Source organism: Lytechinus pictus, chromosome 17, assembly GCF_037042905.1.
Source record: "Lytechinus pictus isolate F3 Inbred chromosome 17, Lp3.0, whole genome shotgun sequence".
In the NCBI taxonomy this organism is placed as follows: Eukaryota; Metazoa; Echinodermata; class Echinoidea; order Temnopleuroida; family Toxopneustidae; genus Lytechinus; species Lytechinus pictus.
The window spans coordinates 4,729,768-4,796,288 of NC_087261.1; the positions used below are offsets into that span (position 1 = coordinate 4,729,768).

The window sequence follows — 66,521 nt, forward strand, 5'->3', positions numbered from 1 at the left end:
CAATCATACCGGTCAGCACGGTACATTGTGTCGATTTTTTCGGACATAAATGCCTAGGTCACCCACGCATAGACGAGTGGGCGCTAGTGTACCTGTGCTTACAGATGGGTTAAACATTGAAATAATTTTTAAGCAACAACAACAAGGCGAAAACACTTGTGGGCTTTGTTAGTTATATGTGCAGAACATATCATATTGTATATATTATATCATACATTATTATGTATATGTGTATATATATTTTTTTTCCTTTTCACATTAGACTTGTACAAACTTATCCTTTCATATTTCTTATAAACATTACAATATAATAATAGTACATCACTCCTTACTAAAACGTTTCGTTCTAGAAACGAAACGTAAAAATGCTTTCTGTATCCCTGTGTCATCTTTTTTTAAATACATGGTTTTTTTTAATGCGATTTTTTTCTAACGGTGTCTTCAATGGGTCAAACACGCTGGGAAAATAAAATGAAATTGAAATTCGAGTTTCGTTTTAAGCCGGCAAGTGCCTTAAATAAAATGTACTGGATTACTGTCTTAACATAACAAACAAGGGAATTTTGACTACTGTTTTAACATAATCACATTCCATTATTTGATCTGATTTCAGTTGAATTTTGTGCATATCCCATCCCATCGTTAGCTCTCCCATTAACTCCAACATGTACTTCTCTCTCCACACACTCGATTTTGATCGTGCGGTATTGAACTGAAGTTATTGGTCACAAACACACGAACTTCTATGGTCTATGGTATCCTTAAAAAGATTCTTGTCCAAGTCGTGTTTACTTTTGGCATCCCCATTAGAGCAAAATGGCATTTTGCTGTATCGGAAACAGCGGAAGCAGTTTTTTGCCTTAATGGGGGCTCCAAAATGGCAGATTTTCCCATAAATAGGCAAAATAGGAATAAGGGTTGAATAAATTTGGCAGGCCCCTGAGGGGATAGGCTTCGATTTCCTAGCAATTCTTTATATGCAACTGATAGAGAAAGATGTACTCCTTTGTTTCCAAGTAGGTTTAAGATGATTTAAGTTTCGTGCTTTACAGTGGAAACATCTTTTTTTGCCTCAATGGGGGATAAAAAATGACAGATTTTCCCATAAATAGCCAAAATACGGAGCAAGGGTGAGTAATTTTGGCAGCCCCCGGAGGGAGTAGATTCCATTTCCCTAGCACTTCTTTATATGTTGCTGATAGAGAAAAGACTACTCTTTTATCTCCAAGTAGTTATACGACGGTTTAAGTGGCTTGCTTTAGAGCGGAAACAGCTTTTTGCCTCAATGGGGACTTCAAAATGACAGATTTTCCCATAAAAAGGCAAAAAACGAAAAACGGGTGGATAACTTCGGCAGGCCCATGAGGGGGTAAGCTTGGGTTTCCTAGCACTTCTTTGTATGCAGCTGAAAGAAAAAAACACTTCTTTGTCTCCAAGTAGTTTTAAGACAATTTAAGTTGCTTGATTTACAGTGGATACAGCTTTTTGCCTCAATGGGGACTTCAAAATGACAGATTTTCCCATAAAAAGGCAAAAAACGAAAAACGGGTGGATAACTTCGGCAGGCCCATGAGGGGGTTAGCTTGGATTTCCTAGCACTTCTTTGTATGCAGCTGAAATAAAAAAATAATTCTTTGTCTCCAAGTAGTTTTAAGACAATTTAAGTTGCTTGATTTACAGTGGATACAGCTTTTTGCCTCAATGGGCGCTCTAAAATGGCAGATTTTTCCCATAAATAGACAAAATCCGGAAAGGGGGTGAATAGTTTCGGCAGCCCTCTGAGGGGATAGGCTCCAAATCCCTAGCACTTCTTTATATGTAGCTGATAGAGAAAAGACTACTCTTTTATCTCCAAGTAGTTATAAGACGATTTAAGTGGCTTGCTTTACAGCGGAAACAGCTTTTTGCCTCAACGGGGACTTCAAAATGACAGATTTTCCCATAAAAATGCAAAATACGAAAAACGGGTGGGTAACTTCGGCAGGCCCCTGAAGGGGTAGGCTTCGATTTCCTAGCACTTCTTTGTATGCAGCTGATATAGAAAAAGGTAATATTTTGTCTCCAAGTAGTTATAAAGACGATAGGTGCTTGCTTCACAGCAGAAACAGCTTTTTGCCTCATTGGTGCCTCAAAATGGCATGATTTTACATTAATAGACAACATACTTAAAGTAGCTGGGTAACTTTGGCAGCCCCTCTGAGCGAGAAGGTTGTCAGCACTTCTTTATTTTTATAAAATAGGTGTATCATTTCGAGCATCGCGATTGGCCAATATGCGTCACATGACATCGAAGTTTTTTTGTGCGTTGCACGGCAGTGCAAAAAGGTGCGCAACGAAAATTGACATTGCACGCTCAAGTCCAACAAAACTACTGTAACTTTTCAAGAATTTGTTTCTGTGTTATTTTATAAAACAAATAATGCACTTACTCTGTCGTGCGTAAAAGTAAATGCAGAGAAAACTCGGTTTCTTCCGATGGTGCACACTGGGTACTCGCCGCCAGCGGCTCGTGCACAGTGCGGCACCTATCTAAAGAAACCTCGCGTGCTCTGCATTTCCATTAACGCACTCAGCTGCATGCATTATTTGTATAATAACAGATTGTCTTAAAGTGGTTTCAAATGAAGAAAAGAGGGTTTACTACAATCATAGTAGAAACGCTATCTGCCTCAATAGGGACTTTAAAAATGGCAAATTTTCCAATAAATAGACACACTTCGGAAAAAGGATGGGGTTACTTTAGCACCCCCCACCCTGGGGGAGGGGGCCTTTTGGCCAATGAACCCAATAACAGAATTTATAATTTAGAGACATTATAAAAAAAATCGAATATGGTTCGGATCAGATTATATCCCCAGTGAACAATAAATACTTATTGATTCATGCAGCGTTGGATCTCAAACTAACCGCATTACAAGATTGTAAAAAATAGCCCATATATGGTAGTTAAAACATATCTGAAATGTTACAAATATTGCTAAAATCTTCATTTTGTTATGAATAATGCATATTTAGTCCCACTGTAGTTACATAGAGCGCCTCATGATTAACAACAGAAAATGACTTTATCGTATCAACTATTTCATATCTACTTGAGATGAAAGTGGATATTGGCCATCAGTGTATTCCTATTTTGAAGGTTTGATAACTAAATTTCACTTTTAAGTGTTACTGGACGGTAGAGCTGTCGCCCAGCAACATTTTGATACATGAATGACGTTTTCATGACATATACAAGCGGAGGTATGAAAACTTACATTTCACCTTACCCTATTGATTATTGATTTTTTTGCTATTTTACATCGCTCTTTAAATTCGTCTGTAGAAAAAAAAAAGCGATACCACAATTTGAGACTACTACCTAATTAGCAGTAATCTAGTGGGTCCATACTATCCCCCTATGGTGTTAAACCTTTTCTGTGGTGTGGGTTGTACGAACTCCTTAAATAGGGCCCCTATGAGATTTACTCCCGGACTACTACTCCAGTACTAGTCTACGCGATATAATCGGCTGATTTTCTGAAATCCGCGCGCTGAGAGAGATCAGCTGTTCAGCTAGTCTAAATCTAGGCAAATTCCATTGCTTTGCACACGTGCTGACACTGAATGGGTGGAGATGAGTGTTTATGTGTGGAGACTGAAAATTAGGGCGGGTATTACTTTTAGCAAAGATGTCAACACAAAGGGTTTTACCGACAAAACAACTGTGGTCGTTATTTATTTGGTTGTGGCGAGTATTCAATGACGCCGATTGCCTAGATCTAGACTAGTTTTCAGTATGATAATTTGCACTATCGTCGCGCGAATATTTACCGTGCGAGCGATTTTTATTTCTCTGGAGAAAGAGTGAGGACGATAATAAGACCTGTATTAAGACTGATTCATATATCATATACGACTTATGATATACTGAAATATTGGTCTGATAATTCTGTCTGATTTGCATTTTTGTCCCGCGCGAATAAATCATACCCGAGCGATTTTTTTTCCTCTGGAAGAAGAAAAATACAACAGAAAAAGTGAAAACAAAATTTTAAAAGGAATACGACTTTTATACTCATAGATAGAATATTGGTCATTCATAACAAAGACAAACAGGGAAAGAAGTAAGCTACGTATATTTCCAACGAAGCGTATAATGTAAATAAGCATGAACAAGAATCTTTTTAAGGATACCGTAGACCATATAAGTTCTCGTGTTTGTGACCAATAACTTCAGTTTAATACCACACGATCAAAATCGATTGTGCGGAGAGAGAAGTAGATGTTGGAGTAAATGGGAGATAACGAGTGGGATGAGATATACACAAAATTCAACATAAATAAGGTCAAATTATTATGTGGAATGTGATAATATTAAAACATTGGTCAAAATTCGCGTGTTTGTTGTAGATCACAAATTAGATTTTGTCTGTACTAGTGAGACATGGCTGATATCAGATGACGATGCAGTCGTGGGTGATCTGTGTCCTGACTCCTACACTTTCAAGCATTGTCCAAGGGTCTCTAGGCGTGTCGGTGGAGTGGCTTTTCTTCACAAGGACAGTCTTCACGTTGCCATAAAGCCACATGAAAAATTTGACAGCTTTGAATGTCTATCCGCAACCATCTCCAACGATGTTAATTGTATGGATATCTCTGTAATCTACAGGCCACCTGGAGGACATAGTTTTCCAGATTCCTACATGAATTCTCTGATTTCCTAGATAGAATAATATATCGAACTCCACCTTTTATCATCACTGGCGACCTGAACATTCACCTAGACAAAAACTCTTCACCTAACACACAAGTTTAATGACCTAATTAGCGGTCACGCCATCTCTCGGCTAGTTGAATCTCCTACACACGACAAAGGTCACATCCTTGATGTTGTCATGGTCAGGGACTCCGATGATTCAAGCTTTCTTATCGAAGCCACGAGTCACACCTGGCATCTCGGACCACTCCGCCATCTTATGGAAGGTCAACTTTCCCAAGCCGAGTCGGTCCCAGTCTACTATAATCTGTCGCAACATCAACAACATCGACATGGTGATTTTTGCGAGGCCCCCCCTCAACGATTCGCGCAATATTTTCGCCGCGCTGCTCGCTGACTTTTTACTTTCATGTCTTGCGCAACTTTTGAGACAAATTTTGCGTCACCCGGGTACGTGGTTCCGAAATTACGCAACATTACGTAAGTGCATGTCAGACAAAAAATTGCTCAAAAACGTGATTTTGTGTACAAAGTCAATGCAAATTGTGTTTTCAACCAAAAATCATAAATATATGATTATTTTTGGTTTTGCTGGCCTAAATGTATTTATTTTATGCTTTTTATGATCTAAGAAAAGTCCCCCACAAATTTCATTGAAAAAACAATGAAAAACAAAAGGTAAAAAACCCCCAAGAAATGCATAAGAAATTGCAAAAAACAATATAATACATGAGAATATGATTTGATATCGCAATTTTGTTCAAATACACTTGCTAAGAATACCACAAAGAGATTCTATACCAAAAATTAGAACATTTAGAGCTTTATTTAGGGAGTTAGAGGAATAAGTATGATTTCGCATACTAATTACGGATATATTAGCATAATTACTTAGTACTAGCGATTCGCATGAAAAAAAAATACTATACAATTGTGTAAATTATGTTCCAGGCAACCCGTGTGCCAATTTTCGGCGCGATCGCGCGGTCGACGGCCGAGATCTCATGGAGGGGGGGGGGTGTGGGAGGCCCCCCCCCCCGGCCATATGAACTCCCGAAATACCCCGGCCTAGATAGGGTTAAGATCCTTACATTTGCTCCCTGTAAACCAACGTATTATGTTCAAGATTTTGTTGTTAATTTTCCACTGTGTCCATGGCTCTTCTCCCCAATACCTCATTTCACTGATCAAAAGTTATACCCCTTCAAGATCCTTACGTTCCTCCTCTTCCAGTTCTCTCGTTACCCCCAAAGTTTTCAAAACCTGTGAAGAAAGATCATTTGTTCACTCATCCTCCAAGTTATGGAATACTCTTCCTGAAAATATTAAACAGTGCATGCTTGACCTCTAAAACTTCAAACAATACCTTAAAAAAATTATTTTCAATTCTTCTTAATTTCCTTTATAACTTCCTAAAAAGCGCCTTGGGCACTCTACAGAGTGGATTTGGCGCGATACAAGTCTTATTATTATTATTATTATGTTAAAACAGTAGTCCAGTACATTTTATTTAAGGCACTTGCGGGCTTTAAACGAAATACGAATTTCAATATCATTTTATTTTCCCAGCGTGTTTGTCCCGGTGAGGACACCGTTAGAATAAAATCGCATCAAATTCCAAAACCCGAGTGATTTTGAACCCGCACGCGACCCGACTGATAAGTATAAGCCATTAAGGAGCATTATACAGTGACTTGACACAACTTTCAAAACTAAACAGTTATTAATCTATGCCCTAGTCTAGATCAAAGTTAAACTATGGTAGTCTAACTTTACAGATCTAGATCTAGACCTACATTTACAAAGGACTATGTACATATATATTTATCGACCAATTCATTTTTTGGTCTAGATACATGTAGGCTTGGTCTAGGCCCGGGTACTCTGCTGTAGAATGCTCTTAAATCTAGACCGAACGTCAGATTCTAGAGTTCATTAGAGTCAAGACTAGTAGCCTAACTATGTAAGATCTTTATCATACAAAGATGTCTATCATTGTCATTAGATCCCAACAGTTGAGATCTGATCAGTAGTCTACAGCAGAGAATCCGGGCCTAGACCAAGCCTACATGTATCTAGACCAACTCAACCTAACCCTAGACCAAAGAAAAGGGAGATCTAAATCTACCAATCTAGATCATCTAGAAGACTGAATTTCTTTACTAGCCTGGCATTGGGCTAGGCCTCCCTCTACAATCATGTAGCCCTGACAAAAGTTAGAATAGCTAGCCATATAATCTAGGAGCATGCCTACATGTAGATGACTGATCTAGAATAAAGTTACTTCTACGGCTACGCCAAAGATTAAGACATTGCTTACTTTTGTTAGGGCCTAGGCTAGACATACAGGCCTAGTTCTAGTTTCAAATATGGAGGGGGTGGCTTGACCAAGATCTCGATCTACATACTGTAGGCCTATAGCGTAGGTCTAGACCTCCTAGAATATAGATCCTATAGGCTCTAAGTCTACTTCCTTGTTTTAGGCCTAACTGTTTAGGCCAAAATTCATCTAAATCTACATTTAGATTGAGACTGGTCTAGATGTCTAGACTGATTTTAGCCAGGCCCAGGGATCTAAGTAACGTTGGAGTCTACGTAAGAGATTCTAGATCAAATGTTAGATAGCACAGACTAGGCCTAGATGATCTAAATTATTACGTAATTACGAAGGCCTAGACTCTAAGGTTAGACACTGAGCTGTTCTAGGTTGGGCCTGTTTTCTAGTCCTGGAAAACAAGTAGGCCATAGATCTAGGTCTAGGGCCTAGACCCCCTAGATTGAAACAGGTCAAAATACGTAATACAACTCCAAAGCAAAGTAACAAATGGATTTCAGCTGTGCAAACCAACTTCCTAGGTCTAGGTTGGCAAGTAATGCATAAACTCTAGATCTAGACCTAGTCCTATTCTAAGGCTAAGTCTTAAATGTTGTTCTAGGCCAAGGCCAACACTTCGCCTTCATTCTCTGTTTCGTCGGTTGTTCCGCTGGACTACGGTAGGTCTTGCTTCCCTTTACTGCCTTCAGAAAAGTAAAAATCAAAACAATTTTTTCCCCTCCAAGTCAAACCAAGAAGATGGATTTAGAGATCTAGATCAATAGAGTCTATGTGGATTTTCTTAGATCTAGATCTAGACCTTGATCTAGTCTAGATCGAATGTTCGACCAAAAACTAATTACCACTAACTTAAAGTTAGAATAAAGACGTCGAATTTTATTTTATTCTGTTAGTTAGATCTATAAACATAAGAATCCTAAACTGGGTTAGATCAGAGGATTACACTTCGTAATTCCGAAGGTTCGTAATTCCGAAACACATAAGTTACCTTTTAGTCCAGGCAAAATAAGGTTTGACCGCAAACAAATTGCAATAGAATTTTTTTCAACGAAATACATTTCCATGAAGTCCCCAAAATAACATACTAAAAGTGCAGAAAATCCATTTAGTGGAAAGATGTCTAATTTGCATAAATCCAAAATGGCGACTACCGTAAGAATTTGTGATGATTATTGATGGTAGGACGAACATTGTTCTGATCATGGCACTTTAAAAAATTATGATAAAAGCTTGAAACTTTCACCAGTGTTATATCTTACCATAGGCTTCATTTTGAAATCAGGATGCAAGTCAAATTTGGCCTCTAGAGGTCAATGACCTCTTAATATCAGAAAATTGATGTTTTGCATCATTAACACATAATAAATATGGTTATAATGAAAACAAAATGATTCAATATTGACTTTCAAGGTATCTTGATATTTTAGAAAGAATTTGGTGGGTTATAAGTCTTGACCTTTGACCCTGGAGAGCTGGAAAAGGTCAATGACCTTAACATTTTATAATATTGACACGTAGCATCTCTGATTTATGAACAGACTTATAGTGTAAAAGTTGCAATACAATTAATTTGAGCACGATGCATTTATTTGAAGTCACCAAAATGACATACTAAACGTCCAGAAAAATCTATGTAGTGGAAAGACGTCTAATTTGGATAAATCCAAAATGGCGACCATCATGAAAACTTTTCATGATTTTTAGTACAAGCACTGGTCTGATCATAGCACTTTTAAAAATTATTATTGAAGCATTGAACTTTCATCAGTGTTATATCTTACCATATGCTTCATTTCAAAATTAGAATGCAAGTCCGATTTGACCTCCACTGATCTCTGGTTACACTTCGTAATTCCGAAGGTTCGTAATTCCGAAGGTTCTTTATTCCGAAGGTTCGTAATTCCGAAACACGCAAATTGCCTATACCTCGATGTTCGTTAATCCGAAAACGTAAAAGGGTTCGTTAATCCGAACATTTGTGGCGTTATTCCGAAGGTTCGTTATTCCGAAGGTTCGATAATCCGAAAACGAAATAAGGTTCGATGTTCCGAAGGTTCGTTAATCCGAAAACGAAATAAGGTTCATTGTTCCGAAGGTTCGTTTATCCGAAAACGAAATAAGGTTCATTGCCCCGAAGGTTCGTTAGTCCGAAAACGAAATAAGGTTAGTCAATCATTTAGTTTTCGGACAAACGAACCTTCGGAATTACGAACCTCATTTCTTTTTCGGATTAACGAACCTTCGGAATTACGAACCTCACTTTGTTTTAAGACTAACGAACCTTCGGAATTACGAACCTCATTTCTTTTTCGGACTAACGAACCTTCGGAATTATGAACCTTCGGAAATACGAACCTTCGGAATAACGAACCTTCGGAATATTCCAACCTTCGGAATAACGAAGCTTCGGAATTACGAATGTATGCGCTGATCTCTAGAGGTCAAATACCTTAAGGTCCATGACCTCAAAATATCAAAAATTTGATGTTTTGCATCATTAGCTCATGATAAAAATAGTAATAATGAAAACAAAATTATTTGATATTGACTTCCGAGGTATCCTGATATTTTAGAAAGAATTTGGTGGGTTATACGCTTTGAACACTGGAGAGCTAGAAAGGGTCAATGACCTTAACGCTAAGCATCACTGTTTTATGATAAACAGGCCTCAAGGTGTAAAAATTGCAATACTATTTCTCTTAACACATTGCATCTCCATGAAGTTTCCAAAATGACATACCAAAAGTCCAGAAAAATCCAAGTGGTAGAAAAACGTCTAATTTCGGAATCCGACTACATCCTGTGTGAGAGATGATCAGATGGCAAGACCTTGGATCTCGCCATTGTTTACATCCTGTGGGAGATATGATCAGTATTAAGATATTGTCATCTTATCCTTTTCCTTAAGAGATGTAGACATGACGAGATCCAAGATCTTGCCATCTGATCATCTCTTCCAGTGGCGTAGACAGGTTCGTACACGTGGGGGGGGGGGGATGACTGGGCTGCCAACGCTAGTGAGGGAGCGAAGCGACCGAGCGGGGGGAGGGTGTGGGAGGGGGGTGTCCCCCCTCCCACGGTAGGGAGCTTTTGCAATTTTGAACTTGAAATCGTGCAATCTGATGCATACTTAATGAGGTAAAATGACACACACAAGCGCGCACGCACACACACACACACACACCCTCACACACACACACACACAGACACACACACACACGGGTGCGCGCACCACACACATACTACGCCTTGAATGGACAGACATACATCGACAAGATCTACACACCGTGGCATACGAATACAGAATGGACTGACACATAGTATTGCATATTGAACCACACTGACTACGTATTTATTTATCTCTGTGAATTTTGCTGTTACACCTCTTCAGAAAAAAAACCAATGTCAACTGTGTACACGCAGGTATAGTCTTTGTTGTCTTGATATGGGTATGTGGTTATGAATGAAAACAGCCTCTGTGGCCATTTGTGAATAGAACACATAAACAACAAACAAATAACAATATGTCTGTTCATTATAAAGCATAATGAATACGTACATACTATGCTTTTTTTTTACCTCAAAGAAACAGGCATAGTATCCATAGATGGATATTGGCTGGCGGCTCATTAACATACAGATACAAAAAACATAAACAGTATCACCATGATCCATGGAGTAACAATACTGCTTTGTAAGTTTGTGAAGAAATCGGAACCATAACGGCATTGCATCGTTTCAAATTAGGGCATTATTTACTTCTATTTGATCTCAGTCTTATAATAGTAATAATAATAATAATAATAATAATAATAATAATAATAATAATAATAATAATAATAATAATAATAGAAGGCTCCTGAATGGAAGAAAAGGCTACAAACTAAGATAGCAGAACTACATAAAGACGTGGCTCAACTCGGAGAAGTAGATAAGGGAAACATCAAATCCAATCGGATGAAGAGCAATGCCAAAAGACTTCAGAAGAAATATCGCATTGACGATAAGACCCGTACTAGGACAACTGTTATAGAAACGCTCAAAATGAAGATAAATGCTCTCAAACACCGTGTTAAGAGATACACAAAGAGTAACAATTTCAAACGGCAGAATAAACTCTTCCATGGAAACAGAAAGAAATTCTTTCGTGAGCTGGATTCAAAGATGACTGAGACGAAAGATGTTCCATCGGCAGATGATATGAAGAACTACTGGAAAAAACTTTGGGATAATGATATCACTCACGAAGAAACTCCCTGGATTCAGTCGGAAGCAGACAAATGGTCCAATGTGCCAGCGCAGCAGCTAGTAGACCTGACCTTACCTGAACTACACAGTATCATAAGGAACACTCATAACTGGAAAAGCCCTGGACCAGATGGTGTACAAAACTTCTGGATAAAGAGGTTTGGTAGCACCCATACTAATCTACTGAAAATCATCAATTACATTATCAGAGGGAACAGGACTATTGAGAAATGGCTGCCAATTGGAAGGACCTATCTACTGTACAAAGGCAAAGACCCAAAACAACCTAAGAACTATCGTCCAATCACTTGCCTTAATACTATGTATAAGCTGCTGACATCAACGCTTGCCATGCACATCGAACGACACATCGATGATCATGACATAATGGAGGTCACTCAGAAAGGTTGTCGGAAAGGAAAGAAGGGTTGTAAAGATCACCTAATGACAAACAAAGCAATAATCGGTAATGCTCGCCAAAGACAGACCAATCTATCCATGGCTTGGATAGACTACAGGAAGGCATTTGACAGCGTACCACATAGTTGGATCATCAAAGTTCTAGAGATGTATCACATCAATCCACAAATAGTCAAGTGCATATCAGCAGGCATGAAACAATGGAGCACTACTCTTTCGCTTACGATAGGCACCCGTTCGATGACAGTGGAGGGGGTCCGAATCAAGAGAGGAATATTTCAAGGAGATTCCTTATCTCCTCTTTTATTCTGCTTAGCTCTAAATCCAATATGCTCTCTCTTACACGCTACGAGTTATGGCTACAGATACAAAGGGCAAGATGTATCTACGACAATAAACCATCTGATATATATGGATGATATCAAACTCTTTGCAAAAAATGACGATGAACTTCACAAGATGATAGCAGTAGTTAAACATTTCAGCGATGACATCAAGATGTCGTTTGGTATAGACAAGTGTGCCGAAGTTACACTTGTACGAGGAAGGAGGGTAAATACAGGCGACATGTTTGTGCAAGATGAGGAAACATCAATCAAGGAACTGACTAATGATTCGACATATAAATATCTAGGCATAGCTGAGAATGATGTCATTAGCCATAACACAATGAAGGAGAAGGCAACATCAGAATACAAAAGAAGACTCAGGCTGATCCTCAAATCCGAACTGAATGCCAAAAATAAGATTGAAGCGATCAACACTCTAGCCATTCCTGTGCTTAGATACAGTTTTGGTATTGTTAACTGGAGACTAGCTGATATATGTGGCCTAGATGTTATGACCAGAAAGCAATTAACGATGCACAGATTACATCACCCAAAGGCCGCAATCGAAAGGTTGTACCTTCCCCGTGATCTTGGAGGAAGAGGTCTACAACAAATTGAGATGGTCTGGAATATGGAAGCAACGAACCTCGCCAACTACCTATCCAATCCACCTGATATGCTGACGAGTATATCCCTCGATTATGATAATTGTCAAGCAATATACTCCATTAACAAGCAAGCATCTATCTTATTGGCACAACATCGACTGACACTACCCTACGGTGAAAAAGAGAAGGCAAGACTTAAATGCTCCTTTCACAAGAAACTTCAAGAGCAACTTAAATCCAAGCGACTTCATGGCCACCATGAAAAACAGACGCATCGGGAGTTCGTAGACCAGAAAGACACCCATCAATGGCTTAAGTCGGCGGGACTAAGAGGTGAAACTGAAGGGTTCGTCTATGCTATTCAGGACCAGGTGGTGAGGACCCGTGCCTACGAAAAATCTATCCTCAGAACAGACACAGACGACACTTGCAGGATGTGTGGAAAAGAGACCGAAACAATCATGCATTTGGTATCAGCATGTTCGACTCTTGCTGGAACTGAGTACATCACAAGACATGACAATATTGCCAAACTTATCCATTGGCAACTACTGAAGGATCGCGGTAAAATGACTTGTGATCACGCTTGGGAACATCAGCCACAAACGATCACCACGATCAATAACAGCACCATATATTGGAACTGTGGCATACTAACGGATAGAACCATCAACTGCAACAAGCCGGACATCATCGTCAGAGACAACAACGTAGTAAATATCATTGAGGTCTCTGTTCCCCACGATATCAACATTGCTGTAAAGGAAAGAGACAAACGGCTCAAGTATCAAGACCTAAGGATTGAGATCGAGAGGATGTGGAACGTGAAAGCAGAGGTCACACCAGTCATCATTGGTCACTCAGGAATGGTGAAGAAGGGAATGGAAGCCTGCATAACCAAGATTTCTCCTCACCTTCGGATGTACGACATTCAGAAGGCAGCTATCTTGGGTACAACCAGATTGATAAGAAAGACTCTCGGACATTAGTAGTGTAAAGTTCCTAGTTGCACTTGAAATTACTTGGTGCTTTTTGTTAGAGCAAAGTTATTCAAGAAAAAAATACGGACTTGATCCTGTTTAGAGGAATAATAATAATAATAATAATAATAATAATAATAATAATACAAATAAAAAATAATACTAATACAAATAATAATGCTAATACTAATAGGTTCCTTTTATCTCGCATTTCAAGACGGGGTAAATTCACACTGCGCTTTACATGAAACAAACTTCTTTAAACATTTCAAACTTATGTCTTCATGCATCAATCAACATACTTTAAATGAATACAAAACAAAGTGCATCTTAAATAAAACAAAAATAAATAAATAGTTAACAATACAGAAAAGATGTAGCTGCTGCAAGCTTAACAACAAACTAATGTATACCAGTCAGTCCTGATATCAGTATTAGTGTAACAATAGTCATATAGTGGGAGCATGAAGTTGAACAATTCATGATTATACATAATTATATATGTTTGTTTGAATAATACTTGTTATAAAGATAGTAGTATGGTACTCTCTGTCACGAATTATTAGGTATACTGTTGTATCACATTCATTTTCTATTCTGTTTTAGATTGCGCTGATGCATTTTGCACACAATGTATAATGCCTATAACACGAGTGGGCCAGACCACACATGTATTTCAATAAAAACCGACTTGAGTAAATAACGTATATAAATATATAAATAAATAAATAAATGCATATAATGTATATATATATGTATAAATATCATATACCTGTAATATAATCTGATATAAACTAATAAATAAATAAATAAATATAATACATATCATATATGAGAAGGTATTGCTAGTACTCGGTTCGTGCCTGAAAAGTAGTCTCGATGAAAATAAAAAAGTTGTTGCTTCATTCCCATACCAAAAACAGCTTGATTAACAGTTATTATTATTAATATTATAATTGTTATCATTATTATTATTACTATTATTATCATCATTATGACTTATTAAGGAACCAAATATTATTCCCCAAAACCTGGGGGGGGGGGATGATTGTACATGCCATCCCCCCCCCCACCTTGTGAGGTGGGGGGGATGCATCCCCCTCATCCCCCCCCCCCCCCGTTGTCTACGCCCCTGATCTCTTCTAAAAGATGTAGACATGACGAGATCACAGATCTTGTCATCTGGTCATCTCTCCTACATGATGTAGACAAGACGAGATCCAAGATCTTGTCATCTGATCATCTCTCCCACAGGATGTAGACATGACGAGATCCGAGATTTCGTCATCTTATCTTATGTAGACATGACGAGATTATTATATGAACATCTTAAGCTTCCATACTTAAGAATGGCTTATCAGCTTGTTTAACAATGTGCTACACAGTCCCATCTCCCAGAAATTTGAGGAAGGTTAAAGTAATTCCTCAAACCTGGGAAAGATCCAAATGTACCTAAAAACTACAGGCCAATCGCCCTATTCTGATATCTCTACAAACAACTTGAGCATTTCATCCTAAACAAAAAGAAGGTCCCATTATAGAACAACATATCATATTCTTAACCAGGCTGGTTTTTAACTTTGGAAATAATATACAGGCTAGGTTCTCAACCAGACTCAGTTCACTGAGGACCTCCGACTTAATACGGTAACTAACTAACTACCTAACTAACTGGTGTAGACAATTTTGTTGAATTAGTTGCTGCATCTGATACTGTGGTCTACTCATACAACTATACAAATCATTGATGACATTCATCTGACCAAACTCATCAAACTTCTACTAGAAAACAGACATCTCTTTATGGAGCTCAACAGGAAGACCAGCAGGTAAAGAATTCAAAAGAATTGACTCTCTCAGGGTAGTGTTCTTGCCCGGTGTTCTTGCTTGAGTCCAGTCTTCAAACCCAAAGACCAAGGTTAGCTTGTTTCATCCCTACAATCCTCATGTTTTGAGGAAACTCAAAACAACCTATGGTTTGAATTCCATTCCAGCACTGCGACCATGCAATATATCTTGGTGTCACCCTTGATTAGTCACATTAGAGTGAAGGGGGAAAGTGAGGATCCATAATAACCTTCTCCGGAACTGACAAACTCCTCCACCAATACTCTGCTACAGAGTATGCATGTGCTGTCTTGGATACGTCTACTATCTAAAGCCAAAAAATGTGAAGAGTCTGTATGTCCTGTCAGGTATTGCCCATCTGATATACGCAGATCAGTAGCTATTCCACAGAGCTCTCAGCGAAGATATAGCGTCCATCATGAGAGTCATGAGGTGCGGACGTGTTTTTTGTTAGCTCTGGCACTGAAGCGAAGCAGCATATAACTCCACATGGGAATACATTGATGCATACATATATTCCACGAACATACTCTGGAATTTGATTTTTATTGCTGAATCAACAAATTAACTACTGAGAGGAGTCTCCTTGAATTTATTTCTAATTACGGGAATATTTGGATGTGTGCCATATCATCATAAACTTTTCTGTCATATTTTGAACCATCAAAGTATGCCTACGAGATCTACGACGAAGGCCGAAGAAATGTCTGTAAATGTTCGAGAAGAAGTCCGCAAGGCACTGGAAGGAAACAACAATTTGCTTGACAATCTGACCGTAAAGGTAAAGCAAATTATTATCGACGAATTAATTGATACTATTACTACAAAGGTTGCCGAAGCACTAAAAGAATCTTATGGATTTGATCTAGAAGAGAAAGAAAAAAAGATCAAAGATCTTGAGAATAAAATTATTGATCTCGAAAATCAACAAGACGATGCTGAACAATATTCGAGGAGAAACTGTTTACTATTTCATGGAATCGAGGAGAAAGAAGGCGAAAATACGGAAGAGGTTTTAAAGAATTTCTGCAAAGACAAGCTTGGACTACACATCAAGGATAGTGATATTGACCGATCACACCGACTAGGAATACAGAAGAATGATAAGAAGCGTGGGATCATCATGAAATTTGCCAACTATACCACTCGTAATGCCGTCTACCAAAACCGAGGTAAGCTACGCAAATTAAGAGCCCCATCGTACTACATACAAGAAAATTTGACAAAATCAAGAGCAGAGTTATTCTGGGTAATCAAGAAAAATTTCAAAGACCATCTAAAAAGTATATGGACACAAGATGGACGAATCAAGGTAATCACAATTGATGATCATCGAATTACGTTGACCAGGATGAGCGACATCGAAAAAGTTAAAGACAAACTATCAACTTCGTAATGACTGAAGGTATGAACCACGAGAACTTTCTTCTATGCTCCCAAACATTGATGATTTTGAACGAACAATTATTTATAATGAGATACTCATTTGCATTAAACTATGATTGTTTGTTAATACATGCAAATAATACTAACGACATTTTCATCATTAAATATTGAAGTCATTGCATGACACAGATGTATTTTTTTGCCGATTTGAATGATTACCCTCAGAATTTCTTACAGGAATCGAACCCTTATTTATTGTAAAAGTCTACAACACAACATATAAATTGTTCATTAACTGTGGAAATTAATATCTCAATATTACATTCAAGTTGGAATTATATATTCATAATGCACTGGCAAAATTGATTTTCTGTGATACCACCCTGTTAATTATTCACTCCATAGGCTAACACGACCCTAAAGTGACAATGTTTATTAAGAATAAGATGGGCAACGACCTTGCCTAATCTTCACGATACAATATCGTTTGATCAATGTTAAAATAAAGTTTATCTATTTGTTGTGTCTAATATACAACACTAGGCGTTATCACCTAAATAATATGCTGTACAATGAACTTACTTGTAGATCTGTTATCAAACAATGACTTCTGTCCAGTGAGAAGAAAGCCTACTCATCTCATTGTATTTTTTCGTATGGAGTTCTGGGTGCTACGACCCCAAAGTGACAATGTCTTTAGAATAAGATGGGCAATGAACTTGCATAATCTCCACGATATAATATCGTTTGTTCAAATACAAAAAGAAGGTAGCTATCTCTTGTGTCTGAAATACAGTACAATTCTGGGCGTTACCACCTAAAGATTATAATGTACAATGAACTTACCTGTAGATCTGTTATCAAACAATAGCTTCTGTCCAATGAGAAGAAAGCCTACTCATCTCATTGTATTTTCTCGTATAGAAGTTTGGGTGCTATGACCCCAAAGTGACAATGTCTTTAGAATAAGATGGGCAATGAACTTGCATAATCTCCACGATATAATATCGTTTGTTCAAATACAAAAAAAAGGTTAATCTATCTCTTGTGTCTGAAATACAGTACAATTCTGGGCGTTACCACCTAAAGATTATAATGTACAATGAACTTACCTGTAGATATGTTATCAAACAATAACTTCTGTCCAATGAGAAGAAAGCCTACTCATCTCATTGTATTTTCTCGTATAGAATTTTGGGTGCTATGACCCCAAAGTGACAATGTCTTTAGAACAAGATGGGCAATGAACTTGCATAATCTCCACGATATAATATCGTTTGTTCAAATCACTGGCGTAAATCCCGGGGGGGGGGGGGGATGGGGGGATATACCCCCCCCCACTTTTCGAGGAGGGGGGGATGGCCTGTACAAACATCCCCCCACTTTTTACGAAAGAAATGAAAAAAAAATCACAAGAGATAATTGTTTTATTGGTGAAAATTCTTCCAAAAATACCGCTTAACAAATAAAATAATATTATTGAATCATAAAATGCAAATAAAGAGCCAGTTCACCATTTCCAAACGAAATACTTATGTCCTTATTATAACATTGAAGAGAACCCCCCGTTTCTTCAAATTCATCAATGTTGGGGTCTTTGGGAAGGGATTAAGATGGAATGACAATTTTTTTAATGTAATCTCTAATAAAACCATTAAACCATCATGGGGTAAAAAAGATAATAATATTGGAGGGGTATTTGCCATATGGACATACAGTGGCGTAACTACGGGGGACATGGGGGGCACATCCCCCCCCCCCCATCGGCTGACCAAAAAAAAACGGGGAAAGGGGGAAAGGAGAAAAGAGGGAGAAAGGAAGAGAAACGTAGTGGGAAAGAAGAAAATATTATTCATTATAATGTTATATTATAATTATGTTAAGTTACATGACATAAGAAACATTTTTATCATAACTTTATGAAACATAATTTGCCCAGGGCCTACGTCTTCATTGTTCCTGGTGCTCGCATTGTCTGTTTAACGAGATATATAATCATGTTGTACTAAACCATCCCGTTTTCAAGTCAATATAAACCAAATATATTTCCTAGCACTTGAGTTATCATTGTTTTATGTAGTGACATGTGCTTCTTTTTCATGACTCAAAAGTGATTGCCCCATGTTAAGATCTTCGTATATATGAAACATTTCCTGTCCGTGATTACGTTCGCATTAGTGGATTGGTGAGATATGTCTGCTCTTCATGAATTCCTAAAATCAGTCCTTAAAATGTCCCTTCTTCTGATCTGATTAACAAAATTTTCAGCTCGCGCTTCGCGCTCGCATCATTTGGTTAATGAAATACGTATGGTCCTAGTTAATTCCTACAAAGAAACCTTAGAATGCCCCACTTCAGGTCTGAATTATCTAAGTTTTCAGCTCGCGCTTCGCGCTCGCATTGTTAAGCGAGACAGGTACCTATCATGATTACACAAATTTGATTATAATGTCCCTTTTTAGGTGTGAATATAAAAAAATTTCAGCTCGCGCTTCGCGCTCGCATTATTTGATCAGTGAGATACATATCCGTTTAATGGCATTGTCCTTAAAATGTCTCTATTAGGTCACTCACTCAGTCATTCAAAAATTTTGCTGGTGCCCCCCCCCCATGCCGTGACCCACGGTACGCCACTGTGGACATATCAATGACAATTCCTTGCATATCTAAAAACATGATTGCAAAAAAATGCCAAAATATTTCAGTCATCCCCCCCACCCATCAACACGGATTTACGCCAGTGAGCCAGAGGGCGTGACTTTGACAGCCCCCTGAAAGGGGTAGGCGTCAATGTTCCAGCCCTTTTTATGTAGCTGATAGAGAAAATCCTAATCTTAACTAAGTGTTTAAAAAGCGTAGATAAATGCATACAATTTTTAACTACTGTACTGTATACACTAGATACGTTATACATATTAGTCTACGAAAATGCATACAAAACGCGACATTTGTGAAATTTGAGTAGTCAACTTTGATACCTTATAAATTTGTTAAAAAGAATGACACCATGTTAGAATTGCATCCACATGATAATAGTATATCAATAAAGTTTTCTGTAACAATTCAAGGTAATTGCTCTATTTTTAGATTTATGTAAAATCATGTATTTCCAAAATTTTTCAATTTTTGGGAAAAAATGACAAAAATGCAGTTTTCTGCTAAAAACTCTCAGCCAAATTATTTATTTATCCCCCATAAATAGTACCAAATTATAGGAAATTTATTTCTTTTTTATATGACACTAATTTTGTTGCAATCAAATGTTCATGTCAAAATCTACTGTATGTACGAAAATTCAAATTTTCTAAAAATTTGGCGACCATTTTGGATTTATGCAAATTACACGTCTTTCCACTACTTGGATTTTTCTGGACTTTTAGTATGTCATTTTGGGGATTTCAGGGAAATGCATTTGTGGTAAAAAAATTATATTGCAATTTGTTTGCGGTTGACCCCTAAAATCAGTTATTTTTCCTGGACTATATACCTCGATGTTCGTTAATCAGAAAACGAAAAAGGGTTTGTTAATCCGAACATTTGTGGCGTTATTCCGACGGTTCGTTATTCCAAAGGTTCGATAATCCGAAAACGAAATAAGGATCGTTGTTCCGAAGGTTCGATAATCCGAAAACGAAATAAGGTTCGTTGTTCCGAAGGTTCGTTAATCCGAAAACGAAATAAGGTTCGTTGTTCAGAAGGTTCGTTAATCCGAAAACGAAAAAAGGTTCGATGTTCCGAAGGTTCGTTAATCCGAAAACGAAATAAGGTTCGTTGTTCCGAAGGTTCGTTAACCCGAAAACGAAATAAGGTTCGTTGTTCCGAAGGTTCGTTAATCCGAAAAATGAAAACCGGAAAAGCAGAGGCAGAGGTAAGGGGAGGGGGGGGGGAACCGTTGCTGTTCAATTGTTATGAGGATGGGAAGGCAAGGGCGGCCGAACGAATTTTCGTTTGGGGGGCAAAGCCAAAAATGAAACTCATACGTCAAAATGGGCACTTTGGTGATATTTTCACCTTGAGATTATCATCTGCGTGAAGTCATTGTGTGTTTTAAAAGCTTTTTGAAGTGACTTCTGATTATGGAAAGATGTATATTTAGGCTTTATTTTTCGCGAGAGAGTATAATGATCGAGCGGCTTGGAAAATTTTTTCAAAGCTGAAGTTGTAAAACTCGCTTTTTGGGGGTCAATTATTCTTAAAATGGCATTATTGCGAGGTATTGCGATCGTGAATCACAAGCTAAAACTTTAGGGTATTTCAATAAGAAATGAAAAAAAAATTCGAGCATGTTTCTGCTGTCATTAAAAAGATGTGCATCTAACTAAAGAAATAACACAAGCGTAAAATGCGAGCTTAAATATACTGACCAGAAAAGGAACCTGTTAAAGAAAGCATTTAGTGACCTCTTTAGGATACATATTTCACCAATCGAATAATTGAGAGTGCGAAGCGCGAGCTAAAAATTTGTAATATTCCAACCTGAAAACCAATCTAAAATGTATACTTTAAAAAGAATATCTTATTTCGAAAAACGGCACATTTTTTTTTTGAAAAAATAGCATTTCCCTGTTTTTTTTCTTTTTGGGGGTACAAGTGCCCCCTGCCCCCTCCCCCGCGGATCCAACTTTCGCCAATAGGGTGGGGGGGGGAGATTTTTTCACCCATATTTTCCCCGATCGGCAACTCAAAGTTGATTTTTGCTTGTTTCTTTGAAAGGATAGTCCTAACAGTCAATAATTAGCTTTATTCTTATAAAATAAAGTAAATATGTAAAAACATCATAAGCCCCTTTTAAATAATGCGAGCGCGAAGCGCGAGCTATCCTTTTTTTAAATATGATCGGCAATATGTTTGTGATATTTAAAACGAGATGCCTATGTAACTAAATAATAACTGCGAGCAAGAAGCGCGAACATAATTTTTGTTTTGTATCTCAAGAAACAAATCAATGCAAGTGTGAAGATCGAATTGATCATTAAGGACTGTTTAACATTATGAAGAGGGCAATTTTTTGTTTCTAAAAATGGAGGCAGGTTGGTGGAGAGTATTTTCGTATTGGGGGGCAAAGTAAAAAGGGCACTTATAATGTCAAAATGGCCATTTTGGTGCAAACGGATATTTTCACCATGAGATTATCATCTGTGTAAAGAGGTTGTGTGTTTTGTAGACTTGTAGTAATTAAGTTGAGCAAAGTTTTTTTAAGTGATCTCTGATTGATAAGATATATATTTAGGTTTTATTTTTGCGAGCGTAGCGAGCGAGCGGTTTGGAAAAAAAAATCAAATCTGAAGTTGTAAAATTCTCCTTTTAGGTCAATTACTTTTAAAAGGGCATCCTTGTTAGATGTTGCGAGCGAATCACATGCTCAAACTTTTGGAAATTTCATGTAGGCCTAAAACATGTTACATGAAATGTCTGATAGTTTGAGCTCGCAATACGCTCTTTCAACATCTCACAAGGATGTCCTTTTAATAGAAATTAGCGCCATAATTGACCAAAAGCGAGATTTACAACTTCAGAATGGCTTTGCTCAACTTAATTACTACAAAACACACAACTACTTCACGCAGATGATAATCTATGGTGAAAATATCCGTTTCCACTCGCTCGAGTCGTTGTTGGGCAACAACCCTTTAACAATATCCCAGGTTTCTTTCATATCACTGGTTCCCTCTATCTTACTACGATAATATGACCTTTTCAGTTTTTTGTTGAGAGTATAAGTTTTGTTTCTGAGTGAAATATATTTCACCTACATACAGTAGCGTACCGTGAACCGGAGGAGACAAAGCATTGGGGGGGGGGCACTGCATTGTCTGTGAACAATGCTGTGCCCCCCAATGCTTTGTCTCCTCCGAGTCACGGTCCGCCACTGCCTACATAGCAGTACTTTCATATTCGTTTTTATTTCTATCATATTTTATCTTATAGAACTGATTTTTACAGTAGTCTCTGTCTCTTGCTAATTGTTTATAAGCCGACGTAATCCAAGGAGATCCTTTGATTTTGTACGTACTGATACATACGGCGCATGTTTGTTTGAAAGTTCAACAAAAGCTTTCTTGAATTTGTTCCACATGACGTCAACATCAGTTTCATTCATAAAATAATCATTCCAATCAATACTTTCAACGTCACTAAGAAATGCATTTTCATTTGAAAAACTTGAAAGATCGGAATCGTGAGATCTGAGGAGGTGATCTCTGTGTTTTCAATTTTGTAACAACATATATTAAGGAATGGTCACTAAACCAAATAGACTGCACACCTGAATATAGCTCACCTAATGAGTTTGAAACATAAATCAGATCTATGAGGCTTTTACTAAAAGGGGTCACACGAGTTGGGTCATTGACGAGTTGTTTTAAACCTAGTAATTGACTAATTTATATTAATTTGTTTGATAATGAGTTAACAGTGAGCATGTTGCAATTAAAGTCGCCTAGTAATCTTATTCTATCTGTGAATGAAAATACTTGTTCAAGATTGTTATCTAATTCATCAAAAAAGGATGTGGCGGAATTTGGTTTTCGATAAATGATGCCCACATACAAACTGGCTTCGTTTTTTGGGCTTTAGTTCAATCCAGATCAATTCTAAATTTTCACTTTCAAGATCGTACCTCCTAATATAAGGTAGACCCTGTTGAATGTGTAAGAAATGAGGTCTTACTTAAAATAAATATATCTGATTGACTCACCAGCACTGGGTTCCTTTATGCAAAGGCGAAGATGTAGAAAATCAAATGACTATAAATTCATCGGGATCCTTTAATGCGATGTCCATGAACAAGATAAATGCGAAATACATATATATACAACAGATGGAGAAGAACGATGTCGCGATGAAGAACGACCGCGCCCGTGAGGCCTCAGCGAAACGCGTCGCGAATAGGGTGACACGAGATGTTCTCCTAGAGATATTGCACGCTCCCACTTGGATAACACAAGCGATGGATATATATTTACATATGTCGAAATCAAAAGGATGAAAATGAAGAACTTGAAATCCTGATGATGTAAAATAAATCCAGAGTATGAGCTATTTGTTGTGTTGCAAAAAAGATGACTAGCAGAAATTGTACATGTCCTTACTCGGTGAAGACTTTCTACTGAGTGTGTTGGAGTGTATAAATTAACCATGAGGTTGCTCTCAGCTTAAATCTGACTGGCTAGTAGTTGCTAAGTGAGAAAAACATCCACTTAGAAATAGACAGGAGCATTCCATGGCTTAGAAAATGAACATGAAAGAATTCCTGGCTGTTGTGTGAACATCTTGAATAAAGGATGACTGGGCCAGTAGGTGCACAAAAGAATCAAGTTGAATAGGCTAACTGAGAAGAGCTCCATCAAAAGAATTAATTAAGTTGTAAATCAGCTGTCTTTGCATGATCAATGTAAACAAAGTAGTGATCAAGCTCTGATCATGTTGAAATCAGTGTTTGATGAAAAGAAAACCACTACAGTACTCCCCTCCTATATCAACGAACAAGAGTTAAGTTGATCGATACAAAGCATTGGTCCCATGATAATGTAAGATGTCCTTTCATCCATTGGAAAACTGGGCAAAACGAGCTGGAAAATGGACGCGGCGACCTGATCTGGTTGTCCGCACCGGTGGAGTAGAGGTAGTAGGAGTAGGTAGCGATGAAAATGATGCATGATGTAGAAATGAATTGTCCATGCTTGTAGTAGATGGCAGATGAGCAACCTTGAGACGATCAACGCTGACGGAATCATTCTTCCCTTTCACATCCAAAATGAAAAACTTTGGCGTCCTACTAACAACTCTGTAAGGTCCATCATATTGCGGTTGAAGTGACGGCCGGACAGCATCACACCTGATAAATACATGCGAGCAATCTTGCAAATCAGGTGGAACATGCGATGTAGTAGTTTGAGAACGTGTTCGTGCAGGGTTGATGTCAATCATATAGTTGCGAAGGCGATGAACATAGTCGCCTGGGTTGGAGAAAGAGTCTGGAGTTGTTGGTGCCACCAGCTGACCTGGAACCTTCAGTGTAGTTCCATACACCAGTTATGATGGTGTACATCCAAGATCCTCTTTTACCGTTGTGCGTAAGCCCAAAAGTGCGATCGGCAAAAACTCTTGCCATTTGCTGTGATCAGATTGCGCTCGAAGTGCTGCTTTGAGCTGACGATGGAATCTTTCCACAATACCATTGGCCGCAGGGTGATACGCAGTGGTGCGTGTACGAGAGCTCCCAAGAAGTGAAGTGAGTGCTTGGAAGAGTTGCGATTCAAACTGCCTACCTCTGTCCGTGGTGATGGTCGAGGGTGCGCCAAATCGGGAAATCCACTCATGCACAAGGGTCTTGGCGACAGTCACTGCCGTAATGTCTGATATTGGGAAAGCATCGGCCCATCTTGTAAACCGATCAATACAGGTTAACATGTAACAATATCCATTTGACGAAGGCAATGGACCGACTAAGTCTACATGAATATGACTGAATCTGGCGTCTGGCGCAGTGTAGGTTCCAAGTGGTGCCTTGATATGTCGGTGGATCTTAGAGCGCTGGCAAGATAGGCATGAACGAGCCCATGTACGTATGTCCTTGTTCATACTTGGCCAAACAAAACGTGAAGTAATCATTGTTTGGGTAGAGCGTACACCAGGATGTGACATATTATGCAACGCTTCAAATACCATGCGGCGGTGTTTCTTCGGGACGTAAGGTCTCTCGTGGTCTGTAGAGACATCGCACCAAATCATTCCGTCGCTTGAAGGCCGTGGTACTTGCTTAAATGTCAGTGAAGTTGATTTCTGTATCTCTTCCCATTCATCATCAATTTGGTCGGCTGCAATCTGATCAAAATCAACAGTAAATGATGTGTGAAGAGCATCCACATGCAGTCGAGACAAGGCATCAGCTACTGTGTTGTCTACACCGTGTACATGCTGAATATCTGATGTAAACTGCGAGATATAGTCCAGCTGGCGGATTTCTCTTGGAGAGTGACGGTCAGGCTTCGATCGCAAAGCGTAGGTCAACGGCTTATGATCCGTGTAGACTGTGAACTCGCGTCCCTCTAAGAAATGGCGAAAATGGCGAATCGTGAGGTAAACAGCTAATAATTCCCTACCAAAAGTGCTGTATCTAGTTTCGGTAGGTTTGAGTCGCTGTGAAAAGAACGCAATTGGCTTCCAAATACCATCAGCGTACTGTTGAAGGACGCCACCGACTGCTACATCTGATGCATCAACCATCAAGTTAGTTTGGAGATCTGTCGAAGGATGTACAAGCAAAGCAGCATTGGCGAGTTCCTCCTTCGCACGCTCGAATGCACTGATGCGCTCTTCCGTCCACTCAACTGCCTTGGTTGATCTCTTCGGCTGACCACGGAGCATGTCGGTAAGTGGTGCGAGGATAGCTGCTGCCTTGGGGATAAATCGTCGATAAAAATTGACAAGTCCTAGAAAACGACGGAGCTGTCGAATAGAAGAAGGACGAGCAAATTCGCGGATCTCCTCTACGCGCTTCTCGAGGGTCGAATGCCATCTGCGCTGATGTGATGTCCCAAGAAGATGAGAGAGCTCACACCAAACACACACTTGGCAGGGTTGATCACAATACCATACTCGTGAAGGCGAGCAAAAAGAAGTCGGATATGTTCTTTATGCTCTTCCTCTGTTGCACTAGCAACTAGCATGTCGTCGATGTACACAAAGACAAAAGGCAAGCCCCTGACCACTTCGTTCATCAAACGCTGGAAGGATTGGGCTGCATTTCGAAGTCCGAAAGGCATTCGCGTAAACTCGAAGAGTCCGAAGGGTGTGGTAATTGCCGTCTTCGGTATATCAGATGGTTCAACGGGTATCTGATGGTATGCCTTGACGAGATCTATCTTCGAAAAGATCTTCTTGCCATTCAATGATGCTGTAAAGTCCTGGATATGTGGGACTGGGTAGCGATCTGGTACAGTTCGAGCGTTAAGAGCACGGTAATCCCCACATGGGCGCCAATCACCTGGTGTAGATTTGGGAACCATGTGGAGCGGGGATGCCCAATTGCTGCTCGACAGTCTAACGATCCCCAGTCCCTGCATATGTTCGAACTCAGAACGTGCTATTGTCAGGCGATCAGCAGCTAAACGACGTGGACGTGCGGAACATGGCTGGCTCTGTCGTTTCCCTGAGCATGGGTGTTGGAAGAAGGCTGTTGAGAATCACTCGAAAACAAAGAAGCGTGATTAAAGTTACATGGCGGTGTACACTTGCGAGCTCCTGCACCATGCTTCCAGTGATACCAACAGAGAGGACTGCTACTCCTGCTACGTTGTCTATTTGGACGATGAGGGCGCCTATTTGGAGATCGACCACGTTCATGTTGAAGTTGCGTAGTCAATGATTGCACTTGAAATGTAAGTCTGTCTACTTGCTGTCTAAGTTGTGACAACTCTGACCTAGAAGTAGAAGACGAGGGCGAACTAACAGCAGAAACAGTACTTGTTGAACCAACACCAATGATTCTATCAGCCAAGTCTGCCAACTGTGTCACCTTCATGTCGTCGCGGCATGACGCTAGAATTGTCTGGACATGATGTGGAAGTCGCTGCAAAAATAATTGTTTGAAGATTGTTTCATCAAGATGATCACTTCCAAGCAGTTGCTCCATTCTATGTAATAACTGGGAGGGTTTTCGATCCCCTAGTTCCTCTTGGGTAAGTAGCTGGTGGAGTCTTTTCTGCTCTGAGACTGATGTCCTGCGAATCAATTCCGCTTTGAGGTGCGAGTACGGTGTGTCCTTAGGAGGGTTCATTAAAATATCCCTGACTTCCTGCGCAATCTCAGGTTGAAGTGCAGACACAATGTACGCAAACTGAGTCTCCTCTGAAGTAATTCCCCTCGTCGTGAACTGAGCTTGTACTTGAGCGAACCATACAGCGGGATCGTTCGGCCAGTATGGGGGAAGCTTTAAAGCGACTGCAGCGACATGCGATACCTCACCAGATGGATTAGCTGATTGTTGATTCATGATGAAAATTGTTGCGACTCGAAAAAAACGGGGTCACCAATTGTAAGAAATGAGGTCTTACTTAAAATAAATATATCTGATTGACTTACCAGCACTGGGTTCCTTTATGCAAAGGCGAAGATGTAGAAAATCAAATGACTATAAATTCATCGGGATCCTTTAATGCGATGTCCATGAACAAGATAAATGCGAAATATATATATATACAACAGATGGAGAAGAACGATGTCGCGATGAAGAACGACCGCGCCCGTGAGGCCTCAGCGAAACGCGTCGCGAATAGGGTGACACGAGATGTTCTCCTAGAGATATTGCACGCTCCCACTTGGATAACACAAGCGATGGATATATATTTACATATGTCGAAATCAAAAGGATGAAAATGAAGAACTTGAAATCCTGATGATGTAAAATAAATCCAGAGTATGAGCTATTTGTTGTGTTGCAAAAAAGATGACTAGCAGAAATTGTACATGTCCTTACTAGGTGAAGACTTTCTACTGAGTGTGTTGGAGTGTACAAATTAACCATGAGGTTGCTCTCAGCTTAAATCTGACTGGCTAGTAGTTGCTAAGTGAGAAAAACATCCACTTAGAAATAGACAGGAGCTTTCCATGGCTTAGAAAATGAACATGAAAGAATTCCTGGCTGTTGTGTGAACATCTTGAATAAAGGATGACTGGGCCAGTAGGTGCACAAAAGAATCAAGTTGAATAGGCTAACTGAGAAGTGATCCATCAAAAGAATTAATTAAGTTGTAAATCAGCTGTCTTTGCATGATCAATGTAAACAAAGTAGTGATCAAGCTCCGATCATGTTGAAATCAGTGTTTGATGAAAAGAAAACCACTACAAATGTAACAGCAAACTCCGCCCCCTAAACAACCTCTGTCTTTTCTCTCCAAATAATAACCTTCAATATAGCATTCATTACTGCCAATAGTCTCATCTAACCAGGTTTCAGATAATGACATTAGATGATATAAACAGCGCTTAAGAAGACATCGTATATCAACCATTTTATTGCGAAGACTTCTAAGTTTAAATGGGCAACTTTAAGTCCCTTTCTATTTTGAAATACATATGGAAAAGTAGTCGCATTTGCTCCCGAGCAGCGACCGAACGCGCGTACGTGTACAGAAGCTATGGCACTCTAGATACGAAATTATGTTGTAATGGGGCCGAAATGTGAATTGACTCAAAAGTAAAATTCCTACGAAGCTCGGTTGAGTGGAAATCTATTTTCTACACCTTTTTTTATGATAATACCAAATTTTAAAGAAATTAGAGATTCAGGCTCCACGGAATTGCTGTTTATAAAACACATGTTTGAGCTTCTCCCACACCAGATTTGCGTATTATTACACGCAAATTTCCCTGTTTGCACACGCTGTGTCGAGGTGGGACGGTCTGTCAAAGACTATATCTCATGAACCAAACATCGTACGAAAGCCAGTTTCCCGCCAATCTGTGCAGAATATATTTCTCTACAATACATGTAAGAATTATGCTGATTGGTTAAAAATTGTCTACGGAAATAAAGAAAAACTAAGACCCCTTCATTTGTTCACCCAATCAGCCGTCAGTGCGATCTCTGCCCTCATTAGCATACCGGGTCATGACGTATCAAGACGTCTGAGTTTCATCATGGTGGATTTTACATGTAGCGCGGCCTGACATTCTCGGAAAATCAGACAACATTTGAGGTTTACTTCGGGTATTTAGCTAAATTGGATTTTGATCTAGTGACATAAGACTGCAAAGAGTCTGAAACTTTCATTTATATGTATTGTTAAGAACAGAACGAGGAGAATTGTGTTTTTTTCTACAATGTCGGCTCAGGATCGCTCATTCTCATAACTGTACAAAGAGAGGTTGGATAGCACCATTTGTGTCTACGGGGGGATTCCAGCTTGACAGGACGTTCACATAACAATATGCAGAAACAACATAAACAACTTTTGTATTTACATGTAGATCTGCCCACTATAAAAAAAAAACGAAAGAAAATGCCATAAACATCAAGCCTACAGTGTTCTGTATGCATGTAGATTTTACGATAATTTACCCATTTTCCATAATGGACGCGTCCGTATCGTAGTTTCGTAAGCTGGCGTGCGCATTGGACCGGAGAGCTCATGAATAATTCATGAAGCGGGCGGCGTACGTCGGTGACCCGCGGAACCCGGTCATTTTGAGCAAATGCGAATTTCCACCCCAAACTTTTCCATATGAAGTGATTTGGGTTTACGACTCAATCTCATTATGGGCTGATATGTTTACTGTATTGTCTGTCAGATTTAAGTCTGTCTGATCTGAATCAGAATTATTTAAGCTCATTAACACAAATTGATTAGAACATTCATGAAGGGGTAGCTCTTTCCACAGACAACAATCGCATTTCCAGTCAGTGTTTGATCTGAAAAATGGTAATGACATGCCAGAGCAATCTAAATGTCCCCAGTTTTTACAGTTAATACAAAGCATAGCATTCTGATTATTTCTAACTGTTTTCTTACAATAAATACATGGATATTTTTTAGGCATAGTGATAGGCAATTACAGTAAAGAAGTAAACAATATATAACAAAAAGTGCTAAAAATATTACTCAAGCGTTAAAAGAAAATTGAGGGTAACACTACAAAAAAGTTTTTCAATCAACAAGGAAACAAGCTTACAGTTTTGAGTCAATGTCAGCTAGACTTGTGATCGAGATCTTCGTTCCGTTAGCATTAACAACCGTGATCCTCCCATCAAGTGTCCAGACTTTCTTGACGTTATATTATTGCATAATATCCTGTTATCTTGTAATGGCAACACCGTTTTTGTTACCAAAATAATAAAGCCGGGTTTAACACAGGATCAGTTAAACCTGGCACAGCATGATCAGAATACGGAAATAATTAAGCTACACTTCTACCAGAGGTGAGGTTTAGAGGAGTTTTAGTTAAACCAGGGTTAACTTTAGATTAGGGTTAAATTAAACCTACCATTAGCATACGGGCCAATGAGTTTATAATGTATGATATGCCGTTAATATAAGATCTTTGGTGTGAAGGGACTGCTGACATGGCTGAAAAGCAAGGCATGTAGATTGCAGTCAACTGTAAATTAGATACAAAAAATAGTATGTTTTTAATATAATGTAAGAGGTGAAAAAGGGGATAACATACAACATGGAATACACGTGTGATGCATGTAAGAAGGGTGACATGTAGGGCTGTTTCCGTTAAGAAAACTCTCTGTCGATATCTTGCTAAAAATATATTACCAATATCGATAACTATCGACAAAAGAACATAATCAATACGCAAAAGTTGTATCTGCCACATCTGTACCAAGATCGCATTAATATCTGCGTTCATCGGATGTAAATGATTACATAACATATTACAACAAACATATTTAGCATATTAATACATCCTCATCTTTAATGTTATTAGTATTATTTTAGGGTTGGGAGAAGTTTCATTGATAATTTTGGGGCTTATCCGCCATTTTGATATCCTGCTGTACATCTTCGAACGTAGAGGGCAGCAACACACGGCCGTGTGCTACCTTCTACGTTAGTTGGTGCTTCGCTAAAATTGAACTTGCGCTTGTGATTTTTTCGATTCGATTGAATGTAGTCACGATGTTTGGATACCGAAGTAGGGGTGAGATCGTGTTTTGTGAATAGTAGTTACTCGTATTTTGTTCAGATTTTGGAGTAATTTATGTTGCTGTTCTGTGCACTAAGGGTAAAAAAGGGGGAAAATACTTTATCCGTTTGAAAAGCCACTTTCAAAAGGCTGTTTCCGTAAATTCCGTGAAATCGCGGAAAATCACTGTTTCCCTACATAATAGCGGATATTATCGACAACGAGAGAAAGTGTATCGATATTGCTAGGTGGCAAAACAAAAACCAAGCAATTACCGAAAAGACTAGCGATAAAGACGTTAGAAGGAAAGAGAAAAAGAGCTTGCCCGGGAGCTTGCCTACCAGCCTACAAAATGCTGGAGCCGCGCGTCCCTATAGACAAGAAGAAAATACATTTTGATTTTCACTTACCTGTCAAAGAGGTTCGCTCAGGCTTCGTAAAAACCAGTTAGAAATTCGGAATAGTTGTAAGTGTTCGTTCAAGTTTCAAGCACCAAACGAAGTAGAAACCATGCCGTGTATTGGTGGTGGAGGTTGGAGGTCAAGCAGGGTCGACGGGTTTCCCAAGCTCTGACCTCTTCCGAGGGCAGCCGTAGATCATCGAAGGTCGACACCCGAACCGCCCCGACGGCCATTCGCTTCTGCAGTGCCCAAGGGCTGACCAGAGACCGTCATTACAAAATCAATACAATAAATAAAAACGCAATCACGTGGACTAAAAAAAGTTTAAACGGTGAAGCTAAATCTACGGGGACAGGATATTGTAAAACCGAAGAAGCGATTAAAAAAATAATAATTTGAATTTAAATAATTTCCCCCCATGCAATAGATATAATGACTGGGCTCCTAATCAACCAAATCGAGGAAGTGGAGGAAGAAATCGAGACTGTGTTTGTATCTGGTCGTTTCTATCATCTACCTCTACACATGGTTTTGGGGATGATTATAATTGTTCAGTTTGGCATCCCTCCATTTGCCAGAGAGGACTTTGTGAGTGGAAATCAATTTATCAATATGCCTTCTTGTATTTTTAGTTCATAATAAACGTTGGGATAATATTACGTCTTGGTACAGACATTTAACGTCAGTTAGGCCACCGTCCTAAAGATCTAATCCCTGGTTCTCTGGATTAACGACGGATATAACAGGCTCAAAAAGTCCCGCTTTAACAAGTTTAGTATTACTCTGCATGGATAGAAGGAGATGTGTGACCTTCCTTCCAAGAATTCTTGTAAATTCATTGATTTTGTTTGAGAGGTATTGAATATAAGGGTCAAGCTATACATATATGATTAAATATATATATATATATTTAGTGTTCCATATTATGTCCCATACAAAAGCAATAGAGTACCGAAGTGATGACGTCACAAAAACCTTTTCTTTTGTATTTCAGCATTTTTGATACCATATTTTGGTAGCGCATGATGAAAAACCCCCACTACCAAATTTGGTGCGAATCGGTCTATGGGGGCCTGAGATTTGACATCATGAAAACAATTAGCCCCATTGAAGTCAATGACTTATATTATTGGCCTGGTTCTTAACTTTTAGAACCAGGCAAATAGAAAATTGACTTCAATCGGGCTAATTATGTATTCATGAGGTCATATATTGGGGTCCCCATGGACCAATTCTAACCATATTTAGTTTGTGGGGATTTTTTCATCATGCTCTACCAAAATATGTCATAAAAAGCGCTGATATGCAAAAAAAGAAAATTGATTGCGTCACACTTCAGTAATAGCTTTGATCCAGCTGAGGCATGGCGACTTGTTACTGTTAAAAACTCACCTACACCCGACAAAGGAAATTTAATTGGTGGTGTTGAAAATCTGTTTATTTGACGGTTAATCGGATCGGGGTCGCCCTAGCCACTAACCTGTCTCTGTGGTCTAGTGGTTAAGGCACCGGCATTTAAAGCTGGAAACCCGGGTTCGATTTCTGGCGGAGACATTTTTTTCGGCATCACCAATGAATATTTTTCCAAAGGGCATATATAACTAAATGTTATTTTGGTCTTTCTGTTCAACAGTCTGTGACCCCCAAGAAAGCCCTTGTCTTAATGGAGGAACATGTATGCCCGAAGATCCTGATTTTTGTTCATGCACTGATGATTTCGAAGGACCCTTATGTGGTTCAGGTAAGAAAGGAGAAACAGATGTTTATTACTACCCTGTCAGACATCTGAGCAAGGAATTTACAAAACCGTATTACCCTAGGTTTCATGAATATCGGGAAGGGACGGTATATTATTTGCAATTTTATCGGCTTCTCTGCGCGTAATGACTTTACAGGCAGAGATATTGCAACTGCCATCTAAATTCAGTTGTTTTTTTTACCAATGTCAAATGTCCAGAATTCATGTTATTTTGATACCCGCTCTAGAAATCAATTGTATATTCCGAAACATCTAACAAATTCCAGCACAATATTCGGTATACTGGTCCCAAAATATGGAATGATCTTCCTGAACGAATTAAAAAAAAAATCTTGTCGACATGTAGTTTTAAATACCAGTTTAAACAAACATATCTACCTGCATACGAATTCAATGTTTTCAATAGTACCTGTAACATAACTGGTTGTATACTACACGCCTGTTGCTGCTTCTTTGTAATTGTATCAAGAATGCCCGTTGTACTATTTAATCATGTATCATGGGAAGTATTTCATGCCCGTTCTTATTTTCTTACTCGTCTCTCTATGCTCTTTTCTTCTCCGTTAGCTTCCTTCCTCTTGTCTTAGGCTTCTATTTTTTAATTGTTGTTTCGTCATATAGTTTTATAGGCGTATCCAGACACAAGTACCTGCTTTCTAAGGTTTTCTACGCCTTCTTCCATGTACATAATTTACATACTGTATTTTACATTCCTGTTATTAATGTTATTATTGATTTGTATATTTTACATGAAAAATGGATGAAATGTCAATCGGAAGAAAATAAATTTGGAATCGAATTAATGCATTTGTATTTTCCCGGTATTTTCACTGGTCTCGCATCCGGGCATCTGAAGACGCGTAGAAAGAAATACGTGTCATATGTACACGTCATGTCAATCAAGATGAGACAACGCTCGATACCAGCCAACGATGTGATGATATCGTTACTTTGATTTTTTTTTTTTTATCATATGTAAATTTTGATTATATTTTTGAAGCTTCAGGGAATTATTTCAACCGTAATTATCAAATTATTTTTATTGCTAAAATTTGTATGTTTTAATTGATTTTTTCTTAAATGTACTCTAAATGATTTGTAAATTAACTTGATGAAATAATATTGATGATTTTGTACATTTGTATGATTGTTTCTCCAATACCTATACTCTTTGGATGACATGGGAATAAATGTCACTGTCACTGTCATTGTCATTGCGACCTCAGACCACGGGCGCGACATTTCAATTACGTCAAGCACAGCCTGCTCAACCTTTAAAAAATAGAATCACATTCCTAAAGGGTAAATCATCTAAATATTTACGACTTTGCTCTTGATGTCTGATTTGGATTATAATGAAATATAGACTGGCTTTTCTTTCGGGGAAATCAAATATATTTGCCTTAAAATAACCACATTGTCGTCTAAAAACTCGGGCAAATTATGATTATATTGCGGGCAATATATTTGATGTTCCCCTCGAGGCCAGTCAATAATAAAATAATATTTACATGTACTTGGTATCAAAAAAATATATATTTTATGATAAAACGTGTCTGACACAATGATAAATGTGAAGGGTTGAGTAAAAATCATATAAAAATAGAATTTTAAAAATGATCTTTCGATACAATAATGCATATTTATGTATTTCGCAGGGGGATCCTTAAATCAACTGCCGTTTTTATAAGGATGTATTTGAAATTTGAAAATATATATATATTTCGACTTTCTCCCTGTCAGGGATGACAGTTAAGGCTTGTAAAGAAATTACAAACTGATACGTGGAAAAATGAAATAAATGAATATATACCCCCATCCCTGCGTCTTGGGCACTCTGCCGAGTGGATTTGGCGCATTGCAGATCATATTATATCATTATTACTATTATTATCAATTTTCATATGTAACTTGAGATGGCTATCCACCATGTCCATGTTAATGTGCGAGAGAGCGAGGTAAGCTAGCAAACTTTCAGAGATGGGAGATTGCTTGGTGTTCCAGCTATTACTTTGTTATTTTGTAAGAAAATAAAAACGGTCTTGAAATAGAATACATATCAAATCTTATATCATTGTAAGCTAGGGTATAGAACGAACTTTTTAAAGTGGCTCCTGAGTATTTCTTAAATACATACAAATCTAATTTAAGAAGAAACTATGGGGTCAATTTTTCAGAAGCGAAATGACACTTCGGAAAAATGCTAACAAATCATCACTGTACTTGTATCATATTGGAACGAGCAAATAACATCCTTCATTTTATTCCAAATAATTGTATAAATATCTTTGTGTTAGTGTTAGGAGAGTATTGAGACATCAATGAATTGCAAACCGATTCGGGTCGGATCAGTTCTTGAAGCCAGCAGCAGCTTAGAACAAAATACAATTTGACTAGTTTTTAATAGGAACTCGTCAGAACGAACATAATTTTTGATTAACTTCAGATGAGATTCGGTTGTCAATGGAGCAGATGTATAAGTTTAAGGGCGTATCATTATGGTAATTTATATCCGTCCGCCATGAACAGAATCGTGGTGGCTACGCAGAATGTGAATCTTAGAATACCTCGTTCCCCCTGTCGTGCGACCCTTTGCGAACACCATGAATGACCTTTCCTAACTGATCGCAATTTGTTTAAACTTTCAAGATTTTTCAAGGATCAATGTTATTGCTACGACTGATCATAATACGATCTGATACGATTACTCAAAGAATAAGACTAGTTTCTTTTTTAATTGTGACGCAAATCGTAGCAGTTGGAACTAAGCCCAAGTTGGAATTAAGCAATCTGTCGCAATCCTATTTTCAAAGAAACTGCAATTGCATTTGATGAAAACACCCTAACCTATAAAATCATATCGACCAAAGCTCGGAATAGAAGCAAGACTACTAAAATCGAAATTGAAAACTCTTTCGATCCTCCCAATAGAAATAAATGCAAACTGAATTCCAAATCGAAATGACGTCATTTGATTTTAGTATTTCTAGCATTGTGCCGAATGTATAATAAAAATATTTTACTAGGAACTTGTAAATTTAATGCAAAGTGCTATTTGTTCAAAGAATCACGTCGTAGTTGATCATATAGTTAATGCTGCGCTTTACAGACATAACACGAACGTCATACACCAACCCCAAGAAATGGTGGCAGAGGTAGTAGACAAAAAGTTCATCTTACCTTAACATGGTATACTTACTTTTGTGACGTAATTAAAAGACGTATATTTTTTGGTTTGTTTTCAGTTAAATGTGATCCCAACCCCTGTGCCAACGGAGGGACCTGTGAGGACGGTGCTTGTTCATGTGAACCTGGGTTTTCAGGAATTCTCTGTCAAGATGAGCGTTGGTATTTTGTTTGTTTGTTTGCTCCTTTATCAATGCATACCCTTTTTCACAAGATAAATTACATTACAATAACATTAAGAATGCAGGAAATCTTTAAGGAAACAATTCTTTTAATTGAAATACATTTTTTAAAGTACATAATAATATCTCATGACTTTCAGACCTAAAAAAAGGCAAAATTTTCCAGCTGTAAATGGGAACATTGTCCAAACTTATTTAAAATAAGAAAGCCCTGAGTTACAATCGGTTGATTATAGGTCATGATAAAAAAAATTAAAAAATCATGATGAAGAACGAGTTGCCTTTTGAATCTAGCTAACATAACTTGTCACTTCGTTCACCGACTAGCATTGATGGTGAAAGGTTTCCCAGTCTTTGAAATTTGAAACGTTCGCCAGCGACCTCTTTCTCCTTTCAGTTGAGTCCAGTTTGCATTTTCATATATCACAAAATATTAAATACAATGTAAATGTCATCAATGAATAATAAATCATTAATGATAAAATAATACAATACATCGCAATAATTCAATACAAATAAGACAATAGTTTATAACAGGGGCCGCGGAACGGTTTTCAAAGTGGGGGGGCTGAGCCAAAAGTGGGGGGGCTGACCATGCTAAAAATCACAATCATATGGTAATTTTTACGTTTTTGTACACGGTTTTGGAAAAAAGTGGGGGGGGGGGGGCTGAAGCCCCCCAGCCCCCCGGTTCCGCGGCCCGTGAGTTATAGTTCCATGTAACATTCGAACGTTCCAGATTAGATATAAGATGAAGACATGAAGGGTTAACTATTAAAAAGCAGAGCTTGTAATTTATAGCTTGTCTTTGATTCTCTTTCCATTACCATAACTCTAAGGGCCATGGCATTTGCAATAAACTTGTAGGATACAATTTATATTGTGTGAAGTATCACTAGATTTTTAAATTTGCGAGATTCAAGTTCAACCTCTAGGGAAAGAACGGCTAGATCTAGACCCTGCAGAGAATTCATTTGTCAATCAGAGCCCCTTAAAAATATAATAGCCCAAATTCACAAAGGTGGTTTTGAAATCCCATGGTTGAATCCATGGTTTTATGCAGATTTCCTGTATAAATTACGCTTATTTTACCGCGTATCGGGCGCGTATATAAAAAATGTCCAATGCTGATGCGCGTTTTTGTCACATTGCGGCAAATTGACGCCTGTTACCTTGGTTAGATACGCTATTTTATTCATGAGTCCACTGTTTTGAAGAGTGGACTCATGAATAAAATAGCGTGGATAACCACGGCAACGGGCGTCAATTTGGCGCACTGTGACAAAAGCGCGCATCAGCATTGGACATTTTTTAATATACGCGGTAAAATAAGCGTATTTTATACAGGAAATCTGCAAAAACCATGGACTCAACCGTGGGTTTTCAAAACCACCTTTGTGAATTCGGGCCATGTGTCTAATCTGGCTTGATCAGCATCTGACAACTACGCAATAATTATCTTGAATATTAATGTGTGTTCCAAGATTCAAAAGTTATAAACTGGATACATAACGACACACTCCAAAATGTAAAAGAGTGTGATATCTATAGTATAGTAATATATGTTTTAAAAATGATAAAGGGGATGACTACTTTTCCTCGGTGGGATGATACTAGACTCACGTGACCCCAAAAGTAATTAGGTTTCGCGGTCTGTGATAAAAGTTTGCCACACCCGAATTGGTCGTATGTGGTAAAAATAGAAAAATCAAGCAGAAAAATAAGAAATAATTTGGTCACTTTGATCTTATGTCATATTGTTGGGGTTGCTTTTCTGCAATAAATTATTTGATCCTAACCATTAGAAGTTCTTTAACAATTTGTTGTAATATGGTATTGACAAAATGGTCACCGAATCTTATCAAAACCCTGTATAAGAAACGTTCATACTATTAAATGACGTGAAAGTAATTTAGACTAGTTTATTGTGTTTGAATGTATTTCTCTCTAATTTCATGATTTAAAGAAGATACAGATTTTGATAATAATTATCTTGAATATTAATGTGTGTTCCAAGATTCAAAAGTTATAAACTGGATACATAACGACACACTCCAAAATGTAAAAGAGCGTGTATTCTAACACTACTTTCTCAGGCTAGAAATGAACAATTCCATAGGAATAAGAATATTTTATGTAGCAAGATCCTTCCTTTAATTTCCAGCAAAGTAAGATATATGGTGAGACTACCACATATCGACCACCTCTTTTGAAACCGACCACCTTGCGCGCGTTAAAATTATTGCGTATTACAAACGATATGCGCGGGAGAGTAGGCGCAGCATCCATAGAAACGGTAAGAATCGATTTTACGAGAAAAAAAAGAAGCAACAAAAAGTAAAAATTTTGTAGAATTAATCAAAATTGTATTGACCAGACCCAAACCCCGCTGAAAAACCAAGAAATCCGATAGGAAACGGCTTTAGAACAAATATCCGTCGTCAATCGTCGAATCATGTGCCGGAGCTCGTAGTGGAAGTAGTGAGACGATAATTTAGCATGTTGACATCATAGAACTGATTTTGAAGAGTAAAAATATTTCGCCACCGCGACAAGAATCGGCCGTAAACTTAGCGTATCGCGGGTGGTCGGTTTCAAAAGACGGGTGCAAATGAGCAAATGTAATATCGTCGTATTCGTTGTTCGTCGATTTATACCCGGATTGAATCGGAGTCGCCGAGCGAAACATGGGAATCTGATCTGCTCAATTTTCTGCACAAATGAGACGAAAACTGGGTAAAATTGATGAATATTTACGTAGATACGATGCTTAAAAGATTAGGTGGTCGATAAGGGGTAGTTCCAACCATAAATAATAACTAAACAAACGGTCAAATGCTAATGTGCAGCTTCCAAAAAAGTCAACGAACAGCGACGACTTCGTATTGTGTTGTGCGTGGTATAATGTCACTGCCAAGCTATGGTGCCTTGCCTAATATATTTCCGCATGTGAATATTCATGACGTCATATTCTAATGCATCAAAATATGATATGCTAGTGAATATAAAGTTAAATCGACATTAATTATATAATATTGACTGGTCTTGAGGGGAACATCAAATATATTGCCAGCAAAAGAATCATATTGGCCCGAGTCTTTAGACGAGGGCAATATGGGTCTTTTAAGGGCAATATATTTGATGTTCCCCGAAAGAAGGGCAGTCAATATTGTTATTATCATCCAAATCAGATATCTAGAGCAAAAATCATGATAACAGTGATATCTTTTAAGAATAGAGTTCTGTTGTGTCATGATAATATCAGTGTCTAGGCTCTGCACTTTACCATTATGACGTACTTGCAAGCGCCCAGATCCAGCGTTGTCTTTATTATGACGTAGATCGTTGGTGAGCGGAACATTATGAAGCGTATCACTTCATTCGCATCCTCAAAGGCCCGGATGTGAGACCAGGGAAAATACAAAGGTATATTTTGTGTCGTCTCTGCATGCAAAGTCAATACGCGAATTGAGACCGAGGAAAATACAAACAATATACCTATCCCTTCCTGATAATAATAAAATACAGGGAAATACGGTTTGTAAATGACCAGCTCAGATGTCTGATACGGGTGATAATATACAGATATTGACTGCCTAGAGGGAAAATATAACATTTGAGATCCTCGAGGGGAGTTATATTTTTGTCGAGGGATATTATATTTTTCCGAAGCGCGTAGCGCTGAGGAAAAATATAGTTCCCAAGACAAAAATATAACTACCCAAGGGAAATTAAATGTTATATTGTTCCCGAAGGATAAAGTCAATATCTGTTATATTACAATGACATGTATAGATGCATATTACAAGATAGGTAGAAAATTGTACTGACTCACCAATATTGTAGTTCCACTGCACTAGATGTTAAGAAATCCGAAAAACATGATAAAATCCAATTGTTAAATATTTCCAAACACCAACAAGTTGAACACGCTAAAAATTCCAACACTTTAAAAGTAAACACGATGCTGAATACGTCTACGGTCTAGTCTCTATCTAGATTCCGTTGTAGTCAAATGTTAGTTGTAAAAATTGACCGTACAATTGTAAAAATTGTACTGCCGCTTCTTGTCCAAGGCTAATTTGTTCGAGACAACATTTATTTGAGGTGAAGACTGAGACTGTGAACTTTGTGACGATGCATCTTCGGTATTTGCTGCTGGCATGAGAGCTGTAGGATTATGTCCTGGTCCTGGACCTGGTCCTGGACTAGTAGGCCTAGTACTACTACTAGGATGAATGCGAGAAGTGGACGGTGCTGTAGGCCTCGTCTGTGTCGATGGACCAGCTGTTCCATCACCCATAGATGACAGGCATCTGCTCATGCATCTTTTTTTAGCTTCATCAACATAAGAGTAGTGTTTGATACTACTTTCCGACTTGTGTCCGGATACGGACATGATGTGTCTCGCTTCAAATCCACTCGCATCCAGGACGTGGATTGACGTTGCGCGTAAGCAGTGGTTTGTGTACACCTTAGATGTGTTGGCTTCAAGTGATATTTTCTTCATTTTTTCACCCAATGTATTCTTGCCTGCGGGAGAATTATAGTACCACACTTGTTGATTTCTTTCCACACCTATCTTCGGACGCTGAAAAAAATCCTCACATGCAGGATTAAGATGAGAAACATACAGTTCAAAAGTTTCAACGGGACAGTCCGGTTTGTGGGTTTGATACATCCTTCCTTGTTGACTGCGTGAGTCGTCCAGTGATTCTCCACGGTGATTTTTAGTTAATTTATCAGTGGCGAGGTATACATATTTCTCATTTGTTGAATCCTTTACAACGACGAAATCTTTCTTAGAAAAATTCCGCAAGTTTTCTCTCCCACGATTGCACAGATGCATCATAATGTCCATGAAAACTTTGTTTTGAAGTCCTCTCGGTGTGTTCACATCAGTTGCTGTCGATGATTTAATTTTCAAAAAATCATCTTTTGTGATCGGTTCCTTGTGATCAACAGATCCCTTTCCTTCCTTCTTCAGCTTTACAAGAACAGCATGAAACATGTCATTTGCTTCTCTGAATTCCGGGTCATTCACGATGTTGAAACCAAATTTGCTGAAATGTCTCTGTAGTCCATATCGTAGCGTTATCATCGAACGTTTACTGTACAGTTCACCGTTTGATCTACGCACCTCCGCATAAAACGATCGAAGAAAATTGCTCAGCTCAGCTGATGTGATTGTTTCTTGGATTGTAAATCCTTTGTGTTCACAGTAAGCTTTGAGAACATTCTCCGCCAAAGTGATAACTCTTTTAGTTGAACGGGCATCTTTTTGATCAATGATTTCCTCCAATTGTTCCTCACCAAGCGATGCGAATCGACTCGCTGAAGCAGCCATTTTGACGAACAAAATTTTGTTTCTTCCAATTTCGCGCTGCGCGAATGATATGCGGCGCAAATATGCTCATGTGACGTCATACCTCGGAATATAACTGCGTTATATTACGAGGTATGACGTAATCACAGCGTTATATCCCGAGGTATGACGTATTTTACGTCATGTTGGGAAAGATACCGATAATCATCCTTGTTACGATGGTCACGTGACGGTATGCTGACCAATCGCGCATAAGTATCTATATAGGTCATGTAATATTGTGTAATATATTATGTGTATATTTATGTTCATGCATGTATTGTATAGTAATATATGTTTTAAAAATGATAAAGGAGAGGACTACTTTTCCTCGGTGGGATGATACTAGACTCACGTGACCCCAAAAGTAATTAGGTTTCGCGGTCTGTGATAAAAGTTTGCCACACCCGAATTGGTCGTATGTGGTAAAAAAAATAGAAAAATCAAGCAGAAAAAATAAGAAATAATTTGGTCACTTTAATCTTATGTCACATTGTTGGGGTTGCTTTTCTACAATAAATTATTTGATCATAACCAAAAGAAGTTATTTTACATTTTGTTTATGGTATTGACAAAATGGTCACCGAATCTTGTCAAAACCCTGTATAAGAAACGTTCATACTATTAAATGACGTGTAAGTAATTTAGACTAATTTCTTGTGTTTGAATAATGTATTTATCTCTCATATCATGATTTAAAGAAGATATGGATTTTAATACATGTCGAAACTTGGATAAAAGAGTTACACAACCCAATCCGTCATTTAGTTATAAACATTTTTTTAATGTATCATTCCCCTCTCCATTTCTCCTTTCATTCTTTAATCGGTGTTAAAGAATCATAGGGACATCACCCTGTCCCCTCCAGCGATATTCCGACTATATACATGATATAACCATTCCAGGGGGGCGTTTCATAAAGCTGTTCGTAAGTTAAGAGCGACTTTAAGAACGACTGGTGAACCCTTACGCGCTAAACCATCGCCTATTCAATATTCCATTTACCACAAGAAAGGATCACCAGTCGTTCTTAAGGTCGCTCTTAACTTACGAACAGCTTTATGAAACACCCACCAGGGGCATTTTGCAAAAGGGATGCAATCAAATGAACCCTGCATATCATTTGCAACTTGATATTTAATCAATCAAAATCGCGAATTCGGGACTTGCGTTACGATTGTTTTTAGCTTGCGTATAAACTCAACCCCTTCTGCAACGGGTCCCATGTATGATTAACCTTGACCATGTTTATCAGACTTAACTCTTGTCTCTTCATATTTTAGTGACATCTGTTGTGTGTGACAGTGGTTCAATGACTGTAACCATTGATAAACGTCTAATCTCTGGTGAAGCTGCTGAAGTTCATTTCATAGACAAATCCTGTTTGGGAGTCGAATCCAGCTCAAATCCTAATGAGATAACTCTGACTACAGACTATAGTACATGTAACACCACCACCGAAGTATGACTCGTAAAGAATTATATAGTACAACAATTTAAAGGGGATAATCTAGGCCGAATATGATACGGTATAAACAGATGAATGATTATTGAAATCGCTGAAAATTTCGTCGAAATCTGATAAGGAATAACAAAGTTATGATATATTAGCTCATGATTTTGTCCATCTCTACTTATTTTATTTTGTTTTATCATTCATTATTATTATTAAAATGTTGTCCTGATTAATACTCTTATCCATTGTGAACATTGACCAGTCGAATATTAGATTTAGATTTAAACCTCGTGGATTTAAATATGAAGCAAATAGATATACATTTCAATGTTTTTTTTTTTTGGTTTAAAGGTTAATCTTTATGATTAATAAATCCAGTCTTTAGTAAGATTAAACTTAACTCCGTAGTTTGGGGATACGTCCCAAAGTATTTTATTCGACCATTTGAACTATGGTGTAGACAGCCAAAATCATATCTCTTGGGCTTATATAAGATGAACAATGTTACTTTGTCAGTAACAGCAGCCTTTTTAGTAGTCGTCTTCAATTTTCGGACATTCTGACCTTTTATCTTGTCGTTATGTATTATTTGACCCTTTTAAACAATGGTCACAAAAATGAGATTTCCTAGGCGTAGAATGTATTAAACGAACTGTCGTTTTTTGGTATAAAAAAGACTCAATTTTTGAGGGCCATGATCTTGATTTTTTTGACATACATGACAAATGGCTGTCCCTGTACCTTTTCCAAATATACTACCAAACCCTTAAAATCATTGAATAGAAACAAAACTAAAGACACTTAGTTTGTGTTTTTAATACTTTTTCAGCCATTTTGGACGCCATATTGGATTGTGGAAAGTGCTCATGGAGGATTTACGAGTACTTTTATTATGTTATTCTAGACATATTCCTGGGCCTATCCTGAAAAAATCAGCTTGTTGCCAGAACTTTCCTTGTTAAAACTTATGCTCCTTGCCTATTTGTTGTGAATTAAGAAGTCTAACAGTTCACTCGCCCGTTCTGCTCCTTCTGCAGAAGACATGCAGTTAGTAAAACTGTTGAACATCTTATTTCCATTACAGGACAGAAACTCTACAGTGGTTTTCTCCAATGAAATCACCTATGAAAAACCTGAAGCTGAAGGAGATACAGAAATCACTCGTGAATATCAAATGCAACTTCATGTGGAATGTTCTTTGGACAAATCAGAAACAGTTGATGGGTCCTTCAAACCACACCTTGGAAAGGTTGCCTTCAGCGACAAGAGCACTGGTAACTTCGATCTAAAAATGAAAAGATTCAAGACAGCGAGTTTTGCGGATGAGGACTACAGCTCCGTCTGGCTGGGTTATAAGCTATTCTTTGGGGTGAATCTTAATTCGGTGCAAAGCGTTGGTATGTTCATTGATGAAGCCTGGGCTACAGCTAACCCCGAAGCGAATAGTGAACCACGACACGATCTGATAATGGACGGGTAAGTGCACTTGATATGGAACCATATGGAAATCGTATACCAAATCACAAAAGAGGAAGATTTTCTGAGTAAAATCTATTGATTCAATCATAGATATATTGAATATTACAGTCATATTTAATTTTCCTTAGTATATTGTTACGATACTGCAACAAGTAACATGAAATGTTTTTTTTATATTTGATTTCCTTTTTTTATTACAGGAAATACATGTAGATTAACCAACAAAATTAAAACAAAATATCTTACATCAATCTCTTGAAGTGTCCGATATACAATCCAGGGTAATATAATCCAAAGTTATAATCTAGAAAAAAATCCAAGTTGGCTGGCGGAAATTCCGTAAATTAAAGTTCACAATGATGGCGATGATGAAACTGATGTTGAAGCACGATGAATAACAAGAGTCACTGTAACGAGTTGAAATATCCGTGAAGACGATGTTGATGATGATTAACAATCAATGTCAGCAATCATGGGTTAAAAAGCGTTCATTAAAACAGGTTGATGATCTCGATGAGAACTGAGAATTCCTCTCTCAAAATAACTTCAAACATTCCACAGAAGAAAAATATTCCAGGTGGAAACAAAGTCTGCTCTGACATAAAGTCTGGCGTGAAACTCTGATCTGATATGATGATGTCCTTGAAGAAACTGCCAGATTATATACAAATTATTCACTATTCTAGAGGCTTCTAGTATTCACTATAAAAAGAACATTCTCCTTCTTTCTGGAGCAATCAAATTCTAAAACTTTCTTGAATGACCTTAGTGAAATTAACACGTCAACAACATAGTTAATCCTATTGTTTATGTCCACTACCACTGTAATCCTATTGTTATTTTCCACTGCCTGAGGAATCTATATTGTCTGCCTTAAATAACAAAATTCCTCAGCCTATTGTGTAGCCTTCTCTATCATGTATCTTTGCAAATTGCAGAAATAACCGAAATTACTTTATCTCTTATAGTGCATAATAAAGCTTTACGGCCAGGACATTCTTGAATATTCTTTATCATTCTATGCTATAAATATCTTTAAAGAGGAAATAACTAAATAAAGGAATGTAAATGCTTTTACAATTCTTATATATAACAATATCATAAATAATTAAATGTCAATTATTAATACTGTATGAAAAGGAATTCCCGGCAAAATTTTGCCGTAATTGCTATTTGCATTATTACACTATATTACGCCTCATGAAAAGTGTATCAGCGATGAGAGACCGGTTTAGTGTCAGCAATAATCGTTTAAGCTTCCGGTTTTCGTATTTGATTCATGATTTTGGTTTCATGAACAGCTTAATTAGCCTTCAATCTAGTATTCACTTGTCAATGCGGCATCATGTGCAATATTCAAATTAATACCCTGTCATCGTAATTCGGAATATGCTTTAGTTATTAGTTTATTCATTAAGAAAAATTATACACAAGTCATGGAGAACCCAATTGCTCAAATGTATATATGAGTTTACATTATTTATGGTTTCCTTAACTAAAAAAAATGAAATAATAAATTAATAAAAATTGAATAATGTAAGTACATATTCCCAAAAGGTACAGGTATAAAGCATTGCAACATGATGTTCAGGGACTTGTCAGAAGATGAACCACAAATTTAGTCGTCAACAATGCAGGGCCCTGAGAACGATTTTTGTCTCGCCTGCATAGATTGAAGAGCGAGACTAAAGACGCCGCTTTTCCGACGGCGGTGGCGTTGTCAACATTGAAATCTTAACCAATGTTATTTTTTTTATGTCATCATAACTTAAAAAGGACATGGACCTAATTCATGAAACTTAAACATAGGGGTAATCAAGTATTATTGAACATCCTGCCTGAGTTTCGGGTCATGTGACTATGGTCAAAGGGCATTTAGGGTCAACGAACTTTGACCGGTGCCAGGTAAAAATGGCACAGGTAAAAATGGCAGAAGTAAAAATGGCAGAGGTAAAAATGGCAGAGGTAATAATGGGAGAGGTAAAAATGGCAGAGGTAAAAATGGCGAAGGTAAAATGGCAGAGGTAAAAATGGCAGAGGTAAAAATGGCGAAGGTAAAATGGCAGAGGTAAAAATGGCAGAGGACAATATAGCAGAGGTAAAAATGGCAGAAGTAAAAATGGCAGAGGTAAAAATGGCAGAGGTAATAATGGCAGAGGTAAAAATGGCGAAGGTAAAATGGCAGAGGTAAAATGGCAGAGGTAATAATGGCAGAGGTAAAATGGCAGAGGTAAAAGTGGCAGAGGTAAAAATAGCAGAGGTAATAATAGCAGAGGTAAAAATGGCAGAGGTAAAACCTGCAGAGGTAAAAATGGCAGAGGTAAAAATGGCAGAGGTAATAATAGCAGAGGTAAAAATGGCTGAGGTAAGAACGGCTGAGGTAAAAATGGCAAAGGTAAAAATGGCGAAGGTAAAATGGCAGAGGTAAAAATGGCAGAGGTAATAATAGCAGAGGTAATAATAGCAGAGGTAAAAATGGCTAAAAATAGCAAAGGTAAAAATGGCAGAAGTAAAAATGGCAGAGGTAAAAATGGCAGAGGTAATAATGGCAGAGGTAAAAGTGGCAGAGGTAAAAATAGCAGAGGTAATAATAGCAGAGGTAAAAATGGCAGAGGTAAAACCTGCAGAGGTAAAAATGGCAGAGGTAAAAATGGCAGAGGTAATAATAGCAGAGGTAAAAATGGCTGAGGTAAAAATGGCAAAGGTAAAAATGGCAGAAGTAAAAATGGCAGAGGTAAAAATGGCAGGGGTAATAATGTCAGAGGTAAAAATGGCAGAGGTAAAAGTGGCAGAGGTAAAAATAGCAAAGATAAAAATGGCAGAAGTAAAAATGGCAGAGGTAAAAATGGCAGAGGTAATGATGGCAGAGGTAAAATGGCAGAGGTAAAAGTGGCAGAGGTAAAAATAGCAGAGGTAATAATAGCAGAGGTAAAAATGGCAGAGGTAAAACCTGCAGAGGTAAAAATGGCAGAGGTAAAAATGACAGAGGTAATAATGGCAGAGGTAAAAATGGCTGAGGTAAAAATGGCAGAGGTAAAAATGGCAGAGGTAAAAATAGCAGAGGTAATAATAGCAGAGGTAAAAATGGCAGAGGTAAAACCTGCAGAGGTAAAAATGACCGAGGTAAGAATGGCAGAGTAAAAAATGGTCAATCATGTGGTCAAATGTATTTAGGGTATTTTTTCCAAAGCTTTTCTTAAGACTGACCAAACGGGTTCAGGGTATGTTTTTCTCCAAGCTTTTTCCTCCTCGTTTCTGAAAAGTGTTCGGGTTCTTCCCGAATGTAAGCAACGACCCTGGGAACGGGCCTGAGAATCGAGAAAACGGATCGTGAAACCTTTTTAGGGGTCATATTCTGACGACAACTTGTTTAGGGGCCAAAATTTAAACTATGAACTGATTAGATATTATTTGGATTTTTTATCATTTTAGTTCTATACTTTATTGTTCATATGATTTAATTCAAATATTTTCCTGCCAAAATAATTTCAATTAGTGAGTGATGAAAGGATTCATTTTATCTTGGCCAGTTCGTATATACATACAAAACGAATTTTAATGTAAACACCAATGTGTGCTACCATTAACACACTGAAATAGACAAGTTCGGATTTCTTCGAACCACTTGCATAACTTGGATAACAGAAAATAACAAAATGTTCTGTAATAAAAGTAATTTTTCATATTTCAACATTATAATGGATCCGAATAGATATTGAAATGATACGCCTATAGTAATGTAATATAGTTTAATGTAAATGATATAATAATAGCAATTAGTGTTCAGTTTTTCAGAGCAATACCTCATTGCAGCTAGTCCAAGTGGATGTCAGGTTCTTAAACCCTGAAAAATGGTTTACATAGCAGGAAAATATATTGGTGAAGGTTTGAGAGTTTGAAAGTTATTAGAAGTTTGAGGTTTTGATCTGTGACGTCATATACGAGCAGCTGCCCCGTATTTCATGAACCAAAATGTATATTTTTAAATTTTTTAAATCAGTGCTTCATGATTGCTAAGAAAATCTTTCAGAAGCGGATGTGAAATGATTTTTTACACCATATATGGGAAAACTGCTCGCAAATGACGTCACCATTAAGATATAAAATTCTAATAGCTTTTTAAATCTTTGATGGATTCCCTAAAACCTAAACCAATATCATTTTAATTATTTTCTGCTATTTTTACAATAAACTTTATGTCAGGGTGAATTTCCCCTTTAATGAATTGAGTACAATACTTGGGATCCAAAGTGTGCTTCAAATTTGAATGTTAGAAGAGCGATTTGACATGAGAAGGCCGTGCATGTAAGTCCAGGAAAAAAAAAGAAATACCAACTCAAGTGCTTTCAATTCGGTGCAGAATATCTAAATAAATTATGATTTGAAAATGTTACCCTTTCACTTTGACTTACATCATAATTCTAATTTTCTTTTCAGAACCTTTATTTAATTTACTGTACATGGAGGGGATTTTGGATTTTTTTGGCATGGGGGTTTAAGACGGGCCATTTATACCTCTGTCATTCTTACCTCAGCCATATACCTCTGCCATTTTTACCTTTGCCATCTTTACCTCTGCCATTTCTTACCTTTGCCATTTTTACCTTTGTAATTTTTACCTCTGCCATTTTTACCTCTGCCATTTTTTCCTCTACCATTTTACCCCTGCCATTTTTAAACCGAGCCCTTTGACCATGTTTGGGGTATTTGTGCAAATGTCATCATAACTTTGAAATTTTATGGATCTAGTTCATGAAACTTAATCATAAGAGCAATTAATTATCCCTAAATTGTCTTTGAGAATTTCAAGTCACAGGATCAATGTCAAAGGTCATTTAGGGTAAGCGAGCTTTGATAATGTTGGGAGTATTTGTGCTATTGTCATCATAACTTTAAAAATTTGTAGATCTAGTTCATGAAACCTAGACATAAGAGTAACCATGTATCCCTGAATATCATGTGAGCGTTTCAGCTCACATGAACAAGATCATAGGTCATTTTAGGTCAATGAACTTTGGCCGTGTTTGGGGTATTTGTTGAATTGGCATCGTGCATGTAACTTAGAAAGTTTATGGATCTACATGTACACAGTCATGTAGTTCATGAAACATAGACACACGGCTAATCAAGTATTTTTTGCACACATATTGGGTCACATGCACTGTAAGAAAAAATTCTGAATCAGTACTTAACACTTAATGTACATAATTAGAATTTGTAATTTGTAATTATTTTTCGTTTCTTTTTAAGTAGTTTTAACTGGTCTTTTAATTTACTTGATTTATTTGGGTTCATTATACATTTAAGAAAATTCACGTATTGCTACCTTGCTTTGATTGAGTAAATCTAACTCAATTAGGCAAAGATGATTATTACTTATAAAATCATGTTGAATGTACATATATTTGTCAATTAACGCCTTATTTAAATAATGCATGAATATTCATTAGATCAAGTAAATGTTTTTTTTAAATAACTGTCATATCTATTTGTGTTTGAAATTGATTTGGTTAAGGGTGTGCTAACTATTTTATTCTTTTATTGAATCAAAGAAAGAGCAACATTAAATAGTCATTTAGCAGAAAATTTCAGATTTCTTTTTAGGTTTTTCGGGAAATGCTTATATTATTCTTACCGTTTTTTTTTTTGGTAAGAACGAAACGATCGCGTATAAATATCAATGTCAGTACATGTACAGGTAAGTGACAATGCACAAAGTCTAATATTTGGATAAAAGATGTCTAAGATGAAAACGATGCCACTAAAAGTGGGACGATGGGGGAGTGGACTTTTGTGATTCGAAACATCACGAAAAACCACTCCCCCATTTGATTTTTTCAAATATTTTAGTGATTGTTTAACTTAATTGAATTAAGTTATTGTAACTTAATTTTTTGGAGAAAAATGGATGCAAAGAAAATAAGTAAATTTTACCTAAAACTGCCAAACTCATAAATACTTGAAAAAATAAAGGCAATTTGTTGACACAATTTTATTGAGTAATTTTAACTAATTTTTTTTACAGTATGGTAATGGTCAAAGGTCACGTTGGGTCAATGGACATAGTATTTTATTATCATATGAGTGTTTTCTTTTGTGATTATTTATCAAATAGCTGTTTCCAAAGTCAGTACTGCTGCTATATTGAATCGTGTAATGCAGGCGAGACTGCCAGAGGCGTTCCATTTTTTTTAAATTGGGGGTGCTGATGTAAAGTTTGACCAAAAGAAAAAAAATTCACTACAAAATTAACATTATTTTAGTCCGATAAATTTGACAAGCTAAAAAAAAGGGTTCACTACAAAATGAACGTCATTCTGGTCCCAAAAAACATTAATAGGAAAAAACGGTTTATACAAAATGTAGGTCTTAAGGAATACATTCAGGATACATTTCTCCATTTTGTCACACCAACAAGAATTCCAGGGGGTGCTGCCTATGGAGAATAATATACGCAGCACCCCCATGAATATCTTGAGTGCATTCAGCACCCCCGCAGGGCCCTGGGAACGATTTTTTTAGTGGAGGTGCTGAAAAAACAAAAACAAAATTAAAAGGTTTTCACTACAAAATGGGGGTCATTTTAGTTCCGAGAAAGTTGAAAAGCAAAAAAAAAAAAAAAAAAAAAAGAAGAAAAAGGGTTTCACTACGAAATGAAGGTCATATGGATATTATATTTTTACACACCTGCCATAATTCCAGGGGGTGCTGCCTATGGAAAATAATACGTGCATCACCCCCACGGAAAATCTTGGGGGTGCATCACCCCAAGCACCCCCGCTTCCAAGGGCCATGCAACAATCTTAACATAATGATAATAGAGCTAGTAGGTTTGTTTACGGATATCGGAAATATAAGTAATTTGATTGATTTTAAACTGAATTGAGGCCTGGATGGTAATTACTTATTGATTTTTATTTAGTTTTAAACAGCCACTAACAATATCCTAAATGCCAAAGATAAGAGAAATTTGTTAGACAAAGGACAATGAATATCCAGTAATCGTCTCAAAAATATAAATACTTTAGTCAAGTATGTTGAGTGGAAATAAATCGTTCACAAAAATTGGAAAATTATCCATTTAAAACTGTACAGTTTGATAATTATTATTTAATTGATCGTGAATCGTTTCAATTGTAAAACGTATTGAATTTGAATAGATTTAATCGGCATTTGGCACATATTATACAATAGAAAAATACACATTCATGAAAAACTAATACAATATATCAATCAATACAATGAAAAAATGAAGATATACCAAATTCGTACATGATCACATTATACCTGAAGGAATATGTCGGTAGGTAAATGCATTACGAAATAAACGTTTATTGGTGTAAGGAATCTTACAAGGAAATATAGCGCAATGTACATGGATGTAGTCAGACAGTATGAGGTAAAGAAATCAAGACGATGTATATGTATATATATATATAGAGAGAGAGAGAGAGAGAGAGAGAAAGAGAAAGAGACGTAAAAGAATCCAGGCATGGACGCTAGACGTAGCTTTCCATGCCTGTATTCCTTTTATTCGTCTACATAGAACATGAACAAGTTGTGCAAAGGGCCCTTTTCCTTTGTTTATATAATCATATATATATAAATATAAGAATATTTTACTAACTTTTCACCATCAAGTCCATGTTATAGAACTAATGAAGTGGGCAATTTTATGATACATGTAAATCACAAGATAAGTAACTTCCTAAGAAGAAATCTTCCAACATAGCCACTTGAAATATGCCAGTATGCGGTGTTAAATTCAACACCAAACATAGGGAATGTAAATGCGGTGTTGATCAACACTAAATATATTCACTGGAGGTATGTGTTGGTAAATCAACGCCACTCCGTGTTATGAGAAGAGCTGATAAATTAGATATTGCATAATTTAAACAATAAAAGACAAAAGAAATAGTGAGTGAGGGACATCATCGACTGTATCATTTACATGTCACTGACTTGTGCATAATGAAACTGTTTTGTTAAAAATAAGCGAGATTTTCAAAAATGTCGTAAGTTTCTTATTTTACATCCGATTTAGATGAAATTTTCAGCATTATGCTGTTTCGAGTTTTAGCGCTATGCTAAAGTATTTGCACGTATTTTGGTTGATTAATAATCCAGAGTGCAGTATGAGCATTATGCATTATATGAAACTATAAAAATATTTTCATTATGTATTGACTCTTAATACAGTGTAAATGTATTTGCCAAGTTTAAGGAGCTTTGACACATAGCTATGATAATGTAACCATACGATAACATGAACATGTCGCACATACATGTATGTGTCAAGTAAAAGCCTACAAGCAAAGGTCACATCAACTGATATAAGGCCCTGCTTTAAAGCAGACCATAATGCTAATTCTCTCAAATTGACAACATCAAATATTTTAAAGGAAGAAGATGTTGGAAAATGAATACAGAGGTGTTAAAGGAAATGTTATCAAGAGAAAATGAAATTATTAATTAATAATATTTTAGAAAGTACTATTTTATCTCCTATGCGGATATGGGAAAACATAAAGATTAAAGCATATGAATTCACACAAAGGTATTGTAGAAGCAAGGCTTGCAAAAAGAAAGATACGAAGACTATTTTAGAATAAAAAAAATTATGTTGACATTGATTTCAGTGAACAGAAAGAATACATTTGTATAAAAAAGAATTGGAATATATGAAAGAGAGTGTAAATATAGATACTGCTATTAGAGCAAGAGTCGGGTGGTTAGAAAAAAGGTGAAAAGTACGCAAGTTATTTTTTTTTAGGTTTTGAATTTGAATCTGAAATTTGAAATGTACATCAGAAAGAAAAAAATATTACCCAGTTGCTATCTGTAAACAAAGGTAAAAATAAGAAGTGTATTAAATAAACAGAAATATTACAGGAAGTCGTAAATAATTATATCAATTACATCAAATAATTATATCAACTCAGTACAGGTTCCAAAGCTGAGTGATGAGGGGAGAAATAAAAGTGAAGGGTTGTTTACAAGTGCCGAATGCAAACGTGCTGCCTTTTCTATGAATAAAAACAAATCACCTGGTTTGGATGGTATTCCCATAGACTTTTACCAAACCTTTTAGAACGACATCAAATATATTTTATTGAGCGCTCTTAATGAATGCTTCACAAATTCAGAAATGTCTGAAAGTCAGAAAGCTGGTCTTATTACAATGATTTATAAGAAAGGAGACCATAAAAGTCTATAAAAAAAAAACTGGAGGCTAATCTCGCTTTGAAATTGCGATTATAAAATTGTGGTCGTAGTTTTGGCCGCACGATTGCAAACGGTGATCGGACAGATCGTTAACGGAGATAAAACTGGTTTAACATCACCTGTCTGCTTACAATATACGTCTTACAATTGATGTCATTGAATTTATGAAAAGAAAACACTTAGATGGTGCTTTAATGATGTCAGACTGTTCTAAGGCTTTCGATGTAATAGATATTAATTTTGTGTCTTCATAGCTGGAAAAAATGAATTTTGGAAACAATTTTCAGACATGGATAAACATATTGTACACAGATATTTGAAGCTCAGTATTAGTTTATGGCTGGATATCAGTCTTTTTTCAATACAAAGGGGAATCAGATAAGGTTGCCCACTTTCAGCATTACTTTTTGTCCTCGCAGCAGAAGGTATGTCTAACAAAATAAAAAATACATAAAAGGTTAACCTGTTTTGAAACCAGAAGATAATTGTGAGGTCAAAGTACTACAATATGCTGACGATACCTTGTTCTTTGTGTTGGATAGAAGATCACTAGAATTGATAAATGAAGAACTTCAGTTATTTCGAAATTTAACAGGTCCAAAACTTAATAAAACTATTAAAAACAGTGAAAATGTGGGTGGGGAAAAGTAACTCAAAATGGTCACTCAATGATATTGGTCTATTATGGACAGATATTCCTACAAAATACTTATAGGGTTTTACATCTCACGTGATATAGAAAAGGCACGTAAATTGAACTGGTAAAATAAAGTAACGAAATTGCGAAGATTATTAGATAATTGGAGAAAAAGTAAGCTTACTATATTTGCAAGAGTAAGCATTGTCAAAACTTTAGGTTTAAGTCAGTTAGTTCACATTCTCATGGTTGATATTGTTCCTGAGAAAATGTTAAAAAGACTGAATTCTACAATATATAATTTTATTTGGCAAACAAAGATTGAAAAATTTAAATGAACTATTATGACCAAGAAACTGGACAATAGAGAGATCAACATGATTTATCTATATACCCCAAAATTGAGATTTCGAATAAGATGGCTGGGGCGCACTCTTGCGCCAAGTAAAGGAATGTGGTGCAAATTTAGCTTTTATTGGCTTAATATTTTAGGTGGTTGGAAACTACTCCTTAAATCAGACTTTGATGCTTGGAATGGAAATCATATATGCGAACACCAACTTCATTGTCTTTTACATTGAAATATTACAGGCCTAGTTAAAGATAAAGAATAATGCTTGTTTAAAATATCGCCCTAAAGTACATGGACTACAATACGAAATTCTGTGGCACAACAAAAATGTAACCTTTCGCAACATCAGCCTATTTTCTGAAGGATGGTATAAATCTGGGATAGTATTTTTGAAAGATATTCTCAGGAATGGAAATTTCTTACCTACAATACAAATTTATTCCCTTCTTAAATCGCAGAAGAGTAAGCAAGAATTTATATTTGACTACACTTTACTACATCAGGTTATCCCTAAAATTTTGCTAAATAACAATACAACATCTTGTACCAATCGCAATAATAAACATGCATTAGAAATTCAAAAAAAATATGTAGGAGCAAAAAATTATATTAAATATATTCATGATATTTCAAGTGTGGCATATGTGGGACAGTGTATTAATACTGCTTGAAAAAATACCCGTCATTGTATGGTATGCAAGTAAACTTAAAAAGGAATATTTTGAGAACTTTATGGAAAACACGAAGAGAATAAGTACTTGACAAATCAAATAATGCGAGCGCGCAGTGCGAGCTGAAAATATTGATACGGAGACAATAAAACGGACATTTTACCAGAGCACACTTTGAAAATCAATTTGTAAATAAAATAAAATAATGAAACCTCGATGTCGGAGCTAAAATATGTTTTGTATAATTTGACTACAAAACTTGACATTTAAAGCTTCATATGAGCCTATAGAGGAAGAATCTTATGTATCTCATCAAACATGCGATGCGTGCGCGAAGCGCGAGCGAAAAGTTTATATAATGACATAAGAGATTTTTAATTATATTTTCCAAATCTTCCCCTCACCTTATATTATTCACTCGTCTTCCTCAATTTTTTTCTCCACTAGGGGGTCCGGGTCACTCGGGCCCCCATTCCCCCTGGATCCGCCTATGTAAATTTGATAAGGCAAACAAAAAAAAAAGGGTTTCGCAGCAAAATGAAGGTCGTTTTGGTGCCAAAAAATTGACAAGCCAAAAAGAAAAGGGTCTCAGCACAAGATGCTGGTCATTTGTTTTTACATTTCTCCTCTGTGACACACCAACCAGAATTCCAGGGGTGCTGCGAATGGGAAATAATGCACGCAGCACCCCCAGCACCCCCGCTTCCCAGGGCCATGAGTTTAATCACAATTAATGTACTCATATAATTGAGTGATTATGACAAGATTAATAAGGGACGTAGGATACATTACTTCGATACAAGACATGGGCATGTTCATTTTGTGTATGTGACAACCGTATATGTTTTAATACAATCGTATTGTTCTTAATTTATGTCATACAGATGCCCGGTTGACGAAACAGCTTTAGTTTATTTTCTTGAACCGCATCGAGAAGGCTTTAGCGTGGACTCTTTTCGTTTCGTCGGAGACCATAAAGAGGTATTATACAACAATTTCACCCTTATTTAATATGTTTCAATATCAAATGAACTGGGACAGTTTTTTCCCTGAAAATTCGGTAAAAACTGCGAAATCTTGCAGTTTGAGAGAGTTTGGAAACCAGTACTATAAACTGAATGGAAGTTTAAAAAACAACAAAATCTCACAAAATCTATAATCTAATATTATCCATTGATTACATCCCATTGGACAGGTGTACATTCACTCTGTGGTGAAGGTATGTGGTACCGAAAAGAGCGATGAGATGCGGTCGAATCTCCAAGGTAACTGCGAATATATTGGGTCTAACCCGTCTGCCGGTGCACCTCCTCCTTTTCCTCCAGCTCGCAAACGACGATCTTCAGACTTCCTTTCCACTCAGACGATCAGCAGTGGTCCTTTCCGTGTCCGTAATCCAACCAGTGATATGGCCACTGATGGTATGTTATATATTAACACCCTTCTTCAATCAAGCGTTTAATCTTACGTTATCTAATTCTAAATGGTCCATAACAGAAGTGAAAAGGGAATAAAATTTAATTGATTTTCTAAATATGAATACGTGCGTGATATGAACTTAAGAATCAAACGTTCTTTTTTCTTGTTCACTGGATATGTTTTCGTGCAATCCAAATTCAATTTAATGCATTATTTTATACCCCCCCCCCCCTTTAGATGTGTCTTCCTCCAATCCGTTTGCGATGCTCACCCTTGGTATGATCGCTGCAGTGGTTGCCATGGTTATTCTGATGGGCGTGGTCAAACTGGTTGGTAGATCAACCAACTACAACTATCAGCGTGTTTCGACCGAAACCAATGAAGGGATTTAGAGAGGTGAGAGTAACCATTGCTCATACAAAGAGGCCCTAAAATGGGTAGAATCTTCCACTGTAGAATTTGAATATCTGTTTGCGCCTCCTCAGTCTACTTTTAGTTCTAAAATCTAAAGTATGTAGGTGAGCAATGGAAACGAATACGGATGAAATTATTACTTCTGATACTGCTAAGAGCGATTAGTAACGATTATTTTTGTAATGTATCCCCTTCTTCAAAATCAATTGCAATGATGTTGGTTTTGATAATTACAGTTATGATTATGATAAGGTGTCGGGCATCATGCTGGTTATTGCAATAATATCAGTGATCACGTTGATATTAATGATGAATGTAGTGAAAAACAAACAAACCACAATTCTAATCAATTGATATATAATTATATATGACATATATGATTGTGGTGATGGTTATGAAAATAATGAATAAGTTTAAGTATAAGCATTAAGTATTAAGACTGAGTGTGAAGTACGAGCATAAGCATTAAGCACTAAGTATGATATAGTATGAGTAAGAAGTAGGAGAATAAACATTAAAGGGGAAGTTCACCCTGTCAAAAAGTTGATTTTAAGAATAGCAAAAATATAAACAAATATTGCCGAAGGTTTGAAAAAGTCCATGAAAGAATGAAAACGTAATTGGAATTCTAATTATTTGATTTGCGACGTCATTATGTGAGCAGTAAAAAATCAATAAACTGTCATTTTCTCAGAAAATTTATAATAGTTAATACTGTACCTTCAGTATATCAGTGGACTAATAATTTCCCACTCGTTCCTTAAAAAACAACAAAAATTATTTATAACGAACCATTAAAAAATTTAATTTATGCATTTCATATTACCATGATATCATAGCGTATGGGGCAGCTGCTAGTTTATAACGTCACAAATCCAAAACTTTAAATTTTAATAACTTTCTTAGTCTTTAATGGATTTTCCTCAGACCCTCACTGATATATTTTATAATATTTCCTGCTTTTTGTTTACAAACAATTTTTCAGGTAAAATTCTCCTTTGAGTGTGGATTATGAAGTATGGTTTTAAGCAATCGGTATTATGCCTATATTATCCTTATTTCAAGGAAATAAATTTCCACTGGTTACATTCAAATATACGAGCATATTCATAACATGCAAATCAAAGAGTGAAACAATATAAAGATAATACATGCATGTTATCTAAATTACGGTACAATATGATCACATTGATATAACAATATTAATGAGTTGAAGATTTTAGTTTAATAGTATTTTTTTTGTATTGGTAACTTTATTTTTATTGGCACATATAATAATGACGGTGATGGTTATTTTACTAATGAATAAGGTTATATTAGTGATCACATTGATATATTCAATAATTAACGTAGTGAAAATCACAGTTTCAATCATTTCGTTTATATGATAATAATGGTGATGGGATAATAAAAACAAAAAAAGTAATAATAGTAATCATCACTGCTGAAGAAAGAGGTGGTCTGCCGCTATGTTGATAATACAACCATATTTGTTCTCATATAGATATATAGGATAGAGAAATAAATTGCCATTGGGGTAAATAAATACATTACACGATAATACGATTAATGATTAATGTTTAAGATTTCATCCAGATTTTGTTAAAATCTAACTAATCTCACTAAGTGGTAAAGACTATTTTGTCTTAAGTGATATCCAATTTATTTGCAAGAAATTTTGATTTCTTTCATTTCAGAGAAATGGTAATCACACTATTATTCATAATTATGTGTTTAAAGATTGTTGGAGCTTTAAAGTTAAGAGGTCCTGTGTTATGGTTCTAACTGATATCATTTTATTCAGTTTGTAAGGAAATATTTAAGATTCATTATCGACGATTTCATCTTTTTGAGAATGATAGTTGAACTAAAGTGAAACAAACTTTTTAAAGGAAAAAGCACAGAGTAACTTCTTGACAATACCTAACTTTGAAGATACATGAATAACGAAAATGCAGGAAAAACATGATAACTTACTTAGGAGAAACCATATTTGAGTTCTCTCCTCGTTTGATGTAACTCTTCACAGTATACAGGCCTCTATTGACCTTTACTTCTTATACAGTGCGTTTTTAATAAGTTGACATTAAAAAAGTCTTTTAAACTGAACAAAAATCAACATGGTGATATTTTTTTATACAATGATAGCAGAAATTGGTTAGCACAAACATTTGTATTTTCCTTTTTTGACGACTTTGCTACCCAAAATAAACATTTAAACTCAGGTACACATGACTTTGGTCGTTTGTGCCAGCTCGACAGAGGAAATAACATGAAACAAATCATTGTAAACAAAAGTTTATTTCATACCTTTTTCTTTCAAATCTTTCCCCGGGCATAACAAGGAACATGCAAAGTTACATGTAAAGCGCACCATCGTATACAGTTTTAAGGGATTATTTCACAGTTTAAACCTGTTTTTAAACACACTGTATGCTGAAGAAATGATTATGTAACTGATCGTTTAGCGGCAGATCTCCTCTGGATGATGTGATTAAATAAATGAGGGTTATAGCGGGATATGCTCTTGTATAGTTTTGTCATTGATCTCGACAAAGGATAGAGAGAGAGTGTGTGTATGTGTGTGTGTGTGTGTGTGTGTGTGTGTGGGAGGGTGTTTATGGGTGTGTGTGAGAGAGAGAGGGGGAGAGACAGAGCGTGTGTGGGAAGATGTTTATATGTGTTTGTGTGTGTATAATGATAACAACGGTATATTTTATACCCAGGGTAGCCACTTCAGTTCTGAAAACTGTTCCCCCAACGGGCCCTGCTATTATTCTATGAGAGATAGGTAGAGAGAAGCGTGTATGGGAGGAAGTTCATTGGTGTGTGTGTGTATGTGTGTGTGTGCGAGAGAGGGAGAGAGCGTGTGTGTAAGGATGTTTGTGTGTGTGTGTATGTGCGAGAGAGAGAGAGTGTGTTAAAAGGGTGAGTGTGAGAGAGGCGGTGACAAAGTGAACTTGTGAGGGTGTGTGTGGATGGGTGGATGAGAGAGGGGTGTAGATGTAGAGAGAGATGTTTAAAGGGGTACTCTAGGCTTAAAAAATATATATGTTTTGAAGAGAGAAAGAAAAATGAGACAAACAAAACACTAAAAATGTGACTAAAATCGGCCAAGGACTAACAAACATATTACATTTTATCATGTTTATAGATTTGCGTTATTCTGGTGAAACAGTCCTCGGCATGTCTTCATGAATATTCATTTTCAAACTGATGATGTCATATCTCCACTTGTTATTTTGTGTTTTATATCATAAAATTAGTTTTTTTTAATCCCTCCAAGAGCTAAACAATTGATTTATTGCATTAGACATTTTTTTGCTACAACTGCTACTACAATTTCATTATAATGGAGACATACCATTCACACATGAATGAAAAAAATGAAATAATTATAATAATAATAATAATATTTGAAATTTATATAGCGCATAATAGTCAAAAGACTCTCTATGCGCTTTACAAAATATATTTAATAAATAATATATTAAATCTTATCTTAATTATACAATAAACCTTAATCCTAAAATACTTAATACAAATTAGAACAAATTAAATCAGTACATTACATCACTAATGAAATGAAAACTTACAATATTTAACAACATAATATATTTATCATTATAAAAAGACTATTTTGAAAATAAGTGAGTTTTGAGCATTAATTTAAAGATGGGGAAGGATGGTGCAGTTCTTATATTTAAAGGTAGAGAATTCCAGAGTACAACGGCAGATAAAGAAAGGGCTCTTTGACCATATGTATTTGTATTTGTGGAGGGAACAGTGAGAAGATGTTGTGAGGATGATCGAAGGTTACGTCTTGGTTTATATGGTTCTATGAGTTCTGATATGTACTGTGGGGAGAGGCAATTTTGGGCTTTATAACAGAGGATGAGTATCTTAAAGATTATACGTTTTTCAACGGACAACCAATGGAGCTTAACTAGTACAGGAGAAATTGAGTCACGTGCGCGAGCGCCTGTCATGAGCCTTGCCGCTGTATTCTGGATTCTTTGTAGACGGTTCAACTGGGTTTGGGGTAGGCCATATAAAAGAGAATTACAATTATCAACATGAGATATAATTAGTGAGTGAACAAGTAGTGCAACTGATTTTTTATTAAGAAAATGCCTTATCTGACCAATTTTACGAATAGCAATGATAGCTGACTGACAAGTCTTGGTGATGTGTTCTACCATTGATAGATGCTTTGTCCATGATAACACCAAGGTTACGGGCTTTTTGGACTGCAGGTAGATTAACTCCATCAACAATGACAGTTAGAGCAGGTAGTGTATAGGAGACATATCCTGAAGTAAAATGTAATACTTCAGTCTTAGAAGAATTGACAAGTAGCATGTTCTTGGATGACCACAATATAATGTCTTTAATACAGGCATTCATACGACAAACGGCATTGCCCCTTCCATTCGAAGGAAAAGAAAGATAAACCTGAATATCATCCGCATATAATGCAGTTGAGATCATGAGCCTTGATGATGTCATAGATTGGAGCACTATACAATGTGAACAGAATGGGCCCAATTACCGAACCCTGAGGCACACCAGAGCCATCTCCTACTTCATGGGAGTAGTCATTTCCAATCTTTACTACATGTGATCTTCCCATCAGGTACGATGACAACCATGCGTAGACAGAACCCCTGAATCCATAACGTTTACTTAATCTGTCCAGCATTATCGAATGATCAATGATATCGAAAGCAGAAGTGAAATCTAACAACACCAAGAGTGTTTCCTTCCGCTGATCTAGGGAAAGCGCGATATCATTCTGCACCTTGACAAGAGCAGTCTCAACACTATGATGCTTTTTGTAGGCTGACTGAGCAGGAACAAGCAAATAGTTTTCCGTTAGATAGTCCACATGCTAAGTTTTTGCCACTTTTTCCGTCACCTTGCCTATGAAGCTTAGGTTAGATACTGGCCGGTAGTTCTTAAAATCTTCCCGTGAAACCCCGGCTTTCTTGATAATATCATGTACTAACATAAGAAAAAGGAAAGTGGGTATGTGACATGATCAACCCACCTAATGTATATTCATGACGATTAGCATATAACGTACTTTCACAATACATTGGTAAATGTTAAAATGCAATAACTCCTCATACTTGTTTTCAGATTTTGATTAAGTTTTCAATACTTTAAAGCTCTGTGAATTTTACTCTGTTTATTTAGATATGTTTTCAGCCTTGAGAGAGAGAAAGGGACAATGACAGAGTGAGATCGTGATGGTGCAGGTGTATGTGAGAGAGACATAAAGACAAACGGTGAGAGGGTGAGATGGGGTGTGTGAGAGAGAGACATAGATAAATAAATACATAAATAGAGAGTGCGGGAGGGTGTTTAATTGTGGGTGAGGGAGAAGGAAATAATAATATAATAATATAATATTCCGCATTTATATAGCGCTTAATACATCGGAACGACGTCTCTAAGCGCTTTACAGACATATAGTTAAAGGGGAGCGCGTACATGTGTGAGAGACGGTGATATGTATTGAGGGTGAGTGTGGGTGTTTGTACGTGTGTTTGTGAGAGATGGTTTGTGTGTGAAAGAGATTGTCGGTGAGAGGGTGAGATTGTGTGTGTAGGGGTGAATTACAGAGGGCAAGAGAGTGAGAATGAGATAGAGGAATTTGTCAGTTTTTCATCATTGCTTGTGATCAACAGGACTAAGATGTCCCACTCCATCTCGTTCTTTTCGCCATACTCACGGACTCTGGCATGTCATAATCTAAACTGTACCGTTTGAGTGATAAAAATGACAAAAACTTGACACCTCACATATCCCTAATTTAAGGACTCATTAAGTTAGTGATATGTGAGGTGTCATGAACACAAAATTATTATATGGTCTGAAAGAGTATGACCTCCGAAATAATTTGATACGATATTTATGTAGTTATGTGTTAACGCTTCGATGATTAGGCGGTGTTCTTTGACGTGATGTAAATTTTGATTTGCGCCAAAGGCATGACTGCAATGAATGAATCCGGATGTCAGTGATATCATGATCCTACAATGTTATAAATCCATTTCAAATTACTTTTCAATATTTTACATTATTATTGTGTAATAAACACCCTTTTATATCGATTCTCAAGATAATCTAAAGAGGGATTTGCAGATTATGTTTACTAAGTCATGTAGGATTATGACATCCTTGGGATCTGGATGCATTCAATGCAGTCATGTCTTAACTTCGCGCTAATCAAAATTTACATCACTGCAAAGAATACATACTGCTTATCCAAGCGTGAAGACATACCGCATAAATATAAGATCAAATTATGGGGGAAAACATACGCTTTCCATCCATTTGTCCATATATAATGATTATGCATTCATGACAGTCTTTCCTTAAATTGGGGATTTGTCAGGTGTCATTTTTTTAAACTCACATGGTATAAAATGAGACTTTAAAAAAATGGCACTATGATATCTAAAAACTATATTTACAATGGATTTTATTTTTTACATTAATGCAAGAAAACAAATCAATGAGCACGGAGATTAATTTAAAAAAAGGAGTAAACAACAGTAGTATATTGTAATTAATGTCTTCCTATTTGTTCGCGAACTTAAATCATGCCCTTTTAGCATTTCTTCTGGTGTTTTTTTTTTTACCCGGCACACCCCTTCTCACTCTATGATTTCCTATCTCCCCATCTTTTTCTGTGCTTTTATTCTTCTTCTTATCATGTCTGCTCGTTTATCTATCTTCCTCTCTACATGTATATCAATCTGTCTGTATCTGTATCCTCCTGTCTCTTCTTCTATCGTCCATCTCCGTTTTTCTTTATCCTTCTTTTCTTTGAAACGTCTACCAACCTGATTAATGCGCACTTATAACTTCCCACCAGTCGTGTCTGTGGGTAATCCTGGATTTTCGTGGGCACATGGGCGGAAATCCCAGGGGGAGAGGGGGACGCGTCCCTCTACTATTTGGAAAGGGGGGACACATTATAAAATGTTCCCCCTACTATTTAAGTAGTCTTTCATGAAAAAATACGTCATTCAAAATCGAAATTTGTAATATAATTTTTTTTTTTTTTGCTTGTCAAATTTATTTTGGACGAAATGACCATACCTTTTTGGTGATAACCTTTTTTTTTTACTTGTCAAATTTTCCGGGGGAAAAATCCTTCATCCGCGCCGGGTCCCCCTCCCCTACCTTGGGGGAGAGATTTCCACCCATGCGTTGGCATATCGTCGGTGGTAGTAAAAAGCCGTATCTCAAAATGAAAGAATATTGATAGAAGCTCCATAAGGGATCGATTCAAGAGTAAGAGTATTATGATCTTACCAATAAGGAAATAGAAAGTATATTTTAAGACTAAGATATTGCACACTGAATAGTCGGTTAAGGGAGTTTCAGTATAAACTCTTGCATAATACACTAACCACCATCTTTTCCGTTATGGTCTTGTTTCGACCAATTTATGCTCATTTTGTGAAAAGGAAGAAGAAACGTATGAACATCTATTTTATACTTGTGAATTTTCAAAATCACTTTGGGATCTGTGTGCAAGAAGTTTAAATTTTGAATTAAACAAATTTAGTTGGCAGGAAATTCTTTTCGGGAAGCAGGAGAGAAGTAAAGGTAAATATCAATTAATTATTCATGTCTTGATTTTAGTTAAATACCTTATTTACAAAAACCGAGAATTAAAAAAACCTCCTTCATTGAATGAAATAAAAAAAAATAGTCTTAGGGGGATCAAAGAAAAGAAAAGAAATTAGCAACAAAGAGGGGGACTCTTACAATCCATTTCTCTAAATGAGGAAACTTAAACATTATACCATTAATTGGAGCCCAGAGCCAGTTCTCCACTGGATAGGGGATGAGGGTGCTTTGGGGAGGGTCGGGGGGGGGGGAAGGGTCCAGCGCTGAGTTTTGTTGTTGAGATTAAATTTATTTGAGTGAAGAGGCCGAGGCGATGTTTTTTTTTTAATAATGCTGATGGCTTCAATTCGTTTAGGTTTTATTAATGATTTATTTTTGTGTATTTGGAAAATTTATTTTTTATGTTCTTATTTGACACTGGACAAAAAAATCAATATGTTGAATTTATTGTAGAAGTTTATTCCTAATGCATATTATTATCATCAATGTTATTTATAATAATGTATTGGAAGATGTCTGATATTGTGTTTTATTGTAACATTCAAGAAAAAAAATGGTGTTACATTTATGAGTTGTCAAGGCATTTATCAATTTGTAAAGACATCAAACTTCTATTTGTTATATTTATTTTATTTTGTATATGAATTGAAGTTGTCAATAAAAACAACTTTATACAAAAAAGAGTATGACGAAAATGACAAGACCTATTTTGCCTGGATGTACGGAAATTGGGAAAATGGAAGTATGAGGTTGCTACATTGCCATATTACTGAAATCCAGCTTTTCGAAAAGACAGTTCCCCAAAATTTCAAATTGTACCTATCGAGGATTT

General features: G+C 36.9%; 2 protein-coding genes across 2 annotated transcripts; one reads left to right on the forward strand and one right to left on the reverse strand.

Annotated features, from left to right (window-relative positions):
* Positions 1 to 26,961: 26,961 nt before the first annotated feature.
* Positions 26,962 to 27,849, reverse strand: LOC135157222 (uncharacterized). The gene has a single exon (XM_064112165.1). The coding sequence runs from the start codon at positions 27,847 to 27,849 to the stop codon at positions 26,962 to 26,964; it is 888 nt and encodes a 295-aa protein (XP_063968235.1).
* A 4,474-nt stretch (positions 27,850 to 32,323) lies between these two features.
* LOC129280433 (CUB and zona pellucida-like domain-containing protein 1) lies at positions 32,324 to 60,559 on the forward strand. The gene is made up of 7 exons (XM_064112166.1): positions 32,324 to 32,479; positions 33,525 to 33,632; positions 36,896 to 36,994; positions 44,924 to 45,315; positions 57,091 to 57,187; positions 57,402 to 57,627; positions 57,863 to 60,559. Exons 1-7 carry the CDS (start codon positions 32,324 to 32,326, stop codon positions 58,015 to 58,017), a joined length of 1,233 nt encoding a protein of 410 aa, XP_063968236.1. The 3' UTR covers positions 58,018 to 60,559.
* The last annotated feature ends 5,962 nt before the right edge of the window (positions 60,560 to 66,521 follow it).

What these genes read in the sequence shown, in the direction of transcription:
- LOC135157222 (XM_064112165.1), bottom strand. Translation starts at nt 27,849, where the DNA reads ATGAATCAACAATCAGCTAATCCATCTGGTGAGGTATCGCATGTCGCT.
- LOC129280433 (XM_064112166.1), top strand. Translation starts at nt 32,324, where the DNA reads ATGACTGGGCTCCTAATCAACCAAATCGAGGAAGTGGAGGAAGAAATC. An exon ending in AATTCTCTGTCAAGATGAGC is followed by an intron (nt 36,995 to 44,923) that starts GTTGGTATTTTG and finishes TTTCCATTACAG; the next exon opens with GACAGAAACTCTACAGTGGT. An exon ending in TCGTCGGAGACCATAAAGAG is followed by an intron (nt 57,188 to 57,401) that starts GTATTATACAAC and finishes CCCATTGGACAG; the next exon opens with GTGTACATTCACTCTGTGGT.